Source organism: Stylophora pistillata, chromosome 2, assembly GCF_964205215.1.
Source record: "Stylophora pistillata chromosome 2, jaStyPist1.2, whole genome shotgun sequence".
In the NCBI taxonomy this organism is placed as follows: domain Eukaryota; kingdom Metazoa; phylum Cnidaria; class Anthozoa; order Scleractinia; family Pocilloporidae; genus Stylophora; species Stylophora pistillata.
The window spans coordinates 46,167,063-46,239,151 of NC_142520.1; the positions used below are offsets into that span (position 1 = coordinate 46,167,063).

The 72,089-nt window shown below is 38.4% G+C and overlaps 5 protein-coding genes across 6 annotated transcripts in view; 2 read left to right on the forward strand and 3 right to left on the reverse strand.

Annotated features, from left to right (window-relative positions):
• The window catches only part of LOC148739861 (inactive serine protease PAMR1-like), a 9,960-nt gene extending 2,388 nt beyond the window's left edge, over positions 1 to 7,572 (reverse strand). Inside the window, exon 1 of the mRNA XM_088750018.1 lies at positions 7,507 to 7,572. The gene's annotated coding sequence lies outside the window, so the exon portion shown is untranslated. The remainder of the gene's footprint in view (positions 1 to 7,506) is intronic.
• A 17,569-nt stretch (positions 7,573 to 25,141) lies between these two features.
• LOC148739862 (uncharacterized) lies at positions 25,142 to 39,858 on the reverse strand. The gene is made up of 19 exons (XM_088749584.1): positions 39,752 to 39,858; positions 39,125 to 39,196; positions 38,561 to 38,632; positions 37,883 to 37,954; positions 37,501 to 37,572; positions 36,787 to 36,861; positions 35,571 to 36,567; positions 35,270 to 35,351; positions 34,746 to 34,808; positions 34,368 to 34,448; positions 33,666 to 33,710; positions 33,241 to 33,291; positions 32,457 to 32,507; positions 31,797 to 31,844; positions 30,881 to 30,928; positions 30,578 to 30,634; positions 30,300 to 30,378; positions 25,815 to 25,824; positions 25,142 to 25,216 (listed from the first exon to the last, which is right to left on the reverse strand). The coding sequence occupies exons 1-19, from the start codon at positions 39,856 to 39,858 to the stop codon at positions 25,142 to 25,144; spliced, it is 2,157 nt and encodes a 718-aa protein (XP_088605710.1).
• A 6,434-nt stretch (positions 39,859 to 46,292) lies between these two features.
• Positions 46,293 to 48,481, forward strand: LOC111337805 (uncharacterized). The gene is made up of 2 exons (XM_022944168.2): positions 46,293 to 48,110; positions 48,245 to 48,481. Exons 1-2 carry the CDS (start codon positions 46,989 to 46,991, stop codon positions 48,479 to 48,481), a joined length of 1,359 nt encoding a protein of 452 aa, XP_022799903.2. The 5' UTR covers positions 46,293 to 46,988.
• A 9-nt stretch (positions 48,482 to 48,490) lies between these two features.
• LOC148739863 (uncharacterized) lies at positions 48,491 to 51,372 on the forward strand. The gene is made up of 7 exons (XM_088749852.1): positions 48,491 to 48,624; positions 48,726 to 48,805; positions 48,905 to 49,077; positions 49,157 to 49,455; positions 49,635 to 49,712; positions 49,850 to 50,000; positions 50,135 to 51,372. Exons 1-7 carry the CDS (start codon positions 48,601 to 48,603, stop codon positions 50,512 to 50,514), a joined length of 1,185 nt encoding a protein of 394 aa, XP_088605978.1. The 5' UTR covers positions 48,491 to 48,600; the 3' UTR covers positions 50,515 to 51,372.
• Positions 49,484 to 52,008, reverse strand: LOC148739864 (uncharacterized). Of its 2 annotated transcripts, none has more exons than XM_088749854.1 (3): positions 51,780 to 52,008; positions 51,398 to 51,486; positions 49,484 to 51,233 (listed from the first exon to the last, which is right to left on the reverse strand). In XM_088749854.1, exons 1-3 carry the CDS (start codon positions 51,930 to 51,932, stop codon positions 50,801 to 50,803), a joined length of 675 nt encoding a protein of 224 aa, XP_088605980.1. In that variant the 5' UTR covers positions 51,933 to 52,008; the 3' UTR covers positions 49,484 to 50,800. The 2 variants fall into 2 exon arrangements, with proteins under 2 accessions (XP_088605980.1, XP_088605979.1); XM_088749853.1 differs by having other exon boundaries at positions 51,398 to 51,489.
• Between the last annotated feature and the right edge of the window lie 20,081 nt (positions 52,009 to 72,089).

Here is a 72,089-nt window from a genome sequence, read left to right on the forward strand (position 1 = left end):
TTTTGTGATAACGGAGGAAAAGTCAGTACATATGTGTCACCAAATAGAAACGCAAAAGAGTTTCCGAAGAGGATTTCATGTATGACTAAAAATCAAAAGGAAGAACACGAAATAAAAAGAAAATATTCAAAGAAAAGCTTTTTTTACATTGTTTCAACGTGTGGAGTAAGACAGCCATCTCAAAATAATTTGAATGCTTGTATTCACCTAATGAGAAAGCAATTTTGTACAAACTTCATGTACGTGGTGTCGGCTTTTTTTTAATTTTCGAAAGAAAATCATTATTTCCTTTCCATTTTGATAAAAAAAAAAACAGGCCTCAAAATCAAGTTCCTCTTTGGTTTCTTTTAGCGATTCTTGTCTTTTTTTTTTTCATATATATCCTCAAATACATGTAAAAAGTCTTTATAGAGCGGATAATCGCTCTTTTGTTTCCTGTCTTAGGCAAAGTATCTCAGAAAATGATTAGAGGCCATTCAAAGTATCTCGACGAGTTTATTTTGTCAGATTTAAAGTATGCAGTTCATCAAAGTACACATTTCTCTGAATTCTCACTACAAGACCATTTAGAAACGTGAAACCGCAAAGGCGTTCGAAATGGCGAAGCAGAGAAGCGAGATGATGGCAGGTGATGATTGTACGGCCCGTGGAGGTGACCAGCAGAGTTTAAAGGACAGTCACGAGGTACACAAGATCACCCGGCCAGGACGGTACAGTATGAGGAATAACAAGCCTGACCACAGCTCAGGTAGACCAACAACCAAGTTATGTTGCACTGGATGCGGAAATGAAGCATACTCAAAGGGAACTACATTCCCTGCTTGGGGCAAGAACTGTCTCAAGTGTGGAAGGGGCAACCATTTTGCTAGGGCGTGTCCCAGCAGACAACCGAATCGCCTCGGTAGGCAAGTCATAGAGAGAGAACTGGACTCAATCACGAGACAACCAGAGGAGAAAAGTGAGACAAACGAAGAGGTCTACCTGTATCGAGTAACCGGAGAAAAGTCGTCGAATCCAACTGTAACGCTACAAATAAACAAGGTCCCTCTCACCCTAGATCTTGACACCCAAGCGGACGTCACGGTCATCACGGAAAAGCATTTTGAACGCTTTAAAGGAACAAGCAGCCTGCAGCCGACGAAAGCGATCATCCGGAGCTACTCAGGGGATGGACCAGGACCTGGGTTATGGTTATTAGGCTGTTTGAACGCATCCCTCCGCCGAAACCATAACAACATTGTAGAAGTCGTATACGTAGTCAAAGGTCAAGGGAACACTGCTCTTTTAAGTCGCCAGGTAGCCGGAAATATGAGCCTCATCGAGTACCACATTAAACAAACAAGACAAGCCCCTGCCCCAGTAATGGAGGTGGAAAAACAAGAGATACACGCCCTGATATCTGAGTATGAGGATGTCTTACTGGTATTGGAAAGCTGAAATGCGTGACTGTAAAACTACACGTTGTACCCGAGGCCCCAGGCACTATTCAGAAACAGAGACGAATATCCATACCTCTGAAAGAGAAGTTTGATAAAATCCTGGACCGGTGGCTTGCACTAGACATCATAGAGGATGTAGGAGAACAACCGACAGATTCGTGTAGTAATGTAGTCCTCGCTCTGAAGAAGGACAGTGAAAGTGTCAGGGCCAGTCTTGACATGACGGATGTTAACAAATACATCAAGAGAACAAGGCACAACATACCCACTAAGGGAGCTGGAAACCAGGCTGAATGAGGCCAATTTCTTTTCGCACCTGGATATGAATGATGGCTACATGCAGCTGGAGTTAGCAGAAGAGAGCAGAAAGCTGACAACGTTTTACACACATCGCGGACTCAAAAGGTTCAAGAGACTACACTTTGGAGTGAACAGTGCAGCGGAAATCTTCAACGACGAGGTCCGAAAGGTCGTAACCCTGGAACCTAATGCTATTAGTATCTATGATGACGTCTTGGTTTTTGGCGCCACACAGGAGGAACATGACCGGGCGTTAAGACACATCCTACAACTGTGGCGGAGCCACGGACTGACCCTTAACATGAAGAAGAGCCGGTTCAACCTTTGCGCTGTGACTTTTTTTGGCAAAGTATTGTACTGTGAAGGAATCTCACCAGACCCTAACAAGGTGGCGGCATTGCAGGTAGCCGGCCCGCCCCAATTTCAAGCAGAAGTGCGATCGTTCCTTTTCTTTGCTAGAGCTAACGCAGACTTTATGGAGGGTTTTGCACAGGTCACAGCACCACTAAGAAACCTCATTAAACAGGGGGCCCCTTCCAGTGGACACCTGAGTGTCAGAGAGCATTCGAGAAAATCAAAACGCTGCTATCGAGACACAGCGTAATGGCGTAATTCGACCCACATCGGAAGACCAAATTCGTGACAGACGCGGGACCTCGTGGTTTAGCGGTTACCCTGAAGCAATATGACCCACAAAGGGAAGCGATGGAGACCTGTAACTTATAGGTCTAGGGATTTGACAAATACCGAAACCAGATACTCTTAGCTAGAGAAGGAAGCTAAAGCTGTTGAATGGGGCGTGCTCACAAATCAGATCTACTTATATGGCCTCAGAGACACGTTTGAGGAGGACACTGACCACAAACCACTACTGCCCCTGTTTGTTAGTCACAAAGTCACCTCGCCGCTCAGAATTCAACGGATGAGAGGTCGCCCGCAGGGGTTTGATGACAAGCTCAACGACGTACCGGGAAAGAAAGCAAAGGCAGAAACGAATGAGGCTGATTACAACTCCAGGAACCTAGAACCTCTTACGACGACGGACCCCAGGGCAGTACACCAAGCAAATACGTATGATGCACGATCCTTCGCAGTACACCAAGCAAAGTTCACAGTTCTTGAAAATGAAGACATGTTTGAGAAGGACATCGGAGCAGTGATGCAAGCGGCACTACCAAACGCGGTATCATGGGATGAGCTGCTAGAGGAGACAAGTCAGGACCCTGAACTCAAAGATCTTAGGAGTGCGATAGCAAGGGGATACTTCGCGGTATCAGAGCGGCATGCACTCGGGCCCCAGTTTGACCCAGTCTTTACCGAGCTAGCAGTTGTAGGAAGATTGGTCGTGCGAGGGTCTCGCATAGTGGTTCCCAGGTCCCTTCGTGGCAAAGTAGTATGTCTTGCGGATGAGGGACATCAGAGGGTTACAAAAACGAAAGGATATATCAGGAGCAGGGTTTGGTTTCCAGGTTTGGATCAGATGATGGAAGCCCACATTCAACACTGCCATCCATCCCAAATAGTGACACCAACAAGTGACCGCGAACCACTGTGAATGTCACCTCTACCGAATGAACCCTGGAAGGAAGTGGCCATAGACTTCTGGGAACCTATCAACACCAGTGAATACCTTCTCGTTGTCATATGCAAACATTCGTGGTGGGTTGAAGTAGAGTTTGTGAGTACCACTAGTGCCCGAGCAAACTGGAGTATATATTCTCTTCGCTGGAAATACCTCTGATTGTGGGTGGCGACAATGGACCCCTAATCAATGGAAAGGAGTTCCGGAACCTTAGCACATATCTGGGCTTTACCCACGGGCGCAAGACACCCAAGAATCCCCAGGCTAGCAGTGAATCGGAACAGTTTATGCGGGTGCTTAAGAAACTATACCGCATATGTCAACTAACTGGGCAGGTCTTCAGGCAGGAAGTGCACCGTTTCCTATGCTATCAAGCAACGCCACATGGGACCACCCAGCTAGCCCCAGCAGAAATGATTTTCCCTGGCCACAGGTTCCGCACAAGTTTGCCGGTAGGGGTCATCCCGCGGCAAATGGATTTCGAGGAGCTGTCTCAGCGCGACCTAGAGAAGAAGATGCAAATGAAGGCATATGCAGATAGGAAGAGGAACGTGAAGACTTCGGATATACAAGTTGGGGATTCAGTACTGGTAAAACAAGATCTCAGCAGTAAAGCTTCGCTGCCCTATGAGGGAGAGCCACTGGAAGCACAGAAAAGGAACGCAAGTGGTGGTGAAAAGGAGAGACGGCAGCACCACTACAAGGTCGACAGCACATTTCAAGAAAGTACCCTATCAGACTCTGGACGAGGTGGGCAGATCGCAGCTGGAGCCCGGTTTCGGTCGCAAGCCGAGCGCAGAAGTCCAGGCGGAGGAGCTTCCCAAACCGTAGGATCCACCGGGGGTGCTGTCCTCTGAGGAGGGACTATCGTATACACCGGACAGAGTGGAGCCGACAACGGAAAATGTAGAGGAGGCACCTTCGAGTGTAGGTGCCACTGCTCGCACTGCTAGGCCTCGTCGGAGCGCTGACGAATATCTCAGGAGCAATTACCCAGACCATGAAATACCAGACAGGATTCAGTGAACAATCAGTAGTTAATCAGATGAACTCGAAATTACGTTATTTTAGTTACTTGTCTTTATTTCCGCATGTTGTGTCAACCTATCGCCAGTCGAGTTTATCTAAGTTTTTTTTTGTTATATTGCATGAGGGGAATATAGTATCGCAGGCCGCGCTCAGGGCACGTTTAAACGCAAGGAACTCTGGGACAGTTATAGGCGCGGTTACCCAGAACATGTCGTACGTACTCGATACGTTGTGATACCATGCTTTTATAACTTTGTGTTCTATTAAATTATTAAGCTAGAATTCGGTTACGAGACGAACCGTAAAAAACTAATTAATTCATGGCGACCGATTACAAGTATTTTTTCACTCAATATTCATTGAGATAAATTTCCATAAGCATGTTATATTCTTCATATCAGGCAAAAGCAACGCCTGCAAGTAATCTCCCAATATTCCATACTATAATCTGTTCATGATGTCCTTTAGCAACATTGTTAAAGTTTACAATCTGTTCGAATGAGGCCTTAAACTGTTGTAAAAAGTAAATTTAAAATCCAAGTTTTCGCCGATCAACGGCATCATCAGGGTCATCCCTGATGACGCCGTTGATCGGCGAAAGCTTGAATTTTAAATTTTACTTTTTACAGCAGTTTAAGGCCTCATTCGAACAGTTTGTATTCCATTGCATGTCTGGTGCTTTTCATCCTCCCACCAAATATTATGGTGTTTTTTTTTATTTCGTTTGAAACGCTGAAAAAAATTCTCACCGCTGCGCAAATTAAAATATAAGGTTCGTACTGTGCATTTTTAATATAAAGTTGAAAGAATGGACAGCATGGTATGATGATTTCCTTATTTCAAATCAACAAACTGCCTGTCATTTCCGTTGTAGTGTTTTCCAACCTCACAAGCAAGAAAAAAAGATGATATATTTAGAATTTTGAAAGACATGAATTGAAATCCTTGCGCTGTGGATTTAGCTATCCTTTTATCCACCACTTGGATGATTTTTTTTCTTTTTCTTTTTCTGTCATCTCTTGCAAGCTGCCTGCTTCTTGTTTTGTTCTCTGAAGTAAGTCTCCCTTGAATTTTTTATTCGATAAGGTTGATCGTTTTCCAAACCTCTCGACACCATTCTTCTTGACAATATAATGATGTTGGTGGAGGGAAATCAGATTTTGATAAATTAGAAGTTTTTTCATGAGTTTATTCAAATTTCACCCACTTTGTGTTGTCTTTGTTTTGACAGCTAGGCGTTAAATGCACATCTAGAGCATATGTAACAGATATGTTATACTTTGGTTAAAAACTGAAAGGAATCAAGTTAACAAACCATGCGTTGCTGTGGTGAAATATTTTAGAAGCTATGTTGTAGTAAAACACGGAGCATGTATTCGTCGACAACATCCGCATCTCTAATGAAAGTGTAGACATCTAGCAATAAAATAAGGGAGGCTCGCCGCCTTTAGATAAAAAGAGTTCGTGCTAAAATAACCAGGTTATTCATTAATTTTAAAGTTTTTCAGTAATTCGAAGATCGTCACTACTCGTTCTTTTTGGCAAGACAACAGCCATTACTCTTTCAATGACAGATGTCTCGATCTCTTCCTTATTACTTTGAAATGTATTAGTCATCTTGTTTTATCATTTATGGTGCGAAAGTCGCGAAAAACTATTAAAAGTGTTCTATAATTTTTAGATGTAGAAGAGCAAGACAAATGCGAGTGTTGCGATTTTGTAGTCTAACAAGTCTCATTCTTCACATAGCCAAACTGCTTTAGTATCTATAACATATATTAAAGATAGAAGGAGAAATTGCGCTTTGCAGTAATGTTACATAACACATCATCAAAGAAATTCCAAAAAAAAAAAAAAGAATTGTATGCATTGTGCCCTTTCTATATCAGGTAAAAGAATAGTATATTAAGGATATATTCTTTTTCCCACAGAGAGACTGTTTTCTTTTCTGTTGTTTTACAATTTCTTAATGAGCCGTAGACTTTTATTTTTAATAACTAATATGTCCGTTACTCTGCAAATATCATTGTTTTATCGTTTACAAACTGACTGCTTTATGACTAATTTTCGTGTATTTGACTTTCAAATTTACGTTAAACTTGGAAAATAGTACAAGAGACACGTTTCCTTTTCGATAAAATTCGCATTTCCAATTGTAAAATATCATCACAAAACACACATTCTTGTTTATTATTCCGTTGATCTTATTATTATGTGTTTGTTGAAGAATTTCGACTCTTTTCTATATTGATCTTTATGCTAAATTCTCACTATTTTTACGGCTGAAATCATACCGGTTTTGGTAAGGAGAAATTTGATTCTGAGAAATAATATGATATGTGATGAAAGAAAATATTCATGTTTCTGTTATTTCGCGTCCTCTGCTTCTCAGAGAACGCACGAAACGTATCATAGGAATAGCATGAGAATCCCAAACAAAAAGAAAAAAAAGAAAACCACGCAACTGATTTACAGAAATATAAGTTGGGGGAAAAATGATTTAGAATGAATTTTGTGGCGAAAAACGAAACAAATAAATTTATCAGAAGGATCGACATCTGCACAAGCAAAGAAACTAATTTGTCATCAGCGAAAAATGCCTAATGCTTTCAAATCTGATATTTCTACCTTATAGTGAGGGAAAGAGAGGAGTAAATAGTCTTAGAGATTGAGAATGAATTTAACTTGTGAAAATACGTGCGAAATATTTGCACTGATCTTGAGAACTCGCGAGAACATTGCATATGTAGGCTATGAGTTACCCGCACTTTTCTTAACATGTTCAGGGCCATAATGTTCTCTTAATAAAAGATATTCTATATACAAGGCTAAAAGATTAGGAAAAAAATATTTCTTTCTCGCATAAAATGAGAACTGAAAGTGGCAAAGGTCTTATGTTTAGTACCTGAATGCTGATTATCCCTTTTCTCTGTAGGAACTTGACCGTATTTATAGAATAGTTCGGAATAAATATTGTGATAAATTTATCAAAAGCATCCACATCTGTGCATCCAAAGAAGATTATTTGTCATCAACCAAAAGAATGCCTATTGCTTTCAGATCTAATTTTTCTCAAGTATAGGGAGCCAGAGGGAATTGAATTAAACTAATATATAGGAAAATAACTAAAAGTAACAAAGCTCTTATGTTTAGTACCTGAATGCTGGTTATCCCTTTTCTCTGTAAGAACTTGATCGCATTTATCCGCATAAGCAGAAGAGAATGAATCCACGCAAATGTAAAGATTTTTACAGCTGTTATTAGATGTTGTTTTAATAGCTTGAAAATTATTATTCAAAATGTCCATCACGTTTTTCGATCATGTCGCATGTCTAACACAAAAGATAAATCGAACTGAGAATAAAGTCTAGTTCTTTCTTTTCAAATATTTTTTTTCTATTTTTGTTTTGATCAGTTCTGATCAAAAATTTGAAAACAAAGATTTATATGATAATGCATTAAACTGTACCTTTTTCTTTCTATGATCCCGAAGAGGGAACTGACCAAATCAAAACATGACTTTCAATAGACAACCAACGTTTCAGCCATTTTAAATTGAACAGCATTTGACTTTCAAATCCCTATGAAGTGAGATTTTCTCAGTTACCACAAGTATTTTCCCGTTTTCATGCAATGCAATTAACTTCTGTTTCTCTCTTTTTTTCATTCTTTCTCAGCCATAAATTCAAAAGAAAACGAAAAGATTATTTCCGTGTTGGAATGAGTTTGTATTGAAAATGACATGTCAGTGGAAAACTAAGTACAGCGAGAAACTCCGACCAAGGGGAGCATTTCCTAGACCGTGATCAAAGCTCTTTCCTATACGATCCTCTCATAAACTGGTTTGGACCTAATAATAAATAATAAAAAATATTTATCCAACCCAAATCTGCTAATTTTCTTTACTTTTAACAACCTCGTGTCTCGTCGTCAGGTAGTAAAGGGTGTGAAAGGAGATAACATCTTTATCTGTAACAAGATTTCCAACGCTTTTAACGAATGCTTTTGACTACTGGGCCCAGACTAGCCCGTGAAATACCCTGAAGTTGGGACGAAGAGTCTATTTATTTAAAAAATATTACTGAAAACTACACCAGACTCGGTTTTCGTCCACCTACTTCAAGTGTTGCTTTTTCCCATCAAAACAGATGTTCAAAAACTAAAGCCACAGGCTGACCACTGGAAATGTATCAAGGTGACTCCGTTGTTTAAAGATTTAGAGGGTGAGTAATCTAATTCAATCAAATACCGACCTATCTCAATCATTTCCGTAGTCGCCAAAGTGTTCGAGAGGGTGGTGTATGATCAGTTATGCAACTTCTTCAATAGTGAAGAAATCGTCTCTAAACAGCAATCTGGCTTCCGGTCTCTGCACTCAACCGCTACTGCACTTCTAGAAGCCACTGACAGTTGGGTGCTTAAGAGGCTGTCTCTCTTATTTCCACCCGGTCAATTTCGCGTCAAAAATAATTTTGCCTGAAACTCTGTCAACAGAAAGACTTTACTTAGGAAAGAACTAAATTAGGTTTGGTTTGATTCGAAATAATTTTCTGACTGCGTTAGGGGCCACGGTTATTTCCCAGTCCGTAAGGACCGTGGCAACGTCTCGCAAATTGAAAAATAGACATATTTTGCAACATTGTAAAATATTTGATTCGCATAGTTAAGCCACCGAGTTTATATCAGATTGCTTAAAAACCTTTCTAGTTTGCCAAGAAAGTTAGAATTTTCCCTCTCAATATATCTGAAAAGGCGAATTTTAGCATATTCTGACCCCTATAAGTCGCCATCGGCCGATGGCCGTAGATAACCTTGATTTAGACGTTTAATTTTGGGATTTGGGACCTGGTTGACAACTCTATCCTCCACAGCCGTTAAGTTTAGACCTTTATAGGAAAAAAATGCAAAAACCCCTGTACGTTTTCGATTTTTCAAAAGTTATGACCGTTTGAATCAGCACATGTACGAGCATTCGTGATTTTATGGCTACACCAAAATCGAACTACTGGAGCAGATTTCGTCAAAAATACAATTTACCCGCTTTGCAGCCCAGCTTCATGGCTAACCTCAGTATTTTTGTAATAACCAAATCGCTGAAATCCATGAAAACCTCAACAAATTGCTAGGTATTGTCTTCGAAAAGTAGGCTGCGTCCATCGGGATTCGATCGTTGTATGAAAACAAATGGTCGGAATTATGGCCACGTTTCGCAGTTAATTACCCATTTAATATCGCTTCCGAGGTGAATTTTTCCAGAATCAGAATATGAACTCTCCATGTCTGGAAGCTGAGAGGGAAATGAAGGTTTTAGGCTTCTGAAGTGAAGAAATAGTCGCTTAAATTTAGATCACGACGATCCAGTCCGATGTTGTACTGTTCTCACAAAGGTCCGCACAAAAGAGAAGACCGCTGATAGCTTGTGCCGTACGCTGTGTCGTATGATTTTGTTCTATCCCAATTTACACCTCAATGTAATATCTGGGGAGAAAACTGTGGCTGAAAAGAATAAATGCTTTCAAGCTGGAGTTTGATATGATACACTTAATAAATTAATTTCAAATGTCCTGAGCTTGCTTCTCTCGGTTCCGCGTAGATTGTGTCCACAGACCAGCAATTTGTCAATAGCGGAGAAATCGGCTACAAGCGTGATAAAAATTTTGACACATACTTGGTATGAACAAATGTTATAAGTGTTGCTTCTGGTAAATTTTCAATCGTTTTTATAAAAAAATATCACTGATTGCGACAAGCTGAACACACTTATCCCTGTTTTCGTTAAAACATGATTTTGAGTTGAAGAGCAAGGTTCAGTACGATGCCTATATCGTGTATCAGACACTGCTTGACATGTCGTCAAACTAGGAACTATCTTTCACTGATTTAGTTCTGAATTCTAAGTGAGTAAAGCACGAAAAAATTTAATGTCACAGATATCATAAGCTTTGAGTATTACACTATAACAACGCCGTCAGAACTTGATATCGGAACTAAAGGAAGTTAGTATCTGAAGACAATATTCTACACTTTCAGTAACTGTATAGGAAATTGTTTACATAAGTCTACTGTGAAACACACTGACAATCCTTAATCACGTCGGACAGTTTGTCTACGAGGATCTGCTTTTTTCCTCTCAATTTTACAGGGATCTCAAAATGACTACAGATGGCTCGCAACAAAACCACAGTGAATTTCTGAAGTGTGTTACTGTGGTAACGTTCACAGAGGTCATACGTGTCGTAGCAGATTGGATGCGAGACTTTGATCTCTTTGTTAACTTTGTCTACCAGATCTTGTCTCTCGGAATTCTCCTGGACGCATTGGACATCTTCCTGCTCGTCCAGCGATATCCCTATCACACCCTGATCTTTGCTCTGAACTTGGCTCTTTGTCAGCCACTGTTCTCTGGTGAACAAACGTGCATTTGATTAACTTTTCGCATTTGGCATGTCCACTGCAACTTGGGCGGGGTCTGCCTTTCGCCCAGTTCTTTCTCCAAGTGTAAACCGTGCCGTTAGGTATTTTTTTACATTCTCTGAAAATCTAACACTGCCCCTCGGTTTGCTTACGGCCCATCTTGTTCGTAGAGGCGAGAGGGGCGAAGTATCCCCAGGAGAAGTGAGTGGTATACTGGAATCCGACGAACAGCTCGAACACTCGATACAAGCGGTATCTATTGACGAGAACTTAAGGGCCCAGTCCCTTTTGATTGCATCATACTGGCTTAACCTGCTGACTCTATGCTTTCCAACGTCCAGATGCAGCTCTAGTTGCGAAAACGTTTCGAACACTTCAACACACCCAAGCAGAGAGCATTCAAACAATGGCGTTGTACTCTCTGTTTCCTTGCTGTCCTTTGAACGACGCTTTACCACACGCTTTTCAGGAGGATCATAAAACCCTTGAGATTCTATGGTTTGAAGGGACGTTTCACCTTGGTGCTTGATATATATCAAGTCATATGGGATGTACTTCCCTTAACCGATGCCATAACATTTCCAAACTCTCAGACCGGTATCTCCATATTCAAAGTTGTGGAAGCTACTGAAATGCTCAATCTTATTTATACAGAGAGTGTTCTTTGATTCTTGGACTGTGTTAACTGCAGCGGTTGTTCCCTTCACTGGGTGTTGCGTCAATGCATCTCTCGTGTCCACGGCAGTTAGAACATCGTGCCCTTTGTTGCAGTAAGCGCGAATAGAGGACTTCATTTGGCAGAGGATACGATCGCAAATGTCTTACACCAGACTGCAGCTCCGAGTAGTGATAACTATGAACTTCAACCCCAACTCCTTTTGCGACATCTTTCACAGCGGTTACTAGGGAGCTGTTATGATAGCAACCGGCTTCATCTGACCTCAGATGAACTTTCTGCAGCAAAGGATTCTTGACTTTAAGCTGCTTTAGAAGATCTTCGAGAATTAACGTAACTGCATACCAGTCCTGAGTACACTGATCAAAGAGGTGAGCGTACGATATGACTTCCCTCGTGTTAGACTGGCTTCGAGACACAACGCTACTAATGTGCCAACTTAACCCTCTTTTTCCGTATCAGTCACTTTGCTTCTCTCTATAGCGCAGCTGCAGAAACTTCATGGCCCAATCTATAACAAGAAGACACGAATTCTGGTTCTCTAGGTGTCAATGCATATCATGGTCTGCTTAAATTATAGGATCAAGTAGCGTTGTATCACCTATAAGGTTCGTCCTCTCGCTGGTTACTTCCTTCGGAACGTTGCCCTTGCAACAACGTCATGTTCTCCGCGAGTTTGATCTTGTGCAGCTTGTAACAAGATACACAGATTACTGAAAAGAACGAAATACAACAATAATGTCCCTTGACATGTCGAGATGAACTGCATTTCTAGTATTTAGCTGCTTTTTCCGGCCGTTGTGCAGCGGGTACTGGCAAGTGCCACGTGGTCGCCAGTTTTTACCCATACGTATGATGAACGATCCTCGCAGTAGATAGCGCTATTTATGCAATAGCGAAAATCAGACCTGAAATAAAATCAGGCCTGTACGGGACCCGAACCACTGACTTCGACGATACTAGTGCAGCGCTCTACCAATTGAGCTAACAAGCCAACTGGGAGCAGGCCGTTAAGTTGATTCGTAATAAACCCGTGAAAGTGATAAATGAGATAGAATGAATATATGAAGTTCATATATTTTGAACTGCGGTATTAGATACGTATGATGCACGATCCTCGCAGTAGACAGCGCTATTTATGCAATAGCGAAAATCAGACCTGAAAGAAATCAGGCCTGTACGGGACTCGAACCACTGACCTCTACGATACTAGTGCAGCGCTCTACCAATTGAGTTAACAAGCCAACTGGGAGTAGGCCGTTAAGTTGATTCGTAATAAACCCGTGAAAGTGATAAATGAGATAGAATGAATATATGAAGTTCATATATTTTGAACTGCGGTATTAGATACGTATGATGCACGATCTTCGCAGTAGATAGCGCTATTTATGCAATAGCGAAAATCAGACCTGAAAAAAATCAGGCCTGTACGGGACTCGAACCACTGACCTCTGCGATACTAGTGCAGCGCTCTACCAATTGAGCTAACAAGCCAACTGGGAGCAGGCCGTTAAGTTGGTTCGTAATAAACCCGTGAAAGTGATAAATGAGATAGAATGAATATATGAAGTTCATATATTTTGAACTGCGGTATTAGATACCTATGATGCACGATCCTCGCAGTAGATAGCGCTATTTATGCAATAGCGAAAATCAGACCTGAAAAAAAATCAGGCTTGTACGGGACTCGAACCACTGACCTCTACGATACTAGTGCAGCGCTCTACCAATTGAGCAAACAAGCCAACTGGGAGTAGGCCGTTAAGTTGGTTCGTAATAAACCCGTGAAAGTGATAAATGAGATAGAATGAATATATGAAGTTCATATATTTTGAACTGCGGTATTAGATACGTATGATGCACGATCCTCGCAGTAGATAGCGCTATTTATGCAATAGCGAAAATCAGACCTGAAAAAAAATCAGGCTTGTACGGGACTCGAACCACTGACCTCTACGATACTAGTGCAGCGCTCTACCAATTGAGCAAACAAGCCAACTGGGAGTAGGCCGTTAAGTTGGTTCGTAATAAACCCGTGAAAGTGATAAATGAGATAGAATGAATATATGAAGTTCATATATTTTGAACTGCGGTATTAGATACGTATGATGCACGATCCTCGCAGTAGATAGCGCTATTTCTGCAATAGCGAAAATCAGACCTGAAAAAAAATCAGGCTTGTACGGGACTCGAACCACTGACCTCTACGATATTAGTGCAGCGCTCTACCAATTGAGCAAACAAGCCAACTGGGAGTAGGCCGTTAAGTTGGTTCGTAATAAACCCGTGAAAGTGATAAATGAGATAGAATGAATGTATGAAGTTCATATATTTTGAACTGCGGTATTAGATACGTATGATGCACGATCTTCGCACTAGGTAGCGCTATTTCTGCAATAGCGAAAATCAGACCTGAAAAAAATCAGGCCTGTACGGGACTCGAACCACTGACCTCTGCGATACTAGTGCAGCGCTCTACCAATTGAGCTAACAAGCCAACTGGGAGCAGGCCGTTAAGTTGATTCGTAATAAACCCGTGAAAGTGATAAATGAGATAGAATGAATATATGAGGTTCATATATTTTGAACTGCGGTATTAGATACGTATGATGCACGATCCTCGCAGTAGATAGCGCTATTTATGCAATAGCGAAAATCAGACCTGAAAAAAGTCAGGCCTGTATGGGACTCGAACCACTGACCTCTGCGATACTAGCGCAGCGCTCTACCGATTGAGCTAACAAGCCAACTGGGAGCAGGCCGTTAAGTTGATTCGTAATAAACCCGTGAAAGTGATAAATGAGATAGAATGAATATATGAAGTTCATATATTTTGAACTGCGGTATTAATAATATAATATAATATAGATCAATTTCTATAGCGCATTTCCATGTAAATGCTCTAATGCGCTTTACAACACTGTCCAGGGGACTTTTCCAGACTGCCGGCGGCAGTTTACAATTAATAAAGGAGAAATTTTTACAGATGCCCCCTCCCCCCCCTTCCCAGTAAACAGGCCAGACCACATCACAGTAATCTCGTGATGTGGGTTCTTTAACGTCCCTTGCCGAAATTAACTAATTGATAGGTGCAGGAGACGGGACCTCCGGCTTTACATCCTATCCGAGAAGACGAAGCAATGTGAGTGAAGCGTCTTGCTTAAGGACACAACGTCAAGCCCCAGCCAGGACTTGAACCCGGGCCATCTGACCTAGAGTCCAGCGCACTGACCTATCATACGTATATTAGATACGTACGATGCACGATCCTCGCAGTAGATAGCGCTATTTATGCAATAGCGAAAATCAGACCTGAAAAAAATCAGGCCTGTATGGGACTCGAACCACTGACCTCTGCGATACTAGTGCAGCGCTCTACCAATTGAGCTAACAAGCCAACTGGGAGCAGGCCGTTAAGTTGATTCGTAATAAACCCGTGAAAGTGATAAATGAGATAGAATGAATATATGAAGTTCATATATTTTGAACTGCGGTATTAGATACGTATGATGCACGATACTCGCAGTAGAGAGCGCTATTTATGCAATAGCGAAAATCAGACCTGAAAAAAATCAGGCCTGTATGGGACTCGAACCACTGACCTCTGCGATACTAGTGCAGCGCTCTACCAATTGAGCTAACAAACCACCAGCATTTTTATAGTATACTTTTTTTAAATCGTACATCAACAATGAATGGGATGCCTGAATAAATTCGAGTGACTTTGAAAAAAGACAAGTAGCATATTATAGCTACCACCGATTAAACTTCCTTTTTTTCTCCAAACATACCTTCAATTACTGCACTTGCAGTGGAATGTCCATTTTAAAATCGGTGTGAGTTAACCTCTTTAATTTTTAAGAGCTTTGTTTTCCGCTCACCTTCAGTCAATGGTTTTTAGTATTAAAGTAAACGTAATAAGCATTTCATTTACCTTGGTTCGAAAATAGAGAATTAAAACCCGGTATCAGACGGTGTGCGCACTCTGATTGCGTTGCATCATGGTCGTAAAACAAAAATTGAGTCATTTGCATCTTGACACGTTGGAGTGAACATCTCTGGTGGCAGGGAGATACGGCGTGAATATACGTGGACTGTAATGGGGATTCACTGTCTGTTGCTATTCTTTCGAAAGTTAAAACGTTTGACGGGCCTGCACGACTCCTGTCATTCATCCGTGACGGTTTCGTTCTTAGGAGGCAACTGACGTTATTTAAAAAGATTCGAAACTGCAATCTGCCTACTGAAGAATCTCGACACAAATGGCAACAGTTAAACTCACAACCGATGACGGGATGAATTATTTCAAAGACAGTAATTATATTCCCAGACGCGAGTTATTCAACTGTGAATTGACCCTTGACATGCAAACGCATATTAGAGAGACAGTGACCTTGTACTAGACGAACTTGTAAAAGCCTCACGCCTTTTAAGAACGAATTTGTCGCGCTCCACGTTTAGAAAAAACGTACAGAGTTTCAGAATAGCCTTCGAGAATAAAGGAAACCTATTTTGAGAAACGTCCCTCTGGAGTTATTACTTCAGGAGAGAAGTATACTCTGAAACACAGAAAATAGCGCGCACACTGAAGAAAATATTGCCTTTTGTAACACAATCTCATCCGGCTTTGCAAAACCTCAAGAACCTACAGATGAAGAATTATAACACCTCAAAATTGACCCTTATTAATATTTAAACTTTGAGGGTAGAAGATTTAAAAGCGTTAGCGAATGGTGGGAAACGCACAGGCCTATCAACACCTTTCAACGGTCGACTGCCTTTTGGTTTCCGGTTTTCTGGCGTGTCGCCTCACGTAAGATAGAGGTTTTCATGGGTCAAGTGATTCTTTTAATTGCTCTAATTAAACTTTCCTTCATTCAATGATCAAGATAAAAGATTTACCACACAACGCTCGCGATTATTTAGGTTTCCTTCCTATAGGAAAGTAGATTTACAACGCGATTGATAAATGCCCTTGCAGTAGTAACGCTATGTAACGCAACACACTAAACAAAACAATGTGCCTTTTCGATCCACAAAAGGGTCTTCAACACTGTCACTTAAAGTGCTTAAAACATTTCTATCGTTGGGACGCGTTTGAGCGCGTTAGGTCAGAGCTGTTGAAGAAGGATCAAAGTGGCCATACAAATTTTTCAAAGGCTTCAAACTACGACGTACAACGAATTTGACCTGCTCGAAAACCGGTCCCAAATTACATGCTAAAATACAGTGCTTGCGTTTGTCCTTGAGAACGATATAATACGTGACAAATACGCGCGAAAAATACTTCTACACGTTCAGAATATATCAAATTATATTTACCTATAGTGAAAGGAAAAAGAAACGACCTAACTTTCAGGAATATTCAGTCAAACTCTACCTATTTCTACCGCTTTTACCGCCATATTGTAAATAACGCTACCACAATGCTTTCTAATCGGAGTGCGCACACCGCCTGGCCCGGTATCAAACATTTCTTTTACCCCTGGATGGAATTTAAAAGTGATAGAAATACAAATTAATTACTATAATCTGAATATAATGTTTCAAGACAAAATATTTGCTCGCAAATAGAATTTTCATGCCTTCTCTCTTTGACCCGGGTTTATTTCACAATCAAGGGGTACTGGGTTTGGGTCAGGGGTTAATGGCCATTACGCTTGACCCCCTCTGAGGGTTTTTACAAGTCACATTAACTCCCTAGCCATGTGCTCACCATTCGCCTCGATTACTCGGAGTGAGAAGCTGTTTTTTGACTCCCTCCTCCCCCCCCTGATCCGCCCACTTTCTCTTGTTGTATATTTAGTGTTGGTGCGTTTTTCTTGGCCCGCACCTTTACTAGGCAAACACCTTAACGGAATTCATTCTTGTTCTGTTTGTTTCAATAAAAGCGGCAATGGACCTATTGTCCATAGCCATATTCTCCAACTTAAGTTTGTTATTTTTTGGTGCCCAGTAAACAGAGCTCAGGCAAGAGCAGCATTTTTAGATTTGTTTTGGGTAGAGAGAGAAAGGCATAAAGGTTATAAACTGATTACCGCTACCATAGTTCTCGCTGGTCTGTATGGAAATGTTTTGAAAACTGAGGTAAACAACATTGATTATAGTCATTATTTTTGTTCCAAGAGATGTACGGCAAGGCAGCTATGTTTTCTGTATTTGAGCAAATATCTGTATCGCCAAAAGATTGTTACAAAAAGCGAGACAGTTCCAAATTATATGTCAGGTTTTGACCCTTCATCACAATGAAGTATAAAAATACTCAAGTGTTATACTTTATCTCTCAACTGACCTGGTCACTTCTGATGTGAATCGCGACGTTTCGACCGACTACTTCAAGTCTTCTCCAAACAACAAGATGGAGTGATTATAGGTCACCTTATAAAGCATCGTGTGGACCATTTTAGCTTATATTGGCTCATTTATAAGGAACGTTACCTTCCTCTGCGACATCCATGTCAGTCTTTAGCACTTTATCCATTTCTTTAGCTTCAGAAATGATGTATTTAGAGAAAAGTTACTATAGTACTCAACTGTTCAATATTGTCTCTATTTAAGCGTTTAAAAATATATTAGTCCTTAACCATTTTTCTAAAAGAATTTATCCAGCGATTCCCAAGTTAAAAGAGATGCTTCAAGAGCTTACAAAATGCCTAAACTAGGATCTCTTCACTTGCTACTTGCACCTCAGATTCACCAGCTGTGTGAAAGCAAAGTTATTAATTACAGTGAAGTATAAGCTGAAATACAGTCACTGTTCCTGAGTAGGCTGACAAAACTGCCGTCAAATATTTCAAACTTTGTTTGCTGTTTAGAATTGTTTCCAGTGGAAATTGTGATTGTGACTCATTTGATCAGTGTCCCACAGGGCACCTTTCCAACAATGAATTGACAGTCAATAACTTAGATAATACTTTTCCCAATCAAAACGGTTCAACTGACTGCCAAGTCAGATGACAGCTTATCCCTTTGATAATCATACTTTTATGGAAAAAGAGTAAAACTGAAATAGGAAAATGCATCAGTGAGCGATACTTTGACATTATTACCCAATGCGTTATATGATAATTACAGGTATAGAAATGTTCCATGTTTGATTTGCTTTTCTTAAAGTTAGGTTTCCATTAACCATCCTGGTTGGAATATTTGGTAAGAACTTGGCTGGAAGCCTTAATGTCCCACGCAGAACTAAAAACATTCCCAGAAAGATTCCTCCCATACTATGGTAACAATCAGTTATTCTTAATACTTTTGAGTATTCTAATAAGATAATTTCCCTTAGTTTGATAATCCTTAATTATGAATGTCAACCAAAGTGCAATCATCAAGAGCTGGTACCATCATGCTTACCCATATCTGCTCTTTCTTACAGTTTTCACATCAGTTTTCTTTGTCTAACAATTTTTGTAAATTTCTTTTCAATTTTTGGGAGCGCACAGTAACTTTGCTTCAATTATTTTTCTGGTGCAGCATTTTGTAAGACTTCAGTTTACCCTTAGTATTCAACAAAAGATAGCGATATCTCATCCGTACTTTGTATAATCCTCTTTTACATTTGTTTTGATTTTTTCTCCTTTCATAGATATGGATTATACACTCAGGTAGTAGTGTTTTTGACTAAATATATTATCTTACCTCTGATCTTATGTCATATCTTCTAGGTATGGTAGCACCTCGGTGAGGATAGTTGTCGGAGGGTTTCTGCCATTCAGGCTTGTATATTTTCTTGCTGGTTCACAACTATTTATATACAATAAGGTTCTGTTAGTAGTAAAACAAAGATATATTTATAAAGATGTACCCTTGAATCTGTGCTGGTTTTGGCCTGAAGGCCAATAAGCATAATTGTCTTCTATAAAGAATTGGCAATATTCTAAGAGCAACTGGATTTGATTGGGCTTAAAAGTCAGTGTACCTTATAACATACAGTATTACTTCTATGTTTACTTTAGCTTCAGGTTCTTCAGAATTTTCACAATAATTTCTCTTAGTAATAGAAGTTTTATGATAAAAAAAGTCAAGTAAAATAAAAATGACATTTAATGCATTTGAAAGGGTGAATAACAAATAAAAATCAAAAGCCAAGTATTTCTGAGATAAATATTGCATGCAAGCAAATTTTCTACTGCATGCACACATTGAACCAGCTACATGCCCATGAAGGGCAGGTAATTCCCTCATATCAAACACTGTGGTGAGAGGGACCATCACTCATTCATCGTGAATTATATTATTATTATTTTGGAATCTTGCTCTGCAGTGTAATCCCTGTGGAGCTATACTACATTTTTGCCACATTGTGGGGACATGAAAAGTACACCTTATAGGGAATCCTTTTCATAGTCTTTGTTATCCTTCTGAACGTCACAGCTTGTATCTCCATTGCCCTGACATACTTTCAGCTTTCTAGTGAAGACTACCGCTGGTGGTGGCGTTCACTTATGTGTGGAGGGTGAGGATGATTTTAATGTTGTATAATTTATAAACACTTTTGCAGGTACATGTACTGTCAGTAGTACTTTTGACCAATAGCTCAGAGCTAGAACGCAGTGAAAGGTATAATAACAAGCCATGCCACTCCTTTCCCACACACGCACATGCACACGCAAACGCACACGCGCACACCCACACAATCACACCCACACACGCACACCACATCCACACACACACCCACCCATCACCTCCAGTAAGACTACATGTACTCAAAGGTTTTTATGCTTGACATGACATGCACTGCTTACAGAGATTAAAATAACGGGAAAAAGGTTTTGGAAGCATAAGTTTCAGCGGTAAGTATGAGAATGAAGAAATTTAGGGGCACAAGATAAAGCAGGCATTAAAATTATCAGAGTCCACACTCTATTTTTTGAAGAATTCTCTCAAAACAACCCATATAAGTTCTAGGTGAATAATGGTGACCTGTGTTGCTCTGAAACGTATCAACAGATACATGTATTTGAAAAATTTCAAGTGTTTTTATTTTATGTTTAGTAGTTAACTTTTTGATATGTGTTATTAATTTAAAATTTCTCCATGAATCAAACTATTATTTAGCTTCCTTTACTTGTCTGTTTCAGGTCCACATCTATTTTTGTGTTTGGTTATGCTATGTTTTACTACTACAAGAGATCAAACATGTCTGGAATGCTTCAGTCAGTACAGTTTTTTGGATACACACTGCTGACATGCTATGTGTTCTTCCTGATGCTCAGCACAGTGGCTTTCTATGCCTCCTTAAAGTTTATAAGACAAATTTATGTCAGCCTGAAGATGGACTAGGATGGAAAGTTGGGACAATTTTTACACTGCCCAATACACAAGTTGTTTAAAGTATAAGTATAATTAATCTTAACTTTATTGGATAAGGGCACCAAAGTGTTAATAGGTCATTCTTAATCTGTGTAAGCATGCAGCACTTCTCTTACAGCTATTCAACGCTCTGTGGTGTAGATTAACCTTTTGGCTCCCATAGTCTGGGAGAAAACTCTCCCCTGGCTGTACCAACCCGGTTCACTCGGAGGAAATGGGCTCAGACGGGAGAAAGAAATTGTCCTTGCTGGGCTCAGCCCAATTCAAAATACATTCTTAGCATTCTCGTTGTGAACCATTCCTAGATTTCATTTCGGTCGTACTGTTACCATGTCAACAAGAGCTGATCGTCCTCAGGAGATCGCATATCCTTTATCCAGCATTTGGTCGTGACCATAGTTAATCTGGATCATAGTTTATAGTGACCATAGTCAATCGTGACTTAAGTATCATTCCAATCGTTTCATCTTGGCTTCATAAAGGAAAAATAATCTGTTAACTGATGTGCAAAGATCCATTTTGTCTCAGTATTTAGACCAAGGCATGACTGGAAAGGGTCAAGCCCACAACGATCTCATAGAACAGGCCAGTGCAGAAGCTAAAGTGGCTAAGGAAACTGTAAAAAAAGGCCACCCTGATGTTTAGATGTCTGCACGGGCTAGCTCCAAGGTATCTATATTCAAAGTTTACGTGGCGTGACTCTGCTTATGATCTCAGGGACTCTGAAAATAAGCTTAATGTTCCAATACCGCGCACTAATTATTACAGAAAAAGCTATAGCTACAATGACGCCACATCATCGAACAGTTTACTACGCGATATAAGAACGCAGAGTCTCTGGGGTTATTTAAACGTAAGATCAATGACATTCTTTAAGTCTAACGCACGGCATTCACGGAAAACAGCCTTAGTGTTATAGCTTTTAGTTTTAATTTAAATATCTTAGCGTATGTGATATGTATTTTTATAGGCTGAAGAATTGATCGTGTCTAAATAAAGATTAGAATACAATACAATACAATAAAGGTAAGACTTGCATTGGTTAAAATGCATTTGTAGACTCCATATACTTATATTAGATAGTAGCGTAAATATGAAATGTTACTCAGATCCTTTTCTGTGATCTCGCTGGTAAGGCGTGTGTTTCGGACCCTTTTACTGGTGGTTGCCGCGAATGTCACGCACCGTAGTGAAATCTTCCAAGCGTTTTTACTATTAAATAAATTAGTTATACACTTTTGAATTCAATAAAAACCGATTCGATTTACAATTAGTTCTCTATTTGTTATTGAATATTTAGAATTTGATTAGAAGCGAACGAAAGAAGAGAAAAGCAGCGGCAAGTTCGACTTCAAGTGATCAAGATACCGCAACGTCAGCAAAAAGCGTAAAAACATCCCCTACATACGAGCTCCTCACGTCATACAATAACTTTGGTAAGGAGCTGTTCAACAAATGTAAAATTTTATGAAATATTCTTCTCCGCCACATAGAACTTGATCGAGTAGGATTTTTGTCGCTCTTTAGTAATTGGATAACAGTTTAGAGCTAAACAAAAGAGTAATTAAACTAAACCCTCATGCACACTTTGTATCTAAACTCTAGATAAGTGTCGAAACCTTTCTATGGTAGAAAGAAACTCGTTTGCTGCCAAAGAGTGGGCGAAACTCACTGATGAAGAAAAAATTTGATATAAGAGTTCGCAGAATATAACGGGCGATTTGAATCCCGAAGATATTGAAAGGACCGTCAAAAAGATATGAGATCAAATAATTAAGTTGGTGAGTCATATTATATTGATTTTCAATTCCTCGATATTTGACGAGAATCAAACTATTATCTTCCACATTGATTCCGTTCATTTATTTCAATCAGTTCTCGAAATACTTCCACAACACGTGTCGGGGCAAATGAGAAAAGCTAAACCTTCAAATCCCCACATCAATAGATCCTGTAAGTAACTGAGCGTATAGATTGTGCATAAAAACTAACAAAGAGGAAAAACATCCCTATGAATATGGTAAAAAAACAAAGATTGAAGGATAAAAAGATGGAGAGGACTTTTTATTGGGTTAGCCATTATGTTATACGAGCCAATATGCCATAATCTAATATCTGTAAATTGCAACATCTGGTTTCTTCTTACAAAATAAAGTCGAGAAGATTTGTCTAATTTCTTGGGGGCGTTTTTTTTTTTTTAAAGCAATTATTCCACTCGCGCTAGTTGGATATGAGATGATTATAGCCAACAAGGCGCGTACCGCCTTTACTCCGGCTACCGGAGTACCCGGAGAAAAACCTCTCGGAGCAGAGTAGAAAACCAGCAAACTCAATCCACTTATATTACATTTCGAAACTCACTTTTCATTTTTCCAAAACATGAGAATGGTTCCTCGCACTGTGTAAAATATTAGTACATTCAAGGCAGAAGTACTGCTTGGGGCCACCATATTGACATCGCAGTGTTGCTGGTTCTTGGAGGCAGTAAACACATGTTGTGTCCGGTCGGAAAACAGCATTCCTCCTCATAAGAATCATACAACTGTCTTCTTATGTTGTCCCATTTCTGGATGTTGGCGATATGTCTTTTCTCGTACGAAGATAGACCAGAACCGCTCTCACTAAACTCCTCAAACGAGAAAGGTTCGACGATCTCGGGTTGATCATTTTCAACTGAACCGGTTCGTGGGGCACGAAGCTTGGATTCCGCCGTCAGCGAAAAAGTTTTCCTCGATTTCTTTCCACTTTTTTCTACAAAAGTAGCGTCGAAAGAAAACGGCTGAAGCCGCTTTCTGCTCATTTGAAATTATGTAAGTTATACGGTCCATACGAACTGGTATACCACCTAAAACACCGACTAAAAGGCTACCATTAAAAAAGCCACCATCGAAAAAACATAGGATAAAACATAGGAGGAATAGCTCTTGTTGATAGAACGACCGAAATGAAATCTGGGAATGTCTCACAACGAGAATGCTAAGTGGGCTAAACCCAGTAAAAGCAATTTCTTTCTCCTGGCTGAGCCCATTTCCTCCGAGTGAACCGGGTGCTGTACCGGTGGACTGTAAATTTCTCTGTAGTTTGCAATTGGGAAATTGGTGTTTATCAAGGCAGTATTTCCTAGTTGATGTTCGTCTTCATTTGCAGAGTCATCATGCCATGGGTGGGAAAGTAGTAAGAGCAGAAACATGGTGGTTCTATAACATTATAAGATACATGTCCTGTTGTATTTATCAATGGTCAAAGATGACTGGCTAAACCAATTGACTTGTTGGTCGAGTTACAAGTAGTCACCAAACTAGATCTATATGTAAACTTCTGAATTTTTTCTCTACTTCTCTGGTGGATTTTTGACAAAAAAAGGGAAATCTCTTAATTTATTTTGAAACGACACAGCCTGATCTGGCCAGTCCTGAGTTGTGGAAAACTGAGTCCCCTTACCAAGGACCTTGAAGCTGTTCATTTGGGTTGGAAGGTGGAGAAGAAAGAATTAATAGTTGAAACACCATATCAAATAGGTTATTTATGTTAGGGAACATATAGTCACCAACGTCTTCTGCAACGACACAACGAGCATTAACTGCTACTTGATTCATGTGAAAGGAGATTTGGATGATGATCTGACTGTTAAGTTAATTTACATTAAGTGGTATAATTATAGTTTATAGTACAGGTATATTATTGTAAGATATCTGGTTGATCATCTGAAACCATAGCAGGCATTAAGTGGCTTATAACTCATGTCATGCTATTTAACAATTTTATCATAATCTTGGGATTTTTGGTGGGTGTTGTGTTTTTTAGGGCGTGGCGTCTATCAATTTTCACGTCTAATAATCAATAATATACTTTTTTCGCTATCATTCTAATAATCGTTCAAAATTTAACTTCAAGAAATGTTCATTTTTTTTTCAATTTTGTTTGTGACCTCACTATTAGGCTACTCTTTCTTCTCACTAGCCATCACATATATTACAATAAAATAGACTACGCACGCATTTTCATTGGTTCTTAATTGTGATCTATTGGAGAGGGGACGCCGAGATTGCGTCACCGAATGCATAATGTTGCATCCTTACTATATTAAAAAGAAATATAGCGAGTAGCGCAGCCAATCAAACTGAAGTGTTTTCTATACAACGCTGGTAGATTTATACTAACCGATATGTCTGATGAGTTTATGTTCCTTAACTTAGATGATAAGATCTTTTTTACCGTGTTCACACTTTGATTTATCTGCTCACTTGATACGGATTTATCCTATATGATGCAAGGAATGCTTAGGGGTAACAAAATTATTATCATTAGTACTTAATTCAATTGTTACTAAGAGTTTAATCAACCAATGGCTAAGGTAATAGAGAGTACAGATTATTTTAATGCCACCAGAGTTCATACAGCTCCATAAACAATCAAAATAAAATCTTTAGCAGAACCCTTATTTATTGGGTAATTTGGCTTAAGTTGCTGTAGATTAAAATCAGTTTAAAGTAATAATTGCAATTCATTATAAATTATCGCTTAAATGAGGTGCCTGGGTCATCTAAGGAGTTCTGCTGTGTCCAGCCAGACCTTAAATGAAGTTCTATTCCCATGAGTGCTGTCGCAAATTCCCACACTTCAGCCACAAGCTCTAGTTTCAGCAGAGTTAATAGAGGAGACCTCTATTCACTGTAGTTTCAGGCATTCATCTATACTTGCTAAAGCAAGAGAACGGAAAGGAAGCTGAGTGTGAAGATGCAACCTATGAAAAAAAAAAACGCTACAAATCCACTTGGGATTGCTGAGAAACAGTTACCAAAGTGCTTGTAGACTTAGAGATGATAGCTGTAACGAAGTTGTTACGACTCTTAGTAGCTCGTGTTCACTGAACTGATCACTGACCGTGAAGGTGGCTCCTGAGCTAGATTAATTACGGCGGTTTGGGCTGAGCACAGTTGCAATCATCCAATCAATAAGGCTAGTGTTTTCGTATGCGACTAATCCAACAGCCAACTTTAAACAACCCCATTGCTTCAATTTGACGAGGGGACAAGACAATCCCCTGCAACTGCTTCGCACTTACCTCAGCTCGCCTGAAAAGCACCAAAAAGGGATAACATCTTTCAGATAGCTTCTAGCTAATTTCAATTGAGAAAAATCAAATGCTCGGCTTCACCTGGAATTCTAGGCCGTCTATCTGCCCCTTCCCATTAAGGTTGGGAGATAAAGAAAACAATTCTGCACGGTTTGACTCGAACAGCATTGTGACGCATTATCCACCCTGTAGATAAAGTCCAAGCAAGACATGGACAGAATCAAAATGTACTCAAGCATAAGGTCTAAAAGGTGTTATATTTAAGGTTCTGGTTTACAGTAAACACGACTCCCCCATTGACAACTTCGTACAGACTTGGTACAATTTTCGTAACTCCGCCATTTCCCTCTCAAAACCATTGTCATGTTGAAGATATTTTTAATTACTGTAAGAGCCATGTCGTTGATCACGTTTGTGCAAAGTTATCCAACAGCTTGAATACCACATACTACAATGAACTAGAATTCTCGATATAAGTTTAAAAAATCTAGATATGAACTACAAAATTAGACATTGAAACTCCACGAAATATCTAAGTTAACGATATTCTTAGACCTTTTTCTTTCAGTTTTTTTTTTGAGTGAAATATCAATAACGTAAACGTAATATCAATAAACGTGACTGTAACTCAAGACTATAATACCCACATTATGAAACTTTCAATAATGAAACTTTCAATAAACAAGCTATTTAGATTATCACTATATACTACAAAACTCTGATCAGCGGCGTCTTAACCTGCATATTTTCCTGTTTTCCTTTTGCCAAACTCTCATCGATTTTATTCATTATTCTATTTTTTATCTAATAAAGTAGAGATAACAATGAAGTTTAACAACTCGAAAGGTAGTAGGAGTGCAGAATACTCGCAAGTGAGTTGTGCATTTAAACTATTCATATTTTTGTTGCATAACTAAATATCTTATAACTGACTAGTCATTCGTTAACCAAACCTTAATTAAGTTATTTGGTGAATCTGCACTCATGATAAAACGTCTGAATTACTCTAATGCTCACTAACCAGTCATAACAATTCTAAAAACTAACTATTTAGATCATCATTATACTACCAAATCTCGAATGACTGACATCCTATTCAGCAATTTTTCCTTTTTTGTTATATTTTTACCTTTTTTTCACCAGAGATTCAAATGATATTGAGCGACTCGATACATACGGATATGAGCTATTTAGATTGATGTGCTGCCAAACATCCTACGACTGAACTCTTAACCATTGAAATTTCTAAGTCCTCCATTATATTCTGCAGCCCTATATAACGATCGTCGTAACTTCGGACCTATTCACCTATTGTGCTTGCTGAAGAGTTAAAAAACGCTAAGAAATGATCTATTTAGATTATAAGTATACTATTAAATATTTATCAAAACTACGAATAACTATGGAAACTACCAGTGAACTATAAAATCTACCACTAAACTATAAACATTATCAATAAACTATAAGACTACCATAAACTCTAAAAAACTACCGATAAACAATAACAACTAACAATAAACTATAAAAACCACCGATAAACTATAAGAATTATTAATAAAATATCATAAACTAGGAATAAATTATAAAAACTACGGCTAAACTATAAAAAACTACCAATAAACTATATAAAGTACTATTAAACTATAGAAACTCCAACTAAACTAAAAAAATTACAACTAAACTATATAGACCACGATTAAACTATGAAAAATTACGATTAAACTATAAAAACTATGAATGAACAATGTAGACTACAGTTTATTCATAGTCTATGAACAAACTATGAAGACTACGATTAAACTATACAAACTACGACTAAACTATGCAAAATACAACTAAACTATAAAAGCTACAACGAAACTACAAAAACTACGAACAAACTAGAAAAACTACAACTAACCTATGAAAAATACAAACTATGAGAACGACGAATAAACTAAAACTACGAATATAATATAGAGACTGTGAATAGATTGTAGAAACTAGGAAGAAACTATAGAAATGACGAATAAATTAAAAAACTACGATAAACTATAAAACTACGAATAAACTATGTTGACTACGAAAAACTGTAAAACTACGACTAAATTAAACTGAACAAAATACAAATAATGTATAAAAACTATGCATGAATTATGTAGACTACGAGTAGACTATAAAATATACAAATAAACTATAGGAACTATTACTAAACTGCAAAAAACTACGACTAAACTATAAAAACTACGAACTATAAAAGCTACGAATAACCTATATGGACTACATTTAAACTACAAAGATTACGAATAAACTATAAAAACTACGAAGAAATAATAAAAACTGCTACTAAACTGAAAAAGCTACGAATAAGCTATAACAACTACGAATAACTTGTAGAGACTACGGGTAGACTATGAAAACTAAGAATAAGCCATAAAGATTATGACAACAATTAAAAACGACTAATAAACTGTAAAACTAGAAATAAACCGTATAGATTACGAATAAACTATATAGCCTACAAATCAACAATTAAAACTACAAATAAACTTTACAAAATATCCATATATGAAATATCAAAACTACGAATAAACTAAAAAACTACGAACAAACTCTAAATAACTATAATTAACTATAAAAACTCTAGTATGTGGAAATGCGCCAAAAGGAACAGAATTAAGATGTCAGCTTAATATATGTCATAATTGACAAAAAAATAAAGGCTGAAATAACACAAAGACAAAGAAAAAACTACCATTACACGCTTATTAATTATAGTTCAACGTGTTCTACGCTAACTCTACCTTGTTAATATACAGTAAAGAGCTCAGACAGCATGTTCACTAAAGTATTTAAATTAAAGTTAAGAAAACGAAAATATTATTTTACTTACTACGCCACAGATAGTATACTTATTGATCACTAAAATCACTCTGCTCTATCTATTGAATTATTCAACTTTTTTTCTGCCTGTCCAGAACTCAAGATTTCTTTACTTGTGGTATATATATATGGCCCTTGGACGCTATCTGGGGCAAAGAGAAAGAACACACTGGTTACATATTGCACGGTCAAGTAGACAGCCAGGCAGACCATTTATTAGATAGTCAGGCAGATAGTTAAGCTGACAGTTAGGCAGATATAAGGGTCTCAGTGGGGTGATGGCCTTTACGGCTAACGGTGAACATTTTGGCCAATTTTTACGCCTGATGGTTAACACCTCAACCCATTGAGACCCTCGGATATGAAGTATAATTCCATTGTTATTATCGGAATTTTTTTTCCAATTAACTTTTTTTTTACGACAAACAGTTATGATTTTTCCATTTTTACCCCTAATGACTAACGGTTCACTCCATTGAGACCCCTCGACATGAAGTCGAGAGTACTCATGCAGCCTACTAGACACCCAGAACCTTTTTTAGTCAGACCTTCTTCAAATCATGCATAACCAAACTCAGAGAATAAATTGATCAGTTTGAAAAAATGTTGTTACTCTTACTGGCAACAGTGATTGGGATACATGAAAAAAAATATGTCAAGCGACTTCGAAAAAATACAAGGAGAAAATCATAACTAGAACCCATTACGCTTCCTTCAGTCTTCATCGCCAAACGTAGCTTTGATCATTGCAGGCCCTGCAGATGCAGTAAAATGTCGATTTTGAAATTGATTTGATTACCAGGAAGTTAAAAAACTATTTAACAGTTACACTGTTTGACTTCAAAAGGAAGTCAGTTTTGATTCAGATTATAGAGAGGTTCAAGAAACTGAAAGTTCTAGTAATCAAAAACCAACTCTTTATATATTTAAATGTCCATGCATCACAACAAAACTTGAGCAGATTTTCATCTGACATCTCAAACATAAAACTAACCCCATAAGCTTTATAAGATATTAATCAAAACACAACTTCTCGGGGCAGTTTTTCATAACCCTCCAGTCAGTGGTATTCAGTATAATAATTAAGACAAACTTTATACATATTTACCTTGGTTCAAAAACAGAGAGCTAAGGCCTGGTATCAAACATATCTTCTTCCCCTGGATGGAATTCAAAAGGATAAAGAAAGATTGATTTCAAAAGGTACTATAATCTGACTGTATTGTTGCAAGAGATTGCATACTTATTACCGCTAACACAATTGTAGCTGGTCTGTATGAAAATGTTTTGAAATTTATGGTACACAAAATCATAAACACCATTTCTATTTAAAGAGATGTACCACACGATAGCTATGTTTTCTGTATTTGAGAAAATATCTGTATCGTTAAAAATGCTTTAAAAAGTGAGACAGCTCCACATTATAAATGGCAGTATATTAAGAAAGGTTTTTACCCTCCATTACAAGAAAGTATAACAATACTCAAGTGTTTATTTTTTCTCTCAATGAGGTCACTTCTGATGTGGATCTGAAAACTTCAAGGCTTCTTTAAGCAACGAGGTGGAGTGACTAAGCGTCATCGAATGAAGCATTGTGTGGATCACTTTTACCTTATGTTGGCTAATTTATGAGGAATGTTACCTTCTTTTGTGAAGTCCATGTCAGGTTTAAGCGCTTTCTCTTCTTCAACTTCAGAAATAATGCATTTGAAAAGAAATTACTTTAGTACTTGATCATTCATTCTTTTCTCTACTTAAGTGTTTTAAAAATCATTAGTCCTTAACCAGTTTTCAACTAGAATTTTTCCAGCGCCTAACAATTTAAAAGGGATGCTTCAAGAACTCATAAAATGCCTTAATATATTTAATAACTAATCAAAACCACCTACTTTTGTCACCAGGCAATGGGATCTCTACGCTTACCACCTGCTCCTCAGATTCACCAGCTGTGTTGAAGCATAGGTATTAGTTACAATGAGGTACTGTTCATAATTACAGTCACATTTGTCTTCATCTAGATACAGAGGTATTAGTAGATAGCCCGGCCTACTGCCTGCTATCAAACCAGAAAATTGATAAACTGGCTTAGTTAGTCCCAAAGATGATAAAAACTTTGTACTGGGGGCAGAAAGAAATGCAACACATGTCAAAAACTGATGTACAGTTCCATTCAATCATTTGATTTCTTATACCTTTCTCGGTTCGTTTTGCCGGTTCAGGCTTACTTTCTCCTTCTTGACCTGCACAAATAGATTTAAAGTACATGGCTTTAATCCAATTGTTTAAATTTGACTACTTGCATTTAATAAAGGGATTGCGAATTCTGGGTAAGGAACCACCAGGGACAGCTCATAACCGGAATACTCGAGAGAGTGTAAACAGTCAGGTGCGAGCTTTTATCGCCTTACGGTCACTTTTGTTTTCTGTCTACAGATCCATTGGGATATCTAGTTCAAAGCGGAATTGCTCTTTACATAGTATTAGGCAATTTTGAATATCACAATGGTCTATCGGTGTTAGACACTTCTACTTGCAGGAATAGTCAATTATTACCTTCTTTTTTTAGCTTCTTCAGAAAATGATTTAGTTGATAAAATGCTAAATTACTACTTAATAATTCCATCTTTTGTTTTACTTAAGTGTTATTAAAAAATCATTAATTCTTAACCAATTTCTTCAATATATTTTCCAGAGACTGCCCGAGTAAAAGTGAGACCTCGATAGCCCATAAAGTGGCTCAACTTCTTGAGCGACCAATCAAAAACCATTGCCTTTCCTTTAACTTAGTCACTGGGCCCTGCAATCTCTTCACTCTCCACCTGCTCCTCAGATTCACCAGCTTTAATAAAGCAAAGTTAGAATAAGGTTATGTAATGAACTAAACTGAGAATTACTCTCACTGTGACTATATAAGCTACAACAATTCCTGTAAAAAAAAGAAATGAAGCGGTCTACATAGTAGACCCATTGCCCAATTATAGGCAGGCAAATTGCCCCAGTTGGCCAGCTGTCAAGTTCATGAACAACTTGCACTGTGAGCAGGAGTAAATGCAATAAATTATATGTTAAAAAGATTCTCATTTCAAAACAATCAATTAATTTTTTTACCTTTCCCTGCGGGCTTTTTAGGCTCAGGCTTACTTTTTCCTTCTTGAACTGCATAAATAGGTTTTAAAACGATTGCATTCATAAAAATATATAACTTTGATCATTTGCATTCCACGAAACTATCGATGATTCAGGGTACCAGGGACAGCGCGTAGCCTCAATTTTGAGGAGAGCTTAAACAGTCAGCCTTGGAATGCTATCACTTCTTAAAAATCTTTATTAAAGGGCTTTTAATCTCTAGTCCTGGATTATTGTGATGAGTGCATACTCTTCACCAACATGTAACAGTCCCGGTAACTTTTTTATCGCAGTAACAAAAAAGGACAAGCCGGTGCTCATTTTCCTTCAGAATTTTTTCATGGCCTTTTATATCATTTAAGTCAAGGTCCTATCGACTAAACGCCCAATAATGGCGATATCTTTTGAATCTTGTGTCAGTAGCTAAAAGGTACAGTTACAACTACTGTCCTTCATAAAAAAGGTCTCTTTCATGCACCTAACTTATCCACCAATTACCTACATTTTTCTTTGTCTGTAGATCCATTATAATATTTATTTCTAGGTGAAATAAAACCTTCATAGAACTAAGTTTCAATATCAAAATCTGATATCGATGTGTAGGCATTCCCACTTAAATGATGATAGTCGAAAATTAATTACCTTCTTTTGGTCTTCTTTGTCGGTACTGGCTTTCTCCATGGTGAACAGTAACTGCAACAAGATAGAGAGTACGCTTCATTTGACTAACATGTTGGTTGTTTCGTAATAGCGGAGAAGTTAAGTAATCAACTTATTAAAGTCATAATACGTTTAGATATAAAGATAACTTCTTACCCAAATAAGGTAATCTATTACTAGAGTAGGAACAGCTCTAGAAAACATGCCTGAAAAGCCTCAAATCTCACAATATAATTATACGATTATTTTACTTAAATTCATCCTCACTGATAGCGATCCTTCGAAGGTTTCAATCAGGTGTTGCTCATTTTCTCGGAAGACATTTATTTGGGAGCACCTTTGACGTGAATACCTCTAATTGCAAGGTTAACATTTCTCTGACAACAGCAGAGAACTTGCAAGTTTAACATTTGCAACAATTGCAACATTTTAACAATTGCAAGTTTAACATTTCTCTAACAACAGGCAAATTTGCCAATTAGAAGTTTTTCAATTGCGATGATCTGTTTGGCTCAGTAAGAGAAGAAGAAAATACGAAGCTACTCTCGTGAATACACTGATTTTATAGCTGGTTACAACGTTAATAATATGGAATACCGACCTTGTCCGCGGTATGATACAAAAAGAAAGAATACAATCAAGTATTCCGTGCGCCAGCTCGGTAGCACCAGCCAATACTTTGGGTGATACAAGACATTCCTTGATTCATTGTTTTGTGAGTTAGTATATTTTGCTTTAAAAAAAATTAAAATTAAAAAGGCCTTACCTTTCACAGTCTTTTTAGTGGCTGGTCGGATGTCAAAACCATCCTCATAATCTGTCTCAAGGAACAAGTAGAGTAAACCATGTCATGAGGCTTTTGGCTCATGTTTTCTTCTTGAACACATTACTAAACAATTTCATTTTCTATTGGGTAATGTCCATGTATATTATATTATTTATTAATTGATGAAATATACAACTAAGCTATCCGATCAAAAAAAAAAGACCTGAAATACTTCGGTCAAGTCTAACTGTAAGCTTTATATTCAGAACTGGATGCGCGCGAGCGTAAAAAATTGTCCGAAACCTCTAGAAATCACGATGACTTAATTAGCTGATTTCTCAATGAATATAAACTTGTTATGTTACACAGCTCATATTTACGTCTGCAAGATTGTGAGTTTTATTTCAATTAACAAGTAATTATACCTGACGAAGATGCACTTTCATCCCCTCTACAGGATTGTTCTATCTCTGTCGACAAAGTTAAGGAATATTTTTAAGTTAGAGTTATTTATCATATAATAAATCCAAAAACTCAAAACATAATGATCGTTATCAATATATAGGTATCATTCATTTACAACAGCCGTATCGTATGTGGGACGAGGGTATCTTTCTCCCATGATACACTGTACAGGTTGCTACAGGAAAGGGAGGGGCGTCTCACCAGTAGAGGTAAAAAGTCCTTAAGGAAAAGTTTCAACAAAATTTTTAAACGTATCTGAAGAAAAACAAAGCTGGTTAAACTAGACGATCTTCTTGCAGTCATCAACCAAAAGTGATAACGCCCAATTTAGTCGCTTTTATGTCATAAGGAAAAGCTTTTTCAATCTTTTCTCTCTCAAAATGTACAGAAAGAATGTACCAGAACAGAAAAGGAATGCTGTGGTTTTTCTCGAGGTATTTCAATTTGAAAGAGCAAATATTCTGGTAGATTTAAAATAGACTAGATATACATGCCAAGGAAGTTATGTTGCAAAGTCAGTCATGGCATAACCATCAACATCAGAGTCACGGTTGAAAGTTTTTCGGGTCGAATAATGTTCTTGGTATGTTTCCCATTAAGTGACTTTACTTCACTATTTACAACGTGCTGTCTGAAAGTAAGTGTACAGATGGAGCACTCACCTGGTTGCGGAACAAGCAATTCAAGGGCTTCCATTTCTGGAATATCGTGGTGTTCTATTACTTGCATTTCAATGTGTTCTCCTACGAGGAAAAAAATGGAAGAAAAAAATCAGGACTACTAATGAACGCAAAAAAAGGATGGAAAAGTTGTTACGCGAAAAATTCCCGAGTTAGAAAAGGTGTATTTCATGTGTAATTACATTGATCAACCTCATTAACAATATCAATATGATTTATCTTTTTATCGCCATATTTATATTATTATCTGAACATAATTTTTTATAGTCTCACGTTTTATACCTGAGCCTCTGGCTCGGGCAACTTGGTAACCATGCCTCACGTAAAGACAATAAACTTGATTGATAGATTGATTATTACCCTCTTCGTTGATAGCGTGTGCATCTTCATTTCCAGCCTCTCCCTGCTGATCATTGTCTGCTTCTTCTATGTTATAAAACAAAACAAAAAATGACTTGGTCTCCCCCAAATAGAGAATACGCCACTGTCAGGCTTTTCCAAACCTTTATTACACAAAAATCATTCTACACGTCAGATTTGTATTAATCTTACATTGAAATTGAAGACCGAGGTTGACTCCTTTATATTTTAATGATAATTTACAAATTTCCGCTCCATTCTTATTCAAAAAGGTTTCACAAATGGCTTCAATGCTCCTAGAACATGGCTTTGATCGATCAGAAATAATTATTTCAACTAGCGACGCCCCCCACCCCCCCCCCCCCCCCTCCTATGAGACGTGCTCTGCCCCCATTTCTACCCCCACATTTAGAGTCACTCTTTATTCCTTTTTGTACGCCTCAGGCGTAAAAAAAATTCAAATTCGAGGTGTGAAGCACCATTATTGTTATTATGGTATTTTAAAATGGAACATCAAACTGTACCCTCTTGATTTTGCCCTCTGTTGAAAAAATATCGAACATTCGACCACAGCTTTCTCAGTTTTGGTCTCAGTATAGCTTGCACCTACACATCAGAAATTTATGGGATAGTTAGTGTGAGACTTTTGAATAATCTCTATTATATTATGGTCTCCATGGTCATAATCAACTCTTTTTCATTTCTGATTTTCTATGTCAATCGTCACAATTACAAAATTAAGTTGCCAGCCTTCCCTGACACGAGAGCAAATTTGAACATGACAGTATGTCCTATTCAATAGTGAAAATTAAATAAACCTGTTACCTGTGGAGTAGAAAGCGTATACAGCAATGGGTTGATAGCTGAATTGATCGGCAGAGCGAACACTGCAATCCACACTGCCAGATCACCAGGAGGATCAAATGTTTTCTCGACGTGAGACTTGATGCCCATAGCAATGATTGGTATCCAACACAAGAAGTCGGTCAGAATGATGAAGAACACCCTTTTGGCAAGTGCTCTTTCTCTTTTGGAATGTGCACTTTGTGCTCTTGCTCGTATTTCACGCACAGTTCCATGTGCGCCGAGCCGTCTGCTTGACGACCATGATTTCATCAAGATGGAAATATAAGCCACCATAATGAAGATGAAAAGAGAAAAATTTAAAACGATAAATATGGAAGTGGAGTATTCCCAGCCTTCTTGTAATTGTGGGGAAAGCTGCAGGGGCAAGCACACTACGTTCTTGCCATAATACCAGTCACCAAAGTAGTGCATTCCAGACAAGGGAAGGAATGCCATAATGCCTCCCACCAGCCAGATGACTGCGCACATTATACGAGTCTGCCTTGGTGTAATTTTTGCAAAAGTGTAGGGAAACACAATGTTCTTGAGCCTGTCCCATGCAATCAGAGAGATCATCATAACTGACACCTCACTTGAAAAGACAGACATGGCGCCATTAAAATGGCAAAACCAACCAGTGCGCCACTCGTAGTCGTGCAGGTAGTATTCTCCTGACCATTGCAGGTCTTTTATACCTATAGTGATAAGGTAAATACCCATGATGCCGTCTGAGATTCCCAGATTCACCAGCATAATAGACTGGACCACATTGTTATCAGGGAAAAAATACTGCCACCCAACAACAAACAAAGACCCAAACAACGAAAGAAGACCAACAACCCAAAGACTTCTCCTTGGAGCAAGGTTACGGAACATAGAGTGACAGCTTGCGAAGTTGTCATTGAAAGAATAGTCGCAATCGGCATCCTGCCTGAAAAGATCGAGGTGGCAGCACATGAGGTTGGTGTCCAAAGTTCTGGAATGAAAAAAAAATTACACTTTATAATTACATCACTGAACGTTAATAACAAGCATATGCTTACATAAAATGAAGGAAAATGAAGTGATTTACGCTAGACACCTTAATCGTTAATGATCTGAATTCAATTAATAATTTTTAATTGATTAATATGATAGGCTGTTATTTAAGAAAAGATGTGATCGAAGGAAATGATTTTTATGGACCGAGTCTTACACTCTGATAATGCGCTTCAACTGCCTGGTAAAAATTCCTTTGGGGAGCTCAGCCATCAGGTTGTAATGTATGAACCTGCAGTTTTGAGTAATAGTTAATCAAACATTAAGTCGGTTTATATCGTAATTCGCTTCACAAAATATATTTGACTTATTTCAAAAAGTGTATTTCTAAGAATAGAATTTATGTTGTCATATGACCCGTCCGGTCCCACTCGTGCAATCCCTAAATAAAAACCATAGTGAAAGATGAAAACGCCGACCGACACTAGTGCACTTACACGGCGACATTGTTCGCTGTTGTTTCAAAAAACGAGCGACAGCAGTGAACAAACAAGAATAAATAAGTCAAGATTTCCGATGAACTGTGATTTCCTTGTTTCGACTCGAAAAAGAAAGGAAAAGTTTTCACATAGAAATTTGTTTTATGATTTCCCTCGCGCGATGGTCTATTTAGTCCTATTTAAGTTAAAACAAACTTTTTGGTATTTTTTAAAACTTAGTTAGTCAGAGGTCATATGATAAAATACTTATTGACAGAGTGAGGTCGGGCTGGACTGGGAAATAATTGGCTCTCTTGAGGCAAATATTGTTCCTTCCGCTTCGACCGAACTCGTCAATAAGTACATACTAATGTTCAAATAGACCGTTAAAAAAAAAGAAATAGAAAAGTTTTGGTGTCTAGATAAGCATCTGTAATTTACCGTGAACTTACAAAAATCGCAATTTATGAGTATAGCTGAAAGTCGTGATGGAAACGCTTTGTATTTCATTGCCGAAGATATCGCTGAAATAAAGAACATAATCACTTACAATTAGTAGGTAGACAGTTTCTTACAAATGACATTTTCCTCATAAAATCACATTGAATGGCTGTAAAACTATCTGGTTCTCAACTATATGTGTTTGCATTTCACTAATATGCACCCTTGCTCACTAAAAGTATGTTTAAATAAGCAGTTCTTTTTGCATTGTCTATTCTACCTCATATTCAAATTTTTAAAGTAAGATCTCAGATTTTAAATGCTTCTATTATACTCTTCCCATCACTTTAAACATCCTAGCATGTTTTTTTCTTTGTAATTAACCATACTCACATAGCATTAAGGTTTTTGACGCCCTCGAAAATTTTATCTGGCAAAGCCTCAATTTTGTTCTCCGACAGATATCTTAAACAGGTGAAAGGAACAAAAGATAAATACATAATTTTAATAACATAATGTGATCTCAATTGGGTGTTGCACATCACATTTAAGCGATGTTGGAGTTAACATTACAATAACGTTGTAATTTTGGTTTTATCAACTGAGTTGATAAATGAGATACAATGAATATATGAAGTTCATATATTTTGAACTGCGGTATTAGATACGTATGATGCACGATCCTCGCAGTAGATAGCGCTATCTATCTGCGAGGATCGTGCATCATACGTATCTAATACCGCACTTCAAAATATATGAACTTCATATACTCATTGTATCTCATTTATCACTTTCACGGGTTTATTACGGATCAACTTAACGGCCTGCTCCCAGTTGATTGTTAGCTCAATTGGTAGAGCGTTGCACTAGTATCGCAGAGGTCAGTGGTTCGAATCCCGTACAAGCCTGATTTTTTTCAGGTCTGATTTTCGCTATTGCATCCATAGCGCTATCTACTGCGAGGATCGTGCATCATACGTGAGCTGATAAATTTGAAAGAGCTGTTGAGGGGCTATGTGGTTTGCGAATCAGATCATCTTGGGACAAGGTTTCAACTCTGAGTGTACTTACAATTCGGACAAATTTACCAAGCCCTGGAACTGATCTTCGTGAAGCCTCTCGATCTTGTTGTAGTCCATTTTCCTGAAAAAAGAAACAAGGAAAGCTTAGACTGATATACGCAGGTGTACCTGTGCAGTGATATCTTTAACACTGCTTTTTAGTCACTACTGTAGTTCAGGCAAGGCAATGGCATTTCTTTTCCCAATAAAATAGCTCTTTATCTTCAAAGAAAAACATCAGACATAAGTATAATGCTCTCAAGTGTAAAATTGAAAACTTCTAAGTTTATTCCCAAGCGCCTTAAGAAGGTCTATTGTTTAAGCTGAATTTGAAAAATGATTTATGATCCATTTCCTGTTACAAATTACAAACTTATTGGGGTAGTTTGATCCTCCAGTACAACAAGATAATATGCAACGTATAAAGGACACAAAAACGTTTGCCATCTAAAAGCAGATTATTATTAGAGTTGTCATAAACTAGGAAGCTGTTATATTTACCGCATTTGATGTTTTCAAGAAAATCCTAAAAAATTAATCTTCAATCTTTTATGTCCATGAGAATCTTACTCACAGAAATTCTACCGCTGTAATGTTTCTGAAGATGTGCGGTGGCAGATTTCTGAGTTCATTGTTTGACAAATCCCTGAAAAAATCGCCACCGTTACAAGGAATTCCCTAATAATAGAATTATCAGCTAAAGTGTTTCATAGAATTTTACTTTTGCAGTGGCTTTTGGAGAAGAACTTTCAAAACTGTTGTTTACTTGTGTAGTGGCCTCCCCTTTTCTTACTGTTTTTATTATTATTACTATTTTATCATCATTGCTATGATTATTACTATTGTTATTATTAGTATCATTATCAGCGTTATCACTTGCGCATCCGTTGGTTAATGGTTATCATATGTTAAAAACTGATACTCAATCCAGCAAAAAGAAAAAACAAGGTGCTTGTTAAGGCTGCTATTAAAATTGGAGCTTTTAAACATTTAAACCCCCAAGTATCTTACCATTACTTAACAAAGCACATCAACTGCATAAAATAGCACTCTGTTCTTCATCTAATCAGATTCACAAAGTCAAGCTGGAAAACTCCAGTTTATTTGAGCCGTGAGGGCTGTGCTTTTGTAAACAATATCACAAAAATGATCATTTGGTTGTTCCCAATTATCTCCTTTGTTAAATAACCATTTCACTCACAGATGTATCAGCTTGAAAAGGCTGTTAAAAATTCCGTCTGGCAGACTCTTCAACTTGTTATTTGACAGATAGCTGATGATGACAAAACAGGAAAATGAAATCGTCATTAAGTCTACGATCTGAAATTTATAAGTAACTTAGAATGAATACAGATGTTGGTCATCAAAAATACTTAAAGGGCTGAGTGATGCCATATGCGTACAAAGTATGACTCATAGTACAGAGCATCTTCAACAATTATTGTGTTGGTTTCGCTAATTATATATATATAACTCAATATTTCTAGCAAAAGGTAAGAGGCAGCTGACTATTTAAATTTTTTCGCCCACTTAACACTGTTGTCTACTGTTGGTAAACGCGGACTCTCCCTTTCTGATTATTCCAACGAATTGAAAAAGAAATAATCAAAGTCATAATTTAAGAAAATACCAGAATGCCTCAAAACAGAGAAAGATATCCCATAAAAAAAAATGCTGTGACACTTGAATGTGTGCAAAAATTTCATTTTTGCGAGACCGGTACCTTTGCAATGAATATATGAAGTTCATATATTTTGAACTGCGGTATTAAATACGTATGATGCACGATCCTTCGCAGTAAATAGCGCTATTTATGCAATAGCGAAAATCAGACCTGAAAAAAATCAGGCCTGTACGGGATTCGATCCACTGACCTCTGCGTTACTAGTGCAGCGCTCTACCAATTGAGCTAACAAGCCAACTGGGAGCAGACCGTTAAGTTGATTCGTAATAAACCCGTGATGATTTATCATCACGGGTTTATTACGTAATAAAGCCGTGATTTATCTATCTACTGCGAAGGATCGTGCATCATACGTATTTAATACCGCAGTTCAAAATAAATGAACTTCATATATTCATTGCATCTGATCTATCATCATTTATCATCTACTTCCTAAAGTTCCATCTGAGAATATGCTACTTTTCTATACAACATGTATACGCCCTGCTTTAGAATATGCGTGCCCAGTTTTTCATCATTCTTTGCCGCAATATCTGTCCAATGAAATGGAAAGGTTGCAAAAACGCGCGTTGCGGATGATTCAACCTGGCTTATCCTACGCTGAGGCTCTAGTAGCTCTTGACATTGCGTCACTGTACGAGAGGAGGGAGATCTTGTGTGATGCTCTATTTGATCAGATTGTAAGGGACGAAAATCACAAGCTCCATGATCTGCTGCCTCCACGCAACGAGTCCACCTATCGCACCCGCAGCCAGAGATACTTCAAGCTACCGATTTGTAAGACAACTAGGTTCAAAAACACATTTATCATGGCGAACAGTTTTAATTATTAGTAGCTATCTTAATTATTTGTATTTTGCTTTTTGATACTTCTCTTATTGTATTTTATTGTAGATTACACTTTGCGGCTTTTATTGTAGTTATCTTAGAGTAAGAGATAATTTATTCCCGTTGTAAAGTAAGTCGTGTTTCAGCCGGCCCGGGGGCTGCAATGATTTTACTTCCTAATAAAGCTATCTAAGCTATCTATCAGTGGTTCGAATCCCGTGCAGGCCTGATTTTTTTCAGGTCTGATTTTCACTATTGCATAAATAGCGCTATCTACTGGGAAGGATCGTGCATCATACGTACCGGTACCTTTGTTATACTTCCATTATAGGAAATTTTAATTTTACGACGAAAAAACATAATTTACGATTAGGAAATCTGCTATAGGAAAATGTTTCCTTGTGTCTCCAACTAATGACAAAGAAGGGTATGTGACTGGCAGAATCCATGTCAGACCTACACTACCAATGATAAGTTGTGATGTTAACGCTGATATTATCGCTGAGACACTTTGGGCAGTTATTGGGTCAATTTCAGAGGAAAGCTTAGTATGAAAATAACTCACAGTTCTTTCAGACTTTTTAGACCTTGAAATAGTTCAGGGTGTAATTCAGTGATGTTGTTGTCTTGCAACCACCTGTATTGAGGTAGAGAAACTGGATCTTTTGTGTCACATCTAGATATATGTTGTATGCGATCTAGTTTTATAAAAGTAGTATATTGCCGACTTGTCGTCAAGCCACTGGATGGAAAGGGTGATAAGGGAAAAGTATAAACAACAAAGGATGGAGAGAATAACGGGAGGTGCTGCTGTATTTTGAGAGAGCAATCTTATCAAACAACTGCATAATTTGATCCATGAAAGGAAAAATAAATTTTTTTTTGCATGTAAAGTACTTTGCATCAGAAAACATTTCGATCGACCCTGTCTGTAACAAACCTTTTTAAAAGGGGTGCCTCGTGCGAGTTTAGTCATCCTTTGGCGACAGAAGATTTCATATTTTATTATCCTTTTCAGAACCTTTCCAGTTCTATTCATCTGTTTCTGTTTCATTTTACATCAAAACTCATAATACAGATCACCATACCTTTAATTCAAGCCAGCCAAAGTGAAGAATTAAAATATAATTATTTTCGAGGACGAGGAATTCCTTCCAATGCACTTTTGATATAATCACTTACAGTTCTTTTAAGTTTGTCATGTTTTTGAACGCACTTCCATTTAGTCCTTTCAGGTCATTGTCATTCAGGCGTCTGTGTATTTTACCATATGAAACTAATTAGCTGTGATAAGATACAGACTTTCATACTTTTAGGGGTTGTTTTCAGTGACAGTTACTGGACCTCGCTGATGTTTTAACAAAGTAGAAAAATGAAGAATTAGTTTCACTTAATGTGGAGGTAACTAACTAACTTATTTCGTTTATGTTACCCATTGTACTACACGCTACAATCTATTTGAATTGACGAGATTTGTAGTAGATAGGTGTCAATAGTAGAAATTTGTTGAAGTCTTTCTCACGGAATGCATTTTATGATTTCCGTTATATGGATAACAAAATTACATGAGCCTTCATTTCAGGAAACAAAATTTATTTAGTGTCAAAGATATGCGGCAGTTGACTTAAGACCTTATGTTCACGTGAATTCTAAGAATGGCGACGCGGAAAGAAGAATCTGATAAAACTTTCTATTGTCTCTAACACTAAATGACGTATCGATTCAAAAACAACAACAGGTAGGAAAAAATAAATGCGATCGGAGGGTTTTAGAACTTCTGTGCCGCTAGGATCTGATATCGGAGTTCCCAGTCAGCAGGCTTGAAAGTTGGCTACTAGTATTAGCTGTGGGTGATTTGATTCTTGGGACTGAAATAAATACATATCATTAGATGAAAGATGCAGAGCAGATTTTTTGAGTTGTATTTTTTCCTTCGTAATTTTAACTCGATGCTCGATGTTGTGTTACATTTACGTACAGCGAAAAAGTATAAGACTCGCAGATTGTAGAGTGTTACTTACAAAAACTGCAGCCTTGTGCTTTTGTCAAAGAGTCCTGAGGGCAGGTGATGTAATTGTATTTCAGACAGGTACCTATAAATATGATGGAAATGTAGCATAGCATGGCCCAAGGTGAGTAACCCAAAAGAAAAGTTATGGATGCTACATTCCATCAAAAAACAAGTGTTTCTAAAATAACGAAACTATTTTGAGCCATCGCAAAATTTATGTCTAAGATGACCATAAATGGAGCTTGTGATAAGTCCGCGATCGGGGACAATTTCTAGCCAAGTAACCAGAGTTATCCCTTCTTTTCACATTCCGTGGTGGCTGATAATAGACTCTATATAATAAATAGAACCAACGAATAAGCAAGTAATAGATTCTCATCATTCCATGACTATGTATTAACTCTCACGCAAAACTGGAATGTTGAACCAGCCTTTTTGCGGGCTGATACTAAGTACCCAAGCCCCTAATGATCGGGCGTACGTTTCGTATGCTTTGGTGTGCACGCTATGATTGGCAAATTTTATAAAAGATATAACCAAACAGGAGGGTTTTTATTTTACTTTGAGACTTTTCAAACTTAATGTCATCAGCAATCATAACAGTGGATGTGAGGAAATGTGAGGTTTGTTAATACAGATGCACTTGGTGGTTGCACATGTTTAGGAATAGATGAGTTGATAAGTATGGGAGAATGAGTTGTAGTCCAATCTTGTTAGGTTAACATAGAGATTTGTATAGTTTTTTTTCAATATCACTTTGTTTATGGCCTAATGATACACGATGCGGTTTACAATAAGTTTGTTTAAAAGACTCGGGTTATCTCAAATACATCATCGTAGTTTCCTTCTCAGATGACTTTAATGGTTGTTTATTTTTTTCTTATCTATAGATTCCCAACATTGTTTATTCTATTGTCAAAGACTTCCTTATGTCACTCATTCGGTCTGACAGTATCGGTGTAGAATTCACTTTTTCATCGCAACGTGAGAGGAAAAGTTTTTTATAAGTTTAAAAAAGATGCTGAAACAGATCACGTAAAAGTTCAACGAGATTCAAGAGATAAAAACATATTTTACATTTGTAATCCTTTCACTAGTCCTATAAAGTCTCGTCAAAATATTTAAAAAAACCTACTTACAGGTACTTTAAGGCAATATTTGCGGCGAAAATATCGGATGGCAGTTCCCTCAAGGGGTTTCCAGACAATTTCCTTAAACATAAAGACTAAACGATTAGAGGTGCAACTAAGAACTGATTAATTGTATAGGGTATTTTCCATCACTGCAGTGCCTTAAAATTGCTGTGAAAGAGAATTATATTTCTCAAGGCCGCTTGATTAAGGGTAGCGAGACCGAATGGTTGAAGTGTTCAAGCCCTCCACCCTAGCGCAATCATGGAATTCCTTCTTAATGGTACCCACGTCGTTGCTGTTTTCCGTAAATGGTCTCCTTCCTGCACAGGGCTCTAAATCTACCCAATTCCTCTGAAGGAAAAAAGCACGAACTTAATTATGTCCATTCAATTTTGAAGTCCAACGGCTATCCATCTAATTTTATCAAAAACACAGGATAGAAAAACTCTATCCTCAACAACAAATGTAATCCCAGAGGAACTTGTTGAAATGTTTTTCAAGATGGTTAAACCAACCGAGTCACGCAAGTCTTCCGCTTCTCTTCCTTACATCAAGGGAGTAACTAAACCTTTGACACCTGTCCTCAAAAAACGTGACGTCACAGTTCTAAACAAACCATTTACCACTCTATAGCAACAGTTCCCAGCTCCGAAATTCTGACCTTCGATGGAATCGCAGACCAACTTCGTGCATAAAATTCCCTGGGCAAATTGTTCGTGGTGTTATATTCGGGAAACCAGTGGAGCTTTCAATACCCGAAATACATTTGAGAAATATCAAAACTGCGGCTAAAAGTTCTATAATTGCTAGTCACGCCTGGTCCAACAACCACGCCATTAATTTTGAAAACGGGTCAATTATTGACAAAGGCACTTTTAGAACCAGAAAAACATTAGAAGCGTGGCATACCAGAATGACACCTAACGCATATAACAATTCTGGCCCGTTACCTGTACAATACAACATTCTTTTTAACAAATATTCATAATCATTTACATTCTCTTTATTTCGCAGTTCATGTCTTTATTTAAATTCTCATGGCTTGTTTATCATTCATTTTACCCGTCGAATACTGCAGTTCGGGCAGTCGAAAGCTCGTAGTTTTTAATCATTTTTGCCACAGATCGTTTTTAAAATTTCAACTAGGTCTCCTTCCTGCCAAATGTGATTTTTATACCACCACGACTAATTTATTCCTATCTCAGTTTGGCCCTATTCTGCCTATTAGTCTATGATTGTCAATTGAGGTATTTAAACGTATATAAGTACTGAGATCCTCAAGCCATACTAAATAAATAGATTAATTAATACACATGGTTAAGTATTTTTGACAGCGCTTAAGCAAGCAATAACTCTGTACATTTACAAGAATACTTTCATATACACCGAGCCAAGGCTGGAAGCCACAGCCGATCGACGTTTTTCAGGTTTATCTGAATGAAATCTGTTTGAATCTTGTATTCCCAATCCGAGTCCTTTCTTACCCTTTCATTTTGTTCCATTTCAGCCACTTAACATTTACTCGTCCTTATAATTATTATTGTTATGATTATTGTTATTTTCGTCATTGTTATTACTATCGCTCTGTATTATTTTCATTATCATTTGCCTTTCCAAGCGAGCCTCTACGATTTCAAGTGTCTTCTTTCAGCTAATTTGGACCAGTTTATTGCCAAATGTTGAGTACTGAAGTTTTCTTTATTTGCATGATTCAGTCTCTTTAAACCACCTTACTCTAAAAGGCAGTTTGGATTGGCAGTCAGCACTAACAAAAGGCCCGAACAAAGCTGAAAAGGCTTGTCACAAGTTGATGTGATTTTCAGGGAGTAAATACTTTGAGACATTTACAAACAGACTTATAGATTGAACAACAACAAACATATGAAACATATGAGTGAACTGCGGTTATGAGACGTATATAAGAACGATCCTTCGCAGTAAAGCACTATTTGAGCAATAGTGGAAATCAGACCTGAAAAAAATTTCAGGCCTGTACGGGATTCGAACCACTGACCTCTGCGATACTAGTGCAGCGCTCTACCAATTGAGCTAACAAGCCAACTGGGAGCAGGCCATCAAATTAATTCGATATACATGGCCAGAAATCGCGGACGTAGCGCCCGCGTAACGACAGCGGCTTTGCCCCCCTTCTCAAAAAAATATGGCGATCAAGTTTACAAAAAAATGTATGGAGCGAAAATTATAGTTGAAGATAGAAACATTTCTCGCGTACCTGTAACAGTTGCCAAGTCGGAATCCAATAGTAGGAAGTATCTGTAACCCACTGTATAAATATTAAATCCACAACAGACTGTTAACACCGTCCTCTTTTAGTGTGATTTTACCTCTCCTGTCGCTCTCACAACCCTTCTATTTTATGCGGAATATTGTTGAATTCGCCATCTGTCACCTCGCCTGGCCGCGCTCGCATCCAATTGTTCGATGTTGCCAAGTTCATTCCCGAAAGTCACCAGCGTGGCCCGCAAACACAACAATCTTCAGGTAGATGGAACACGTTTAACAGCGTCCATTTTTGGATTGAAAACACAAGAGTATAATACTATGGAAGTAGAGACGTTCATCATGAACTACCGGAAGTGGGCCCATGAAAGCCTGACTTCACGCGCAAAAAGAAGCTCACTTCTTCAGTGCCTTCGACTGTATTCGCCATCGTTTATCCGCCATGTTTGGTATCAAAATAAAGCTTGGAAACCAGGCTTTCAATCTCCGTTGAGAACTGGGGAAAGTTGTTTAACAGTAATGTTGGTCAGCGCTCTAACGAATGGGCATTTTTACTTCCGGTGCCAAGTGGCGGGAGCTTCGGATCCATCGAGATGAGGATTTCATTAAAATGTCTGACCTTCTCACTGGTTTTGGTCTTAGCAAATGGAAGGAAAACATTTTGGTGTCTACAGAGCATTGCCTTAATTACGTGAAACAAGATTGTGTTGCAGGAGATGAAATAATTTTTACGGTAAACATTCAAAACGAGCAACTGAGGAGCTGGTATGATCTCAGAGAGGGGCAGGGCTTATTGGCACAATTTTCTTATGTGGAAATTTTGAACGCCTCAATTGCCGAACAAAGTATTAAAATTAAAGACGACTGCACAAGAATTGATGGTTTAATTCGAAGAAGCTGCAGTAATATCAAAAGCAAATGCCGGAAGCTCGAGGGTCGTGCCAGAGTTCAGTACCTGAATGAATTTAGAAGAATTGCCATTCGTCGGGATGAGATTGTTAAAGTGGCGGACATGGAGAAAGAAATCAATAAAATGAGAGAAACTGCAAAAGGATTATTAGAAGATAACGAGAAGCTGCAAAAGCGTTGCGAAGAACTATACACAGAACTTCAAAGCGCATTCCAGTTCAAAACAGACTTTGAAAACAAACTGGTCGAAATGGAAAATTCCTACGAGGGTATTTTAAGTAAAAACAAGGAACTCAGAGACTACATTGACAGAATGTCAATTTCAGATACAGTAGAAAACGGCGGTAAGGTCATTTCTGAAGTTGGAGGGAGACAGCAAAGAAGAAAACTGAGGGAACTTAAAACACATGTGGAAAGGACTTTGTGGTTTGCAGAGACCTATGACCAGAAGGGAGTCAGTCACACTGTCAATTTTCTCGATGGCAAAGACAAAAAAAAATTCAAGGATCTTCCTCAAGAGGAACAGGACAAAATAAAGCAAATTCTTTTCATCCAAGATAAGTTTTCAATCGGTGAAGCAGCTTATCATGAGCTGACCATGACACCAGCAGGGGAGGGGTTACCCAGGTCATACCTGATAAAGCAGTGCAAAGACTCACTAAATGAACTTTGTCACATTGAGAGAACCCCAGGGAAAGAAGAAGGAGCACAACTTAATTTCCGGAATGAGCTATGCAGTACAATCCGTAATCATGTAAGTACACAAAGTTCATGACAATGTACCGATAAATAACTATTATATATAAAAATAAATAAAAAACATAATATTACAATACTATTTTAAGAAGTATCTTCAATAATATCAACCAATAAAATTTTTAAACCTAGATGAGAGACCATGCAACAACAGGCGAAAAGGACCAGCCTCCAAAGTACAAAGTAAAACTGAGCGGCGATGGTGCCAAAATGACACGGCTTACAGGCTTTGTCATTTTGTCATTCTCACTTCTGAATGACGAAGATGCAGTAATGTCTTCAAGAGGTAAGATTCAAAATGCACATGGAAAAATTGGGCATAATTTGCTTACTTTCCCTTTATCTCAGGAAATCATACTGTTGCTGTAATAAAGGGAAAAGAATCCTATGAACTTTTGCAAACATCATGTGCCAGGCTCTTTGCTGATGTGAACAGGATTGTGAAAGAGGGAGTAGTAGAAGTGGATGGAAAAGATGTGCCAGTTGAAATGTACCTTGGAGGTGACTATAAGGTACCTGAAATGAATGTTCCTTTTATTATTATTATTTTAGTGGGGGCAGGGGAAAAACCTGTTTATTGTTGACTCCTAATCAATGTATTTTATTTGTCTAGTTTCTTTTACTTATAATGGGAATGAAGGGAGCAACTTCAGGTTATGCTTGTGTCTGGTGCACAATTCACAAGACCTTAAGGTAAGAAGTGCATATCAAGGTAATATATTCTTTCAACAATAATTTAAAATAACTCAGACAACATAACTCAGTCTTCCATACATGTATCTCACATTTTAGGTCTGACATGACCAAGCCCATGAACTACTACTGGAAGGAATCAAAAAGAACATTAGATGACATGAAGAGATGTGCTCTAAAGCAACAGTATTCCTGTGAGCACCCACCTTTGCTAGAAATCCCTTTAGAGAATGTGGTGCTTGATGAGCTGCATTTGATGCTGAGGGTTACTGGTAAGATATTACTAACTATACTGAATACTGACTCATTCAACTAAGCAGCAAGAAATGGCTTGCTTTTGTTATTAAACAGACAAGCTAACAAAGAATCTTGTGACAGAGGCAATTAGCAGGGACAAAAAAGATAACCTACATAAAGCCCCTCGTAACCGAACAGCAACTCACCTTAACAGCCTTGTAAAAGCCATTTGTAGCTGTGGTGTCTCCTTTAGCGTGTGGGAAAAAAAGAATGCCGATGGAAGTGGAAGTGGCACACACGATTTCACTAGCCTGATGGGCACAGATAAAAAGTTGTTACTGGAAAAGCTCCCAGCCAAGCTGGATGGTATCATTGGCCCAACTACAAGTAGCACAGTGATTAAAATTTGGAAGGTACTTCTTATTTACATCAGGTGTAATGTTTAAGAATGTAAATATTTTTAATAAAGAAAGATAATAAATTAAACATTACAATAAAATTAAAAATTTGATCAGTTGGCCAACCAAGAGTTAAACTATATACCAGTAATTATCACCTTTAAATGATAATGCAAAACATTTTATTTACCTAGGACTTCAATGACATCTACACAAGAGATCTTCTGAAAAAGGACCCCACAGATGAAGACATTGAGAACTATTTTGCCAAGGTACATTTATATATTATTATGATGTCACTTACAAATCAATACACCTTTTATGGCATAAGGCATCAGCTGCCCATAATAATATTGACTCATGGTTGTACAATAACTATAGTAATATCATTTTCTGTTTAATTTTATAGGTCACTGCTTGGGTAACTCTTTTTAAATCCCTCGGTGGGAAGTTGGAGGGGTATGGCTGTTCTGAAGTAACACCCTATATCCACTGTATGGTTTACCATGTTCCACACTTCATGAAAAAACACAAAGGAATGAAAAAATTCTCTGGACAAGGTATACAATTGAACTGGTTAAAAAACATGACCTTTAACTCATTGTCAAGCAAATAGCATTATATCAGGTGATTCTAGTCTAGACACTAATCTTTTTTTATTTGCAAAACAATAATAATTAACAATACATTCTAGGGGTTGAGAAGCTAAATGATGACTGTCGAAGGATCCATTTGCAGAAGTCAAATAAGTGGGATGCTGCCAAAGATGTCCTCATAGTTGGGAAGTGGCTTGAGATGCTAAGGGACTTTAAAAGAAGCCCACGCCTGTACAAAAAGGCAGCCAAAGATTACTGGTCAGGAGGCATAACTGAGAATCGTGCAAAGCGTCCCCGTTTGAGCCATGATGAAAAAAGTCAACAAAACAGTGTGGAAGAAATTGATAGCCTGAGCCCTGAAATGATTAAATCTAAACTTAAGGACTTAGGAATAACGACACGGGCAAGAAATATAAAGAGATTACAGGGAATATATAGAGCAGCTTTGCAATCTGCATCAGTTGAAAAAGATCATTAAATTCAGTAGTGTTATAAAAAACAAAACAAAAATGATGCATGGAATAAGGCCCTAAGATATGTTTCACAAACAAATGTATTGTAATCCTTTCAATGTGCTTTGTATATACTGGGAAATCAAGAGGAAAATTCTATGTTAGATCAGGAGTCACTTGGGGCCTTATTCTATTCACTCCTTAAAACATTACATTTTACCTTTCCATAAGGTTATTAAGGGTAAATATTCAAATATTAAATTTTCAAGCCCCAATATTTTAAGGGGAGAACCAAAACAGTTCACTGCAGTTTTAAAAATTTAAGTTGTTAATGTCACAAGCATATTTCACCATTGACACACAAAGTTTTTCCATTGGGAACTGGGAAGCCTTGGCAAGCTTGCCTGCTTTTCTGACGTAGTGAACAGGGGACCAAGTTAAAAGAGGTTTTATCTTTATTGGAAAGTCCACTGCCTTTCCTTCCCCATGCACATCCAGGTAGTACCACCAGTGCTCGGGTAATGTGGTAAACCTGGAGAAGTCATGCTTGGAATACAAAACATGACCTCGGTGTTCACAAGCAACTCCCTTCTTGTGTGAAAGGTATCTCCACACATCTAGCTCCATGTTCACATAAAATGGAGCCACGGAGGAACTTTTCAAAGCAGAAAGGACTGCTGTTGCAAAGTGGAAACCAGCATCTTGCAGCCTCTCCTCGCTTGGTTTGGGTGGTTTTTCATAGCCTCTATGTAATTAACAAAGAAATTGACAAAATAATGAATACAATGGCCTATCTAGCCTTAACCTTCTTCTAAAGCTTCATTCAAAAGCTGTTACCTTTATCAAATGCCTTCTGACATAATAAAAGGAATTCAAATAAACAACATAGCTTGTAACATGTCATCTCACCTAATTAAAGCCTCAGGTAGGTTTTCTGATGGCTCCCACGTAGAGTCTTGCAGCGGCCAACCTCTCCATTTTATTAAGTATTCGTAGTCCTGCTATGCATGAAACATTATTTTAAAAGTAATTTCCCGGGGCCCCCAAATTACACATTTTTTGTATATCAGATAATGTTAAACGATGATAAGAATTCACGCAATCGAAAACGAAAGATTTCTTCCGTTTGGCAGATATGAAACAGGAAAAAACAATAAATCAACATTTATTTATACGACATACATATTCTAACAGTGAAATGAACAACTGACTGTCATTGACATCCACAACTGGGATGATCGTCACACTTTAAAAGTCAACCACCTGCAAGCACAAAGCCAGAAAATCTTACATATTTTGTCTTTCGCCTCTCGATGATTCTTTCCACCTCGTACAGTTTCCCTCTTTTAATTTTTTTTCTGGCTGTGTCGTACAAAACGACTGACGAAAGAGAATGAAGCTGGGAATAATCCACTTCGGGGATAGCACGCTTTTTGGCCGCCATATTGGTTTCTCAGCTATCATAAAGAAAGCCGCATGCCGCTGCGCGGGCTCAAATGTCCGCGATTTCTGGCCATGAACCCGTAGATGATAAATCGAACAACAACAAACATATGAAACATATGAGTGAACTGCGGTTATGAGACGTCTCATAACCGCAGTTCACTCATATGTTTCATATGTTTGTTGTTGTTCGATTTATCATCTACGGGTTTATATCGAATTAATTTGATGGCCTGCTCCCAGTTGGCTTGTTAGCTCAATTGGTAGAGCGCTGCACTAGTATCGCAGAGGTCAGTGGTTCGAATCCCGTACAGGCCTGAAATTTTTTTCAGGTCTGATTTCCACTATTGCTCAAATAGTGCTTTACTGCGAAGGATCGTTCTTATATACGTCTCATAACCGCAGTTCACTCATATGTTTCATATGTTTGTTGTTGTTCGATTTATCATCTACGGGTTTATATCGAATTAATTTGATGGCCTGCTCCCAGTTGGCTTGTTAGCTCAATTGGTAGAGCGCTGCACTAGTATCGCAGAGGTCAGTGGTTCGAATCCCGTATAATACTTATAGATTGTTAGACACAGATTTGATCTACAGCTTTATTTTAAAAATTTCTTTGTGCGCTTTTGTCGTCATCTCACATGAACTTTTAATGAATACAACAACTTCACTACTCACAGAAAATACATATCAGTTACGTTTGTAAAAATTCTAAGAGGCAATTCCTTGAGATAGTTGTCATTCAGATGCCTACAACAGGAAAAAAAGAAAACAAGGCATTCATCAAGTAAAAGCGTATAAATGATGGGAGACTTGTATGTGTTAACGTGGTAATTTTTACTAACTAAAACAAGAACAGTGAAGCTTTATAAACTTTGTCATTCAAGTATAGTCTAACTTCGCTAGCCTATCGATCTTCATCCAGTTTTGCCCCATACTTTGTGTTATTATTAAAAATTTTAATATTAGGCCAACTTAACCTCAGTGGGCAGAGTGCAAAAAGGAAGGGCAAGAGTGAAGCTAACTCGAAGCGGAATTATTAGTATTAATAATCACCCTTCGCACTAATATAATCCCTCTTTTTTTCCCCTCTTTTTAATAGCCAATAGTGCAGGCTAAGGTTTATTTTAAGCTGAGGCTTGGAGGTGTATTCAGAATTGATCTATGATTTTTATTTATTTGTTTATCTATTTATAAGCAATAGTTAATCAAACTGGCCCACTTCAGCCGCGAGTTTGTTTTAACTGGGGGCTGCGAATAAGTTTCTTCGATTAATTCGTTGGGATTCCCTCTCTATGATAAAGGTCAATTTCCCAAATTCAGAGCAGAAAATAAAGTGCCCCAAATGATGTTTCTTTCCGTTTCTTTCCACTGGAAAGAGTTCCTACTTGAACTCTAAAGCTGGTAATGTTTTACGTGAGCAATGACTGTATCAATGGTACCGCTGAGGAACAACTGTAGCTGCAGCTTACAGTAGCTCCAACATAAGTACCTTTATCCAGAACAGAGTCTTGAAAGGCGAGAAATCTTTTGGGACATTTGAAACAACTCCACAAATAATAGAACTTAACTGAGCTGAAAAAAGAGTGCTTTTATTTTATCCTACACCTCACATCAATTATCTCAGACAAAAATAGTTTCATTAAAACTCGATTCATCATTAACTGATATCTGACGAGCGTAGAGAGGCACACTCTTTACTGTTGTCTCGCGTGCGCACTCTTTGTCTTCTCTTGGGTAGCATTTTCGCTCTTCTTGCCCCACAAAATCGATTATTGTTCCCATATCAATAACAGGAAAGCCAGTAGAGTGTCTGAGAATTAACCTTAAAAAACACTTTTTTTCTCTGTAAAGTTATGGATCGCGGAAAAATAAGCCGAAGACAAAAGATTAAATAGCGTATGTGGACTCTTGTAGATCAACAGAACTTGAGAATGTAAGTATAGGGAGATCGAAAAATATTTTTCAATCACCCGAAGCCAAATGTTTGTCACTTCAGCAGGCCTCCGAACACCAATAGATCGCAGCCCTGTTATTTACATCGAAATATCTGTTTTAGTGAGAGCCGCTTTCTAATAGGTGCTGATAAAACTTTCTTTAATATTGTAAACTCGTATATTTCTGGAGAAAACATAAATGCGAGGATTTTAAGGGAAATTGACATTGTAAAATGGTAATAGTATTTCGCATTGAGTTCATCATAAAAAGGCCTCTCAAAGCACTGTTTTTACCATGACAAGAAGCGTCAAAAGTTCGTTTCTCAAAATTAAAGTTTTGATGATAGGCATTCTGTAACCGTTTAATCTTGTACGCTGCAAAAAAATTTTGGAGGATATAGCAGAACATGCTCCATTGTAAGGGCACTGGAACGCTAAACTATACCACGGTATTACACTGTAGAGCGGGAGAACGTTTCTGAAGAGTAAATCAAGTTGTATGAGTTCAATGTTTGTTTCTTTAAAATTTGGACAGTCTACAGTTAGCCATTGGATCATTTTTATGCTAAGTTCATCAAGTAACTTGGTGGCTTTGAGAACCGTTTAGATCTCGTGGCCCTGGACTCTATTGCTTGGAGCTTGTAAGGTGTTACGGATTGAATCTTCGCCTTACTTGGAGCTGCCAATGTGGGTTTTTCTAGCTATTTAGGAATTGTTTCATCCTCTGCTAATGGGGCCGCTTGAAGCCTGCCTGGAAAATCTCGGATGGATGGCCATTACGCGAACTTCTTTTGCATCTGGGAAGTGTTCCAGGATTGTTTTCTCCAATTTCTGTGGGGCTGGGTCACAATTCGTCTCTCTCTCCCTGGTTTTCCTTAAGTTGTTGGTCTGAAAAAAGGGAAAAACGTGGGTGGCAAGCTCTTGAGAGAGTGTCGGCCGGCAACATATCCCAGGCCTGCAACCACACCGCTGAAGTCACGACAAGAGTTTCTGGAGCCTCTTGGGTGCTGATGCTGAGATCTTCTGCAAAATGGAGACCAGGGTTTTTGATCAGTCTACATATTTGTTGTTATGCTCTGTGCCAAAGACTGGAGCCTAAATTCCTTTTCGATCTGCGAGTGCTTCCTTAATATCAACGTGAGCGCCCTATTTGCAATTCAAATGTCATTGGTTGACCATACTGAATCACTAAAAAGCCAAGCTCATCATGGACACATCTCCTTGACCCTCTGTGAGGTCACTCTAGCTGAGGTGCTGGCTCTCTGGAAACCGCGTCTTTGATCTTTTTGAAGGCATCTTTCTGCTAATGGATCCAGATTTACTCGCCATTTTTGTGTATCAGGCGGAGTATTGGCTCTCACATCTGAAAAGTTTTGTAGGAATTTAGATAGGTACTTTACTTGCCTTATAAATCTCTGCACTGCTGGCACATCTGCAGGCCGCCCCGTCTTGACTATTGCGTCAGCTTTCCTTGGATTTGCCTTTCCTTTGCTTCTTCGTCATCACATGTCCAGTAAATGGCGCCTCCCTTCCATTGAATTCGAACTTCTCCCTAATTAGCTTGATGTGTTTTGCTCAACAACGGCCTTGCTCTATTATGAAATTTTTCTAGCCCTCGTAAATTGAGTTCGTCCTGCCAGCCAAGCATTAACTATTTCAAAACTCCAAGACTTTATCGGTCTTACTTTTCTCTTCATTAGAGTCAAAGGTTAAACCACAGTGGATATTGAGGGCTTCTGGCCTGATACATGTAATGGCAATCGATAGTCGTCCAGCTTCCATTGTAAATTAAGAGTTTTTTAAGCTCTTATTTGCAATTCTTTGCTAGTTCTTTACCCAGATCTAGCCTCGGATAAACTGAAGCATTAGATGTGAAGTGAATATTGCTGCGGTGTTTAGGGCTTGGAACCGATGTGCTGCTACTGCTATTGGCTTGTGACATCATATTTGTCAAGATTCTGACGCCGTATCTTGGTACAGAGTCAGCTTAAATTGGACTAAAACTCAGTTAAAAAGCTTGTTGAGAGGTTATTAGGGTGATTTAGCAAGGGGAAAGGGAACTTCTGTTGACAACGGCACGCCCAGAAAAATACTGGTAAAAAACTGGGTCATGAACGTCGCCCCGTTTAGTTGTGTTTCAGAAGCGACTTAGCGGTTGTTGCAACAAGATTTCAACATTATTTTTTTTCTCGAATATCCTAAACTTGGCTCTTTAAAGATCGCCAACACAACTTTTTTGGTTTTAAGGAGAGCGAAATTATCTTCTTTGAGAGTTATACAAGAAGCACAAACAGAGGATAACTATAGATACAACAAGCAAGATGATAATGACATGAATCCACCTGGGCGATTAAACTTCATCATTATTCCATTCCAGTGAAATATCGTGTCTATTGATTCATCTTTCAAATATTGCAGCTACCAAAACAATTTGTTTCTGAAATTTGTCTCACTGTCACTTTTCTTCACAATTCTACAAAGAATAACTTAGAAATCGTCGTAGTTTTTCCTTTGTTTACTGAATATTTCTCATTCATGGGAAACACCACCTTGTTAAAGTTTCAATGCATTTTCAACGCATTCATGGCGAAACGATGTAGAAACCAAGCGACGCATCGACAATGCTGGTTGAAATGAGCTCTTGTTTAACGATGAAAGAATGAAATTAACCCAAACTAGTTACCCATGAAACAGTTAAGCTGAGGAATAAGATTTCGTTTCCTTTTATTTGTCTTCCTTTGTTTTTGTTTTTACTTTGTTTTTTCGTTTGTTATTTTTTTTCAACGGTTTATTTCGTTCAAGTTTGAATTAAATTAATAGATTTAGAAAGTATTGTCGAAATAAAACTGATTATCATTTTCTTGTGTAGCGTAAGAATGACTTTCTTGTCTTTCTTGCGAACTAATTGAGAGTGCATGTTTACTTACAAAAGTCTACTCCGTTTCAGAGTAGAAAACAGTTTCTTAGTTTGAAAGCTCATGCGAGCCAATATTTTAAGAAACCCTTCCATTGTCAAACATAAGCCCAGATCTCTTTTAATGGGTTTGTAATCTTTTTTTCTAGAAATGAATTATTTTAAAAGTACATTCCTTTCGCCTTTTTAAGCATATTCGAAGACAGTATTTTAGGCGTCTTTACAGCATCGATTAGGTTTAGATATAAGCGATATTGAGTTGGCGACTTCTTTATCTGTTGTGGCCAGCTGACTGTGACTTAAAGTTATAAATATTTGTATTACCTCAGTTACCAAATATTTGAGTGAATCGAAAAGATTAAAAGCACACTAGTTTATTCACCTCTGCTGATTGACAAGTTGTCAATTAAATCGATTAAAACTTGTATTGTACGTTTATTAAGGATGTACCAATGTGTATGCAAACCGTCAGAGTAATTTGTTAAATTTTTTAATTAAGTTGCAGTAAGGGGTTTTTACATTTGACCTTTTTTAGGCGATTTTTTAGTGAAAACCTAGAAGAACCGTGGGGTGATCCATCTTCTCCCCAGAAGAAACCAAAACAGAAACCAGTTTGTCATTTTGAGTTTTGGGGCCGATCCTTTGAAAACTGGTAAAGTTTCACTGAGATCGGGAAGATGGCATGTGTCACGACTGCCTGGTGCTCTAGTGGACACGTTCTTCATTCATTTAATTTTTGGGGACGTATGAAATGGCTCAATGAAAACTTTTAAGAATATTTTTGGACTTAAAATCTAAAATTTCACGACCGAATTGCTAACTCTGTTGTCAAGACGTGAAAATGAGCATTCTTTTCATCGCTGGGGACTCTCCTCGTTTACTCTTGAACCACCGCCCTCATCAAGCAGATGAGGGCGGTTCTTTAAAGAACAAAAGAAAGCATATCGCTCTCCCTTCTTGAAAGCTATCAGCTCCGCGAGGCTCATTTAGCCGAGTTTTGTAAATATTAGGGATGCGAATGATTAGTGCTCAATTTCGAGAACTCTCCTTAAGTACTGGCTATTCTTTTCATTCATATGCATTCTTTAGATCTGGTTCTATGTTCGTATGTGATTCGGCATTTGGGGGGCATATCCTGACATCAGAGAATGCCAATCGTTGGTGTTTGTAGATTGCACGTGTGTGAAGGTCCAACTTTGCGCCTTATGCTTTTTCAGCTCCTCTGATAAGCTGTGCTTCACCGATGCCTTGAAGGAAGGGATCAACTTCACCATGACCGTATACCGCACTCAAGAGTTCAGCTACCAGGTCTCTCGGATCATCATGTCTTTATATGAAAAATCCTTCTCGTTTACAAATCATGGCGTAGTCTAGCGTTAAAACTTCCCCACATACAAACGTGGAGTGAATATTTTGATAGCTCGTCAACATCACGGAATTCCTGTGTATTCAGGTTGAAGCCCAATTCTCGGGGATGAAGTACTGTCAGCCACACTACTGACCCTTTTGCAGCTGTCTGGTCTAGCGTTCGCATCGCGTAGAATGCGACGACACACGCAGGTACTTTTTTAAGTCTATCGGCGGTAAATTTGAAGGTCCACCGAGAAAATCAAAGAGAGCGAAAAAATGAGGAAAATAGCTATAAATCGCCTACCTGCGCCTATGTTTTTCAGTTTTAATCACAAACTAGTTGCCGTGGCTATTTTCCGGTATGTGTACTTTGTAGAAGAGGGCTTTTATAAACAAATTCACATAAAGGTCGTTTTGTGCGGTTTCTATAACCATTATCGAAGCTGCTTTTTAAAATGGCAATTTTAGATGCTACTCAGTAAAGACGCTGATCTACAGGGTGAATAATCCCATGAACTATCCGCGAAACCCCACAGCCAGCATAAGAAGAGATAATCTTATGTTTGATGCAAATTGTTGTTGCGCTCGATGATAAACTGGGCACTGTAAGTCTTTGTCGCGAGAGACAATAGCATTCTGGTTGGTGGCCTGATCTTTAGTGGTGCCTTCGCCTTTATCCTCTATGTCCTGTCTATTGGTTCTTTTTTGCGGTTGACTGAGTTTGGTGCCGACTTAACTAAAGACTCATCTTGTAGCTGGTGTGTTTGAGATGTGATCTGATCAACGAGGGAGGTTGTCAGTTTGATTGAAGAAATGTACTCCCGACTTGCTTCCCAGCATGGCCTCCCAGACGGATTGGGATCTCAAAGATGTCCTTATCTAAGTGATTACACCTGTGTTCAGTTATCCCAGAATAAGTACCTGAGATCTTGCATTCTCCAGTGCCTCTAGTAGATCCTGGCTGTCGGGCAGTGTTGGTGGCTTCAGGGTAATCTGTGAATTCAACTACTTCACTGACCAAATCAGACATCTTCTCACTAACTGATTTATCTAGACACTCTCGTGAGTTTATCACCGCGCCCTTCCTTTCTTATGTTAACGTTAGTTTAATTTCCTTAAATACTTCTTCCACACTTTCTTTCCTGTATGGCTTTGCGATAATCCAGATTCGTTTGAAAAGTAGCCAAACTCTAGACCCAGGGTATCCAGTATGCCCCACTATCTCTTGATTTCTGTAGTAGAGCCTTCTTCATCCACATCGTCGGCGAACCAGCACTCCCTTACTGAGAATGCCTTCTGTAGACCCATGATCAGAGGCTGCCTGCGACTTGAAGAGCCTTAACCGACGGTGATTTGTTAACACTGGTTACGATGTTTACTTCTCTTTTTAGTGGCTTCATAATCGGTCCTTTAAGCATCATTACGCGTCTATAGAATTTGAATTCGCCTCTTTTTAAAGTAGCCTTCCCATTGATTTCAAGTGGCCTTGTCAACTCCGTACTAAACATGACGAATGGCTAAATCGTACTAAACTAACTAAAGACTTCATAACATTTTGATGCCCTTCTTTTGCAAGTTTAACAAGCAAGAAAGTACGTTTGACTTCCATACCACAAAGGTGCAACAATAGGTATATTAAGGAGTCCTTTACGGTTTATTGACCTGACTCCTGTTTCGATTTGTTGTATGGAGTTTAGAGATCGACGCTGTGTGACGCCGCTTCACTTATCGATTACTCTCTAACATGGGAAAACTTGTAAAAGGCTAGAGTTAGGAGTACAGTATTTGACAAGAAGAGTAAAAAAAAAAAAAAAAAGAAAGGAAATTGTGGTCCATTAAAAATTTCATTGAAAAAGCTCCTTCGCAAATAGTCTTTGATCAGTAATGTCCATAGCGACCAAAATTTAAAGATATATTTATATATATATGAGCATGGGATGAAGTGTTCGGGTTAAGCAGAACCGAGAGCCATCAAGCGTAGGGATAGAAGCGGTGGTTCCACAGGTAGCATGTGACTTACTTTCCCCCCCCCCCCCCCTCAACCCCCCACCGCCTCTACCATTGCACTTGCAGGGGGAAAAATCAACTCTCTGTCCACGTAAACAGAACATTCCTACTTCGTTGCTGATTTTATTTGGAGCTTAGACAAAGCTGCTCGTATTTACTGGTATTTTTACCAATGCGCGGTGGATTTGAAGCGTTCCTTGCATAAATAAGACAGACTCTAAACTTACAGCGATCCCAGCTGGTTATTGCTACTGAAAATGCCTGATGGTAATTTCTTCAACTGGTTATTATCCAAAGTCCTACCAAAAATAATATGAAGGAGTGTTAATTAGATTGTGCCGCTCGACAATGTGCAGGAATTGTGTTTGCCCGAAAATGTTGTGTGTCTCATGTCTTCTTTTAAAAGACAAGATATGATACTCGTTTGTAAAATTTCTCAGAGGCAATTCCTTGAGATTATTGTCACTCAGACTCCTATTACAGGAAAAAGAAATCAAGGCATTCATCAAGTTAAAGCGTATAAATGATGGGAGACTTGTATGTGTTAACGTGGTAAATTTTTACTAACTAAAACAAGAACAGTGAAGCTTGATAAACTTTGTTATTCAAGTATAGTCTATCTTCGCTAGCCTATCGATCTTCATCCAGTTTTTCCCCATACTTTGTGTTAGTATTAAATTTTAATATTAAGCCAACTGAACCTCAGTGGGCAGAGTGCAAAAAGGAAGGGCAAGAGTGAAGCTGACTCGAGGCGGAATTATTAGGATTAATAATCACCCTTCGCACTAAAATAATCCCCCCTTTTTTCCCCTCCTTTTACAAGCTGATAATGCAGGCTAAGGTTGATTTCAAGCTGAAGCTTGGAGATGTATTCAGAATTGATCTATGATTTTTATTTATTTGTTTATCTATTTATAAGCAATAAAATCATCAATTAATGAAACAGGCCCAGTTCAGCCGCGAGTTTGTTTAACTGGGAGCTGCGATCACACCCAATTAGACTCTCCACATAAAGGATCCTCATAAGTTTCTTCGATTAATTCGTTGGGATTCCCTTTCTATGATAAAAAAATTATTAACTGTAGGACTGCTTAGTACAAAGGTCAATTTCCCAAATTCAGAGCAGAAAATAAAGTGCCCCAAATGATGTTTCTTTCCGTTTCTTTCCGCTGGAAAGAGTTTCTACTTGAACTCTAAAGCTGGTAATGTTTTACGTGAGCAATGACTGTATCAATGGTACCGCTGAGGAACAACTGTAGCTGCAGCTTACAGTGCCTCCAGCATAAGTACCTTTATCGAGAACGGAATCTTGAAAGGCGAGAAATCTTTTGGAACATTTGAAACAACTCCACAAATAATTGATAGAACTTAACTGAGCTGAAAAAGAGTGCTTTTAGTTTGTCCTACAACTTAAATGAATTGTCTCAGACAAAAAATAGTTGCATTAAAACTCGATTCGTCATTAACTGATATCTGGCAAGCGCAGAGAGGCACACCCCTTACAGTTGTTTCGTGTGCGCACTCTTTGTCTTCCCTTGCGTAGCATTTTCGCTTTTCTTGCCCCACAAAATCGATTATTGTTCCCATTTTAATAACAGGAAAGCCAGTAAAATGTGTGTGAGATTTAACCTTAAAAAACATTTTTTCTCAGTAAATTTATGGATCGCGGCAAAATTATGCCGAACACAAAATATTAAATAGCGTATGTGGACTCTTGTAGATCAACAGAACTTGAGAATGTAAGAATAGGGAGATCGAAAAATAATTTTCAATCACCCGAAGCCAAATGTTTCTCACTTCGGCCGGCCTTCGAGCACCGATAGATCGCAGCCCTGTTATTTACATTGAAATATCTGTTTTTATTGAAAGCCGCTTTTTAATAGGTGTTGATGAAACTTTCTTAAATATTGCAAAGTCATATCTTTTTTGAGAAAACATAAATGCGAGTATTTTAAGGGAAATCGATATTGTAAAATGGTGATAGTATTTCGCATTGAGTTTGTCATAAAAGGGCCTCTCAAAGCACTGTTTTTACCACGAACCGTCAAAAGTTCGTTTCTCAGAAGTAAACTTTTCATGATAGGCATTCTGTAAGCGTTTAGTCTTGCACGCTCCAAAAACATTTGGAGGATATAGCAGAACATGCTCCATTGGGTTAGGAAACACTTTCGCTTTTTATTCCATACTTCCGCCATTTTACCTTGTAAGGGCACTGAAACGCTAAAACATACCACGGTACTACATTGACATTGTAGAACGGAGGAACATTTCTGAAGAGTAGATCAAGTTGTATGAGTTCAATGTTTCTTTCTTTAAAATTTGGATAGTCTACAGTTAGCCATTCGATCATTTTTATGCTAAGTCCATCAAGTAACTTGGTGGCTTTAAGAACCGTTTAGATCTCGTGGTCCTGTACTCCATTGTTGGAGCTTCTAAGGTGTTACACATAGAGCCTTGGCCTAACTTGGTGGTGCCAATGTGGGTTTTTCTAGCTATTTAGGAATTATTTCATCCTCTGCTAATGGGGCTGCTTGAAGACTGCCTGGAAATTCTCGGATAGATGGCCACTACGCGAACTTCTTTTGCATCTGGGAAGTGTTCCAGGATTGTTTTCTTCAATTTCGGTGAGGCTGGGTCACAATTCGCCTCTCTCTCGCTGGTTTTCCCTAAGTTGTTGGTCTGAAAAAGGGAAAAACATGGATGGCAACCTCTTGAGAGAGTCTCGGCCGGCAACATGTCCCAGGCCTGTAGCCACACCGCTGAAGTCGCGACAGGAGCTGCTGTAGCCTCTTGGGTGCTGATGCTGAGATCTTTTGCAAAATGGACACCAGGGGTTTTTGATCAGTCTACATATTTGTTATGCTCCGTGCCAGACTGGAGCCTAAATTCCTTTTCGATTTGCGAGTGCTTCCTTTCTACCAACGTGAGCGCCCTACTTGCAATTCAAATGTCATTGGTTGACCATACTGAATCAGTAAAAAGCCAAGCTCTTCATGGATACATCTCCTTGACCCTCTGTTAGGTCACTCTAGCTGAGGTGCTGGTTCTTTGGAAACCGAATATCCTAAACTTGGCCCTTTAAAGGTCGCAAACACAACTTTTTTGGTTTCAAGGAAAGCGAAATTATCTTCTTTGAGAGTTATACAAGAAGCACAAACAGAGGATAACTATAGATACAACAAGTAAGATGATAATGATTTGAATCCACATGGGCGATTAAACCTCATCATTATTCCATTCCCGTGAAATATCGTGTCTATTGATTCATCTTTTAAATATTGCAGCTACCTAAACAATTTGTTTCTGAAATTTGTGTCACTGTCACTTTTCTTCACAATTCTACAAAGAATAACTTGGAAATCGTCGTAGTTTCTCCTTTGTTAACTGAATATTTCTTCTCATTCATGGGAAACACCACCTTCTTAGAATTTCAATGCATTTTCAACGCATTCATGGCGAAACCAGGAAGAAACCAAGCGACGCAACGACAATGATGTTTACAATGAGCTCTTGTTTAACGATGAAAGAATGAAATTAACTCAAACTAGTTACCAATGAAACAGTTAGGTTGAGGAATAAGACTTCCTTTCCTTTATTTGTTTTCCTTTGTTTTTGCTTTTACTTTGGTTTTTTGGTTTTTTTTTCCCCAACGGTTTAATTCATTCAAGTCTTAATTAAATTAATAGATTTAGAAAGTATTGTCGAAATAAAACTGATTATCATTTTCTTGTGTAGCGTAAGAATGACTTTGTTGCGAACTAATTGAGAGTTAATGTTTACTTACAGAAGTCTATTCCGATTCAGAGTTGAAAATGGTTTCTTAGTTTGAAAGTTCATGTGAGCTTATATTTTAAGAAACCCTTCCATTGTCAAACGTAAGCCCAAATTTCTTTTAATGTTTTTTTAATTTTTTTTCTAGAAATGAATTAAATAAAAGTACATTCCTTTCGCCTTCTTAAGCATATTCGAAGGAATTATTTTAGGCGTCTTGACAGCATCGTTTAGGTGTAGATAAAAGCGATATGGAGTTCGCGACTTCGTTGTCTTTTGTGGCCAGTTGACTGTGACTTAAAGTTACAAATATTTGTAATACCTCAGTTATCAAATATTTGAGTGAATCGAAAAGTTTAGAAGCACACTAGTTTATTCACCTCTGCTGATTGACAAGTTGTCGATTAAATCGATTAAAACTTGTATTGTACTTTTATTAAGGATGTACCAATGTGTATGCAAATCGTCAGAGTAATTTGTTAAATTGTTAAATCAAGTTGCAGTAAGGGCTTTTTACATTTGACATTTTTGAGGCTACTCTTTTGGTGAAAACCTAAAAGAACCGGGGGGTGATCCATCCTCCCCTCGGAAGAAACCAAAACAGAAACCAGTTTGTCATTTTGAGCTTTGGTATCTATCCTTTGAAAACTAGCAAAGTTTCACAGAAATCGGGGAGATGGCATGTGTCATGAGTGCCTGGTGATCTAGTGGACATGTTCTTCATTAATTAACTTTTGGAGACGTATGAAATGGCTCAATGAAAACTTTAAGAATATTTCTGGACTTAAAATCTAAAATTTCACAATCGAATTGCTAACTCTGTTGTCAAGACGTGAAAATGAGCATTCTTTTCATCGCAGGGGACTCTCCTCGTTTACTCTTGAACCCTTCAAGCAGATGAGGGCGGTTCTTCAAAGAGCAAAAGAGAGCATATCGCTCTCCCTTCTTTAAAGCTATCAGCTCCGTGAGGCTCATTTGGCAGAGTGTGGTGAATATTAGGGGTGCGAATGATTAGTGCTCAATTTCGAGAACTCTCCTTTGAGTACTGGCTATTCTTTTCATTCCTATGCATTCTTTAGATCTGGCTCTATGTTCTTATGTGATTCGGCATTTGTGTGGCATACCCTGAAATCAGAGAATGCCAATCGTCGGTGTTTCAGATTGCACGTGTGTGAAGGTCCAACTTTGCGCCATATCATTTTTCGGCTCCTCTGATCAGTTGTGCTTTACTGATGTCTTGAAGGAAGGGATCAACTTCAACATCGCCTTATACCGCACTAAAAACTTCAGCTACTAGGTCTCTCTGATCATCATGTCTTTGTATGAAAAATCCTTCTCGTTTACAAATAATTGCGTAGTCTAGCGTTAAAACTTCCCCATATACAAACGTGGAGTGAATATTTTGATAGCTTGTCAACATAACGGAATTCCTGTGTATTCAGGTTGAGGCCCAATGCTCGGGGATAAAGTACTGTCAGCCACGTTATCGACCCTTTTGCAGCTGTCTGGTCTAGCGTTCGCATCGCTTAGAAAGCGACGACACATGCAGGTACTTTTTAAGTCCATCAGCGGTAAGTTTGAAGGTCCACCGAGAAAATTAAAGAGAACGAAACAATGAGGATATAGCTATAAATTTCCTACCTGCGCCTACGTTTTTCAGATTTAATCACAAACTAGTTGCCGTGACTATTTGCCGGTATGTGTACTTTGTAGAGGAGGGTTCTATAAACAAATTCACATAAAGTTCGTTTTGTGCAGTTTCTATGACCATGATCGAAGCTGCTTTTTAAACTGGCAAATTTAGATGCTATACAGTATGGAAGCTGATCTACAGGGTGAATAATCCAATGAACTATTTGCGAAACCCTAAAGTCAGCATAAGGAAAAGTTACTCCTATGTTTCATGCAAATTGTTGTTGTGCTCGATGATAAACTGGGTACTAGTAAGTCTATGTCGCGAGAGACAATTGCATTCTGGCTGGTGGCCTGATCTTTAGTGGTGCCTTCGCCTTTATCCTCTCTGTCCCGTCTATTGGTTCTTCTGCTCTTTCGCGCTTGACTGCGTTTGGTGCCGACTTAACCAAAGACTCATCTTGTAGCTGGTGTGTTTGAGATGTGATATGATCAACGAGGGAGGTTGTCACTTTGACGGAAGAAATGTGCTCCCGACTTGGCCTCCCAGGCGGATTGGGATCTCAAAGATGTCCTTATCTAAGTGATTACACCTGTGTTTATATATCATAGAATAAGTACCTGAGATCTTGCATTCTCCAGTGTCTCCAGTAGATCCTGGCTGTCGGGCAGTGTTCGGTGGCCTGAGAGAAATCTCCGAATTTAACTACTTTACTGACTCAACCAGACACCTTCTCTCTAGACACTCTCGTGAGTTTATCACCGCGCCCTTCCTTTCTTATGTTAACGTTAGTTCAATTTCCTTAAATACTTCTTCCACACTTTCTTTCTTGTATGTCTTTGCGATAATCCAGCAGTCGTTTGGAAAGTAGCCAAACGCTAGAACCAGGGTATTTAGCATGCCCTATTATCTCTTGATTTCTGTAGTAGAGCCTTCCCCACCCACATCGTTGGCGAACCAGGACTCCTTTACTGTGAACGCCTTCTGTAGACTCGTAATCAGAGGCTAGATGCGAGTTCAAGAGCCTTAACCGACGGTGATAAGTTAACAGTAGTTACAACGTTTACTTCTCTTTTTAGTGGCTTACTAATCGGTCCTTTAAGCATCATTACGCGCCTATAGAATCTGAGTTCGCCTCTTTTTAAAGTAGCTTTCCCATTGATTTCGAGTGGCTTTGTCAACTCCGTATTAAACATGACGAATGGCTAAATCGTACTAAAGTAACGAAAGGCTTCATATCATTTTGATGCCCTTCTTTTGCAAGTTTCACAAGCAAGCAAGTACGTTTGACTTCCATACCACAAAGGTGCGACAATAGGTATATTAAGGAGTCCCTCACGGTTTATCGACCTGACTCGTGTTTCGATTTGTTGTATGGAGTTTAGAGATCGAGGCTGTGTGATGCCGCTTCACTTATCGATTACTCTCTAACATGGGAAAACTTGTAAAAGGCTAGAGTTAGGAGTATAGTATTTGACAAGAAGAGTAAAAAAAAATACGAAAGGAAATTATGGTCCATTAAAATTTCATTGAAAAAGCTCCTTCACAAATAGTCTTTGATCAGTAATGTCAATAGCGACCAAAATTTAAAGATATATGTAAGCATCAAGCCATCAAGCGTAGGGATAGAAGCTGTGGTTCCACAGGCAGCACGTGACTTACCTTGCCCGACCCCCCCCCCCTTACACCCCTCACTGCCTGTACCATTGTACTTGCAGGGGGAAAAATAAACTCTCTGTCCACGTAAACAGAACATTCCTACTTCGTAGCTGATTTTAGTTGGAGCTAGGACAAAGCTGCTCGTATTTACTGGTATTTTTACCAATGCGTGGTGGATTTGAAGCGTTCCTTACATAAATAAGACAGACTCTAAACTTATAGCGATCTCAGCTGGTTATTGCTACTGAAAATGCCTGATGGTAATTTCTTCAACTGGTTATTGTTCAACCACCTACCAAAAATAGCATGAAGGACTGTTAATTAGATTGTGCCGGTCGACATTGTGCAGGAACTGTGTTCTCCCGAAAATGTTGTGTGTCTTATATCTTCTTTTAAAAGACTTAAGATATGATACTCGTTTGCTGCGTGTGTGTAGGTGTAAAACACTGAAAACAGCATATCAAAGGCACCCAAAGTTCGTTCGCCCAAAATCCGTAACTACCATATGTAAAGCCACCGAAGAGGATGTTTCATTGTTCCCTCATTACTCCAATTTACTATTCTAAGGGCAGCAGAATATGCAAATTTCAAGTGGTATTGCACTGAGGGGATTTATAGCAAATACTAACATCGCTAGAAAATCGCTGCTCTTATCTGCTGATATTCACGCCTACTCGGGATGGATTTGATGTGTTCTTTGCTTAATAAGGGCAGGCTCCAAACTTACAAGTGAAGCAAAACAAATAAAGAGGGTAAGTTTCAAATGAAACTGTGGTGCTGCGTGGGTGGGGATAACAACAGATAATTTAATTTTATCAACTGTGTTGATGAAACATCGCTTTATTTTTAGTGGCTTCGTAATCGGTCCTTTAAGCATCATTACGCGCCTATAAAATCTGAGTTCGCCTCTTTTTAACGTAGTTTTCTCATGGATTTCGAGTGGCCTTGTCAACTCCGTATTAAACATAACGAATGGCTAAATCGTACTGAACTAACTAAAGACATCATAACATTTTGATGCCCCTCTTTTGCAATTTTAACAAGTAAGCAAGTACGTTTGACTACCATACCACAAAGATGCAATAATAGGTAAATTAAGGAGTGCCCCACGGTTTATTGACCTGACCCTGTTTCAATTTGTTGTATGGAGTTTAGAGATCGACGCTGTGTAATGTCGCTTCACTTATCGTTTTCTCTCTAACATGGGAAAACTTATAAAAAGCTGGAATTAAGAGTAGAGTATTTGACAAGAAGAGTTAAAAAAAAAATATCAAAGGAAATTGTGGTCCATTAAAATTTCATTGACAAACTTCCTTCGCAAATAGTCTTTAGTCAATAATATCCATGGCGACCAAAACTTAAAGACATATGATTTATATATATGAGAATGGCATGAAGTGTTCAGGTTTAGCAGAAGTGAGAACAGGGATCAAGCGGTAGGTCCACAGGCAGCATGTGACATACCTTCCCGGCCCTCCCCCCCCCCCTCACCCCCGACCACTCCCACCATTTTACTTGCAAGGGGAAAAATAAACTCTCTGTCCACGTAAACAGAACGTTTCTACTTCGTAGCTGATTTTATTTAGAGCTCAGACAAAGCTGCTGGTATTTACTGGTATTTTTCCCAATGTGCGATGGACTTGAGGCGTTCCTTACATAAATAAGTCAGAGTCTAAACTTACAGCCGTCTCAGCTGGGTATTGTTACTGAAAATGCCTGGTGGTAATTTCTTCAACTGGTTATTGCTCAACACCCTACCAAAAGTAATATAAAGGGGTGTTGATTAGACTGTGCCTGTCGACATGACGCAGGAACTGTGTTTGCCCGAAATTGTTGTGAGTCTTATGTCTTCTTTTTTAAAGACCTAAGAAATGATACTCGTTTGTTGTGTGTGTATGTGTAAAGCAGTGAAAACAGCTATATGCTTTACACATGACTATTCCCCTTCTCCTATTGTTCAATGTTGTAATACATGGGGCTTGACATTACACACTAGTCCTCATTTTACGCCAAGCGACATTGATTGCAGGGAGGGGGAAGGGTAAGGTACCAAGACACAAAATGTGTCAGTAGTTTTGTCTTCACTTATACAATCACAAATGATGACGTCATGTTTAAACTTATTTCGCTGAGTAATGTCAAGTCGTAAAATATGTATTCTTTATAGAAAAGAAATTAGTCGCAGGTTTAAAAAATAAAGAAACCCGACATGCCAATCTTTGAGTGAAGCTATTAGAAGCAGAATGAGTACCATTATCGCGAACTGAGAGCTTTGTATTAAAGAGGATCCTACTTGAAGGGTTAATAGTCTTTGGGAACACATGAAACTGCGCTATATGGTCTAAAGAACATTTCTGGACTTAAAATCGACTGCCTCCATTTTATTCTAAAGCATTTTCTCCTCTTTTGCTTATCGAAAGTCTCGGACAATAATGGTTCATCATCCACTGACATCTTGATTCATCTGACTTGGTTCATCATCCACTGACATATGCATCACGCAGAGCGGTGATTTGTTATAGTTGTTTATTTCATGTGCGCATAGAATGTTCTCTACCTCTTCGTCTTTCCGTATATGAGGTTGCATTTCATCCTTTCTTGCCTTTTAAAAATCCTATTAGAGTCGAATTCCGATATCTCGAGTCTTCACGGGACATTAAAAAAGGGCGAGTCATCGGGAGTTCAAGTTACCGGGAGTTCAGAACAAAGGACCAGAATTAAGAGAAAACAGTGTTTACTGTTTTTTGTATTCGTACAGCGTATCAAAGGCACCAAAAGTTCGTTCGCCCAAAATCCGCAACTACTATATTTAAAGCACCGAAGAAGATGTTTCATTATACCCTCATTAATCCTATTCACCATATTATAAGGGCATAAGAATATGCAAATTTCCAGTGGTATTACACTAAGGGGCTTATGGGAAATACTAAAGTCGCTAGAAAATCACTGCTCTGATCTGCTGATATTCTCGCCTACCCGGGATGGATTTGATGCGTTCTTTACTTACAAAGGGCGGGCACCCCAACTTACAAGTAAAGCAAAGCAAACAAAGAGGGTAAGTTTCTAACGAAATTGTGGTCGTGCGTCGGTGGGGGTAACAACAGCTAATTTGATTTTATCAACTGAGTTGATAATGTAAATTGACCACCATTTAAAAAAGTTTCAACGCTGATGTTTCGAGCGTTAGCCCTTCGTCAGATCCAATGGAGGAATGGTGCGTTGTGCGTATGTTAATATGCAGAAAGGGGTGTTACGATATTGGTGGGAATAAGGTGAAAAGAAAAACAAGAATAAACTAGAAGAATAAAAAGTGTTCATTGACACCTATGGGATTAAGAGTGCCGATTTGAAAGATAAAGTTTTGTTCAAGAGTTTTGTGGCTTTCCAAACTTCCTGAATGTAAAGAAAGGGCGCAGTTGAAAGCGTCCAGCGACTGGTTTTCACTCTTCCTTGTTATTCCTGTCTATGTCGCAAAGCTGTCCTCGGAATCGGCCAATTTGTAGTGTGCCTGTTTCGGCAATGTATATCTTTTTGCAATAAGTGCAAGTTATGCAACACATGACATTAACCGAGGTACACGTGAACTAATCAGTAATCTTCATGGATCGTTTGGGTCGCGATATCTTCTCAGCGTTTTTAATGAAAGGACAAGTATTGCATCGTACGCATTTCAAAGTTCTGGGTTGGTGATTAGTTTAAAGTGAACCTCTGACCAAAAAGCTGCTTGTGTTTTTTGTCGCGTTTGAGTATAATAAGTGGAGGCTGCAAAAAAATTGTGCCAGACCCTTCATTGTTTTGAAGTAAATCAAATAATAATGGTTTAACTGCGTGGTTGTGGGGATGAAATGTGAGAGTGAATGGAATGCGGTAGGTGAATTCTTCTTATGTGACGTTTGAAATGCTGACTGTCAATGAATAAGTTGGGCGCAGTGTTGTCCATTTGAATAACAGAAACAGGATAACCAGCTTTTTCGAAAAACTGGCACATTGCCTCTGATCTGTCGAAAAAATCAGTCTTTAAATAATCGACCAGGTACTGTCAGCCACATTAATGTTCCTTTTCAGCTTTCTGGTCGAGTATTCGCAACGTGCAGAATGTTGCGACACATCCGGGAGCTTTTTAAGTCCATCAACGGTCAATTTGAAGGTTCTCCAAGAAAAGAGAGCGACTCAATCAGTGCTCAGTAGGGAAGCTAATCTTCGGGTTGTATAATCCGATGAACCATTTGCGAAACTTCACAGTCAGTGCATAAAAATATTTTCCTATGTTTCATGCAAACTGTTAATTCCTAGTTGATAAAATGGCCACTGTAAGTACATGTCACAAGGAGCATTCTGCGCGGTTGCGTGATGTCTTCAGATACTCTCGCCCTAATCATCTCTTTCATGTCTTTGAGTTCTTCTGCTCTCTCGCGATTGACTACGTATTTTTCCAAATAAGCTAAAGACGTCTTGTAGCAAGCTAGTGTGTTTGATATGTGACATGCCTAACGAAGAGCGTTGTCACTTTGATGAAAAGCACCACCGACTTGCTTCCTGGCCTGGATTTCCATGGAACAGGCCTCCCAGGCGGACTGAGATCGCAAAGAAGTCCCTATCTAGCTCATTACACCTTTATAGTATTAATAGATCCTATCTGTCAGGCAGTGTTCCTAGGTACTAGGTTGCCGATGTGAAAGCGACAGAACGTGCCTCTAGCTGTTTCTTAGGAAACTCTGCTAGTTGAGCTACTTTACTGACCCAATCAGACACTTTATCACTGAAAAATTCGTCTAGATACTCTCGTAAGCCTGTTGCCGCGCCCAGAGATTTTCTTCCCCTCCAATGTTAAATTAATGCTCGTTTCCTCAACTACTTCTTTCACACTTTCTTTCTTGTCTGGTTTTG

Coding starts and splice junctions, on each gene's coding strand:
- LOC148739862 (XM_088749584.1), bottom strand. CDS start 39,858: ATGACGATTTCATTTTCCTGTTTTGTCATCATCAGCTATCTGTCAAAT. Junction 35,352..35,570: donor ATACGCTTTCTACTCCACAG/GTAACAGGTTTA, acceptor TCTGATGTGTAG/GTGCAAGCTATACTGAGACC. Junction 31,845..32,456: donor ACAAAGAAGACCAAAAGAAG/GTAATTAATTTT, acceptor CTATTTATGCAG/TTCAAGAAGGAAAAAGTAAG.
- LOC111337805 (XM_022944168.2), top strand. CDS start 46,989: ATGGGCATTTTTACTTCCGGTGCCAAGTGGCGGGAGCTTCGGATCCAT. Junction 48,111..48,244: donor GCAGTACAATCCGTAATCAT/GTAAGTACACAA, acceptor TTTTAAACCTAG/ATGAGAGACCATGCAACAAC.
- LOC148739863 (XM_088749852.1), top strand. CDS start 48,601: ATGTACCTTGGAGGTGACTATAAG. Junction 49,078..49,156: donor TTTGATGCTGAGGGTTACTG/GTAAGATATTAC, acceptor GTTATTAAACAG/ACAAGCTAACAAAGAATCTT. Junction 49,713..49,849: donor TTGAGAACTATTTTGCCAAG/GTACATTTATAT, acceptor TTAATTTTATAG/GTCACTGCTTGGGTAACTCT.
- LOC148739864 (XM_088749853.1), bottom strand. CDS start 51,932: ATGGCGGCCAAAAAGCGTGCTATCCCCGAAGTGGATTATTCCCAGCTT. Junction 51,490..51,779: donor AGAGGCGAAAGACAAAATAT/GTAAGATTTTCT, acceptor TTTCATGCATAG/CAGGACTACGAATACTTAAT. Junction 51,234..51,397: donor CTACCTGAGGCTTTAATTAG/GTGAGATGACAT, acceptor TTAATTACATAG/AGGCTATGAAAAACCACCCA.